Genomic DNA, 63,271 nt, shown 5'->3' with positions numbered 1-63,271 from the left:
CTGGGCCTAGGGAAAGCCAAAACAGGAGCCTAGGCGGGTGTAAGTAAATTTATTTATCTTTAATACTTAGGTGAATTTGATAAAATGAGATGAAATTTTAAATAATTACAACTCCGTAGTACTTTACAAAATAATTTTCAATAATCATATGAATTTGTCGTTAATTTAAAAAAATAATAAAAGTGACTGTTTTGATTAAAAACGTAAATTGAATAACAAGGTGACTTGTATAAAGAATTGATTTGCTACGACAGAGCGACAAATGAATCGTGATTATGCTATAACTCATACGCCATTGGATGATTGGAGCTTTTTATTTCCTTTTTCCTCGTCGTGAGTCGTGATTATGCTTCCATGAAAATGTAATGTACCACTTGCTAACAATGCCCGAACCTAACCTAGCTTAATAATTGACCGGATAAGGAAAAATGGAAGGCCAAGACCCCACATGTATGGAACATATACATTGTGATTGGTGAGTGATGTCATGCCTGCTATTTTATTTTCTTTATTTCTTTTACCAAAAAACTTCACATTTTAGTACTACTGCTTTCACATGAGAAATTTTAGGTTCAATTCTCGTTAAAGACAAATTTGAATCCAATTATTTTGTTAGTCTATTGTGAAATTTTTTTTCTTTCTACTTGTGAACACGAAAGATTCCTTGAAACAAGAAACCAGTGAACATTTGTTTTACTGAAATTTCGATGTCTACACTACTTTCTCATTTCTTTTTTATGATCAAGCAATGTCACTCAATGATCAAAACCGTATGTTATCTAGGCCACTCTTTAAAGAGCAACTTTGCAACAAAAGAACCAAACAAGATATCCTCAAACCATTGTAGAATAATATTGTCATAATTTCAGTGTTCAAAAAATAATCTCGTTACATGAGCAAAAACTTTTGAATGCATTTAGCTTTTTGTAGAGATGGTTTTTAAATAACGACCTAAAAGATAAACAGTTCAAATCATCGTGCAACATTGCAGGATGAGAATGAAAATAATAAGATTTCCGAATTGATTTGTATAAAAAAATAACAAGACGACTTGTATGGGATATTGCTACTATGTAATTTTAATTTCATATGCTATTTTTGTTTTGTAGTCGAACTATAAGATTAATTTGATTTTATTCATGTTGCTTGATTATTAGATGCATTCCTATTTAAAACATGAATAATAAGTAACATTGATGATAATAGCTTATTTTTGTATTTATTTAAGAGTCAAATCATATAATGCTACAATCAGGGACGTCCTGATACGAGAATTCATGGAAACTTTTAAAATTTTCATTTTCATATGATATTTAGGCTTTAATGAGGTAGTGGCATACTTGTAAATAAAGAAAATTTTATTTCCAACGGAATTGGGCTGACAGAATGAAGTTTCTGTCAGGGGCATGGCTGAAAAAAAAAAATATTGCATTTTGGGCTTTTACTTCAGCCCATGTCTTGTACTGTTTGTAGAGTCTAATATAAGTTAGTGTCTTTATGATTAAATATGAAGTCTTTTTTGGTTAAATAATAGGTTAGTCCAAATTCTTTTCATTAAAGCTTTCTTAATTTTATTAGGAGGTTGCATGGATTTTGATATGATATGTTCGCTTCATGCGAGAGATATTTTTAAATCATAGGCGCTAAGCGTCCCTAAAATATGTTGCATTATTTGTTTATCATTGTTAACAATTGGTAGGATTAAGGCTTTTAATCAGACGTGCTACGCGTGACTTACAAATTTATAATGACATGCTTGGGCACTGTTTACAATTTTTATTTTATTTTTGATATTTTCATTTACTAAGATACTCTTGCTACTTACAAAATTGAAATATAAATCAAACAAAATGACTAATACCAAACAATTTAGTACAGATGTGCCAAGAGATCAACAAATATAAGTGAACATATGAAGTATGGATTCCAATGTGTGCATAAATTATCAAGATTGAAGACCATAAAGTTTTCCAACATTAGTGTCACATTTCCACCTATTGGTTCGCACTTCATATTTCAAATTTCCGTTGTTCGTAGATTTAATTGTGGTGTTTTTTTGTTTTTTCCTGGGCAACCAAACAGAGAATTGGAAGTTACAATTCAAGGAACGAACCCATTGATTGTTCTCGATGTTGAATTCGTAGAAGGTGACGTAGGTGGCGGTAATCAGAACATTTTTTATGAAGAGATCGTAACTCTGCAGCACCTTGAGATTGACCATTTTGGTGAAGGTAAAGATTCCGTTTTTGTATGGAAAGCAGGGAACGGGAGAAGTGATATTGGAATGAGATATTACTATGACAACTGTTTCAAATACACTTTTATTTCTTTAAGCACGTTCTAGTTTCTTTCCTCCACTTTCTCTCCTTGCCACGTTTTACCATCATGTCCTTACCTTTTTATTTTTTTATAACCTTATAAAAGGGGCAATTTTGAGATATTGAATGTTTCTTTGTGTTGTGGCAATTGATCCTTTTATATTTTTTTACACGTAGATGTTTTGGAATTAGAGTAGAATAATGATAAGAGGATGGTGGAGGATGGTGACAATTCGATGCCCAGAGGGTGGTGACAAGAGAATGGTGGGGCCCATGTGATAATATCATATGGAAAAATGGTGAAATCCAAATATATTGCATGATTTTTCTACCGTATTTTTCCAACCTCCACCAATTTCTACTTTATGTTTGCCGTGTGTGGTCCACTGCATTGTTGACCAAGAAAAATATCAAGTCGTCTCACCAGTCACCAGTCATGAAGTAATCTCACAAGACGATGCCATGTGACAAGAGGATGGTGGGGGCCTTGTGATCATATCATATGGAAAAATGTCGAGATCCAAATATATTACGTGATTCTTTTTAAGGAAAATTAATGAAAATTATTTAAAAATTTTAGGTTTTAACGATAAAGATAAAATAAAAGTTAAATTGAATATTATCAAGATTAATATTTTAATGTAAAAATATAATTCTTCATTAAAATAAACAGTATGAGAAACTTTTTGGTAAAATTCCTTTCTTTTTACTGTGTTTTTCCAAACTCTGCGAACTACTTTATTTTGCCGTGTGTGGTCCGCTGCATTATTGACCAAAAAATCATCAAGTCGTCTCCCCAGTCTTGAAGTAATCTCAACAGCCTTTGCCAAGAACAATTTTCAGTTTCCCAACTTCAAATACTTGATCAAAATTAGTCCTTTGGCCACGAAGAGAGAAAAATCAATGATAATTATATTTTGATTGTGAGTTCCAATAACAACACCCAATTATTATTGTAGGGAAAAGTAGATATCCAATTTTAATAGTTTACCATGTGACATGTCTTTGAAATTAATCCATATCTTGTTCTACATGAGTCTCTCATGCTCGTTTGAAAGTAGATGTCTCGTAAAACAAATGTCTATGAAAGAAAATCTCTCATGCTCGATTGATTTCGACTAATTGGGGCTACAGCCTACATGGGTAAATTTTTAAGAATTCAGATGTCTATGAAAGCAGAAGCTTTTAATTTGAGTTGTAATTATTGAATTCTCATTTGCATGTTTCATTTTATTGGGGGATCTAGGGATCTGCTCGATTTCTCTCTACAGTGGGATTGAAAATTGGGATTTTGATGCGGTTTTGTTATTTTTGTGGTTAATTTAAAGGTATTATCGTATTAGATTTTCGATGAAATTTATTAATCTCATGTTAATCAATTGCTATTAGGGTTTTGTGATTGATTTAATTTTATTAGGGAGGTTGCATGGAGTTAAGATTGAGTTCTAGATTTGAAGAATTCAAATCTGCAAGTTGGTTTGTGGCAAGTTCAGTCACCATGATTTGGTTTAAGGGATAATCATTTTGTAACTTGCTGTATAAGATCCCACATCGTCCAGGGGTGAGGATCCTGTAAGCCTTATATGTATATTCTCATCTCTACCTAGCACGAGGCATTTTGAGAACTTACTGGCTTCGGATTCCATCGGAACTCCGAAGTTAAGCGAGTTCAGGCGAGAGCATTCCCAGGAGTGGTGACCCACTGAGAAGTTCTTGCGTGAGTTCTCAAAAACAAAATCGTGAGGGCATGCCCGGGGCCCAAAGCGGACAATATTGTGCTACGGTGGAGTCGGGGCCGGGATGTGGTGGGGGACCAGGCCGGGATGTGACAATTTGGTATCAGAGCCAATCCTTGGGCGGATGTGTGCCGACGAGGACACTGGAACTCCGAAGTTAAGCGAGTTCAGGCGAGAGCATTCCTAGGATGGGTGACCCACTGGAAAGTTCTTGCGTGAGTTCCCAGAAACAAAACCAATAGGGTGTGGTCGGGGCCCAAAGCGGATAACATCATGCTACGGTGGAATCGGGCCCGGGATGTGGTGGGGGCCCAGGCTGGGATGTGACAATTTGGTATCAGAGCCAATCCCTAGGCGGATGTGTGCTGACGAGGACATCGGAACTCCGAAGTTAAGCGAGTTTGGGCGAGAGCATTCCCAGGATAGGTGACCCACTGGGAAGTTCTTATGTGAGTTCCCAGAAACAAAACCGTGAGGGTGTGACCGGGGCTCAAAGCGGATAACATCATGCTACGGTGAAATCGGACCCGGGATATGATGGGGGCCCGAACTGGGATGTGACATGCTGTTTGTGTACTTTCTTTTCTATATTTTCAGTTGGGCATTTTGGCTGACTGTTAGCCTTTGCCTTCGGCTCACTTGGAACTTACGAAAATTGAAAAGTGATGGTAGGCTACTCCGCTATAATTTATTGTGCTTTACTTGTAGCACAACAGCTATTTTGTTCAAGCACAACAGTCATAGTTTATTAACAAAAATTGTATATAAAAAAAATGACCCGTGGACTTGTAGGAATCGGTTCATTTCAAACGAGTTAGGTTAAGTTTGGTTCATTTCTCGCTAACAAGACCCACCCTGCCTTGCCACATTTCATTTACAAATGGGTCCGGTCCGTCTACTTCAATTTTGAGTCTAGCTTGGCCGGTATCCACCCCTAGTTTATCCCACATTTGCATATATACAGTCTTCTTTATTTACTCTAAACTAGCTTCTCTGCATGAGCGTTAGGCATTTTTTTTAATCACAGGCGTTACCCGCCCCTAAAATGTGTTGTGTTAGTTATTTATCATTGTTAACAATTGGTACATGGATTAGAGGCATTTAATCAAGCATGCTAACAATGGTACATGGATTAGAGGCCCTTAATCAGGCGTGCTACGCATGACTTACAAATTTATAATTACATGCACTTGGCACTATTTACAATTTTTATTTTATTCTTGATATTTTCATTTACTAAGATACTCTTGCTACTTACAAAATTGAAATATGAATCAAACAAAACGGCTAATACCAAACAATTCAGTATAGATGTGCCAAGAGATCAACTAATACAAGTGAAATATGAAGTATGGATTCCAATGTATGCATTATCAAGATTGAAGACCATAAAGTTTGCCAACATCAGTGTCACATTTCCACCTATTTGTTCGCATTTCATATTTCAAATTTCCCTTGTTCGTAGATTTAATTGTGGTTTTTTTTTTCTTTTTCTTTTACGGGCAACCAAACGGAGAACTGGAAGTTATAATTTGGAAAACGAACCCATTGATTGTTCTCAATGTTGAGTTCGTAGAAGGTGATGTAGGCAGCTGTAATCAGAACATTTTTGATGAAGGGATCGTTCTCTGCAGCACCTTGAGATTGACCATTTTGGTGAAGGTAAAGATTCCGTTTTTGCATGGAAAAGTAAGACCATATAGAGACTGGAGGAAAGCAGGGAACGGGAGAAGTTGGAGCGCGAGGGAGAAGTGATATTGGAATGAGATATTACAACGACAACTGCATCAAATATACTTTTATTTCTTTAAGCACGTTCTAGTTTCTTTCCTCCACTTTCTCTCCTTGCCACGTTTTACCATCATGTCCTTACTTTTTTTATTTTTTTTATAATCTGTAATAAAAAGGGCAATTTTGAGATATTGAATGTTTCATAGTGGTGTGGCAATTGATCTTTTTATATTTTTTTACCAGTAGATGTTTTGGAATTAGAGTAGAATAATGATAAGAGGATGGTGGAGGATGGTGACAATTCGAGCCAAGAGGGTGGTGACAAGAGAATGGTGGGGCCCATGGTGAAATCCAAATATATTGCATGATTTTTCTACTATTTTTCCAACCTCCACCAATTTCTACTTTATGTTTGCCGTGTGTGGTCCACTGCATTGTTGACCAAGAAAAATATCAAGTCGTCTCACCACTCACCAGTCACCAGTCATGAAGTAATCTCACAAGACGATGCCATGTGACAAGAGGATGGTGGGGGCCTTGTGATCATATCATAAGGAAAAATGAGATCTAAAAATATTGCGTGATTCTTTTTAAGAAATAAATAATAAAAATTTTGAGTTTTAATGATAAAAGATAAAATAAAAGGTAAAGTGAATAGCATCAAGATTAATATTTTAATGTAAAAATATGATTTTTCGTTAAAATAAACAGTATCGAAAATTTTTTGTTAAAATTTCTTTCTTTTTGCTGTGTTTTTCCAAACTCTGCGAACTACTTTATTTTGCCGTGTGTGGTCCGCTGCATTATTAACCAAAAAATTATCAAGTCGTCTCGCCAGTCATGAAGTAATCTTAACAGCCTTTGCCAAGAACAATTTTCAGTTTCCCAACTTCAAATACATGATCAAAATTAGTCCTTTGGCCACGAAGAGAGAAAAATGAATGATAATTATATTTTGATTGTGAGTTCCAATAACACCACCCAATTATTATTGTTTTGATTGTGAGTTCCAATAACACCACCCAATGATAATTATATTTTGAAAATTGAAAAGTCCACTTTAATTTATTGTGCTTTTACTTGTAGCACAACAGCTATTTTGTTCAAGCACACCAGCTTTTATTTCAAGCACAACAATCATAGTTTATTAACAAAAAATTTATATAAAAAAAATGACCCGCGAACTTGTAGAAATCGGTTCGTTTCAAATGAGCCAAGTTAAGTCCGATTTCATTTCTCAGCTAACAGGACCCGCCCTGCCCCACCACATTTCATTTACAAACGGGTTCGGTCTGTCTGCTTCAATTTTGAGTTTGGCTTGGCCCGGATCCACCCCTAGTTTATTCCACATTTGCGTATGTACAATCTTCTTTATTTACTCTAAACTAGCATCTCTGCATGTGCGTTAGGCATTTTTTTAATCACAGGCGTTACCCGCCCCTAAAATGTGTTGCGTTAGTTATTTATCATTGTTAACAATTGGTGCATGGATTAGAGGCATTTAATCAGGCGTGCTAACCATGGTACATGAATTAGAAGCCTTTAATCAGGTATGCTACGTGTGACCTACAAATTTATAATTACATGCGCTTGGCCCTGTTTACAAATGTTTATTTTATTTTTGATATTTTCATTTACTAAGATTGTCACATCCCGCCCCGGGACGGATCACTTCCCGGGCCCGCTCTACCACCGTAGCACGATATTGTCCGCTTTGGGCTTACCATTCCCTCACGGTTTTGTTTTTTGGGAACTCACGAGTAACTTCCCAGTGGATCACTCATCAAGGGATTGCTCTAGCCCCCTTCTCGCTTAACTTCGGAGTTCCTACGAAACCCGAAGCCAGTGAGCTCCCAAAAGACCTCGTGCTAGGTAGGGATGGGAATATACATTTAAGGATCACTCCCCTGGGCGATGTGGGATGTCACAATCCACCCCCTTAGGGGCCCGACGTCCTCGTCGGCACACACGCAACCAGGGTTAGGCTCTGATACCAATTTGTCACATCCCGGCCCGGGGCGGATCACTTCCCGGGCCCGCTCTACCACCGTAGCACGATATTGTCCGCTTTGGGCTTACCATTCCCTCACGGTTTTGTTTTTTGGGAACTCACGAGCAACTTCCCAGTGGGTCACCCATCATGGGATTGCTCTAGCCCCCTTCTCGCTTAACTTCGGAGTTCCTACGGAACCCGAAGCCAGTGAGCTCCCAAAAGGCCTCGTGTTAGGTAGGGATGAGAATATACATTTAAGGATCACTCCCCTGGACGATGTGAGATATCACAAAGATACTCTTGCTACTTACAAAATTGAAATATAAATCAAACAAAACGGCTAATACCAAACAATTTAGTATAGATGTGCCTAGAGATCAACAAATGCAAGTGAAATATGAAGTATGGATTCTAATGTGCGCATAAATTATCAAAGCGGCAATTTTGAAATATTAAATGTTTCACTTGTTTTTCCTTTTGACTTTATATATGTAGAAGATGCAGACAACAGAAATTCTTTCCAAAAGCAATATTAATAATGCGATCCACTTTACGAATTTGTTATTAGCGAAAGAAAGTCATCGTGCACTCAATTCATCCTTGATAACTTCATTACGCGAGTGTATAATGATTTTTTAGAGGGTTAATAACAATTCTTCTGCAATATTTTAAATCTTTTCTTGTCTTTGTTTTATTTATGAGTAAATTGTAGCAACGATCTTTTAACTTTAACTTAATTAGAGCGAAGGTCCATCAACTACAAATTCATTACCATTGGTCCCTTAACCCATCAAAACGTGCAGCTATGATTCCTCAACTAAAAATTCATTACCATTGGTCCCTTAACCTTAATCCAATTGAAGAAATGGTCCCTCAATTTTAACCCAATTGGAGCAATGATCCTTCAACTTTAACCAATTTGATTAAAGTTAAGGAATTATTGTTGCAATTTACTCTTTATTTATTTATTTGTACAATGATAATGAGAATTGGCGATTTTAGCTAAACCACAAAATAAATCAGCTATAAATTAGTATTTGGGAGGAGGTTATATTATATAGGCTCAATAATCTCGTGCTAGATTTTGTGGAGTATATATGTTTTCGAGACCTTTGCTTCCATAAACATTTGTACTTATTATTTTCTATTGTTTTTGCTACAGATTTGCGTGTAAACATATCGCATCTACTTATTTATGAAGTGGGGTTTTTAATAAACGATAAGATAATTTATATCAAACTCATCTAAATTACATAGATAAGAATGGAGGTTCAAATTTAGATGTAAAAGAGAAAGCGCACTGTTAATCTAAATTAAGGAGCGATAAACGTATACTTTTGTATAATTATGCGGCATCAAATTCGATAATTTGACAATATAAGTATGCAGCTCGAGTGTGTTCTTAATTAGTTTTGTGCAAAAACATGTTAACCTTGACTCAAAATTGATTAACGCAAGAAAATATAGGCAAAAGCAGAATGGTCCCATGAATGTTGAATATATAGGCAAACCAAATCCTAAACACGAATGGTCCCATAAAAGTTGAAAATATAGGCAAAGTAAGAAAAAGTAAGAAACTTTTCAGTTTTTTTTTTTTTTTTTCCATAGCACGGTAACGAGTGTTGTAGAAAATAAGTGATTGAGATTAAAAGTACAAAATGTAAATAATAATCGTAGAAATTGAATCCAACATTGAGGTCCTGCCCGAAACTTATACTTTATTTTCACATTCAACATGATCCTCTTTGGATTCTTTTGATGATAATTCTAAATATTTGTAAATTGTGTTTGTTTATTATGTATTGTGCGAATAATTTTTATCAAGTACTATTTGTATTTAATTTTAAATAAAAATATTAAAATAATTTTTAATTACACAATATATAATTCACTGATTTTTAAAATTCTTACAAAAGAAATTCGGCAAGAATTCAAATTCCGCTCACACGAAACTGTTTTGGAATTACACTAAAAATAATGACACGAGGATGGTGGAGAATAGTGACAAGACGATGCCATGTGACAAGAGGATGGTGGGGGCCATGTGATCATATCATATGGAAAAATGTTGAGGTCCAAATATATTGCGTGACTCTTTTTACTGTGTTTTTCCAAACTCCACCAATTACTACTTTATGTTTGCCGTGTGTGGTCCGCTGCATTATTGATCAAAAAATTATCAAGTCGTCTCACCGGTCATGAACATGAAGTAATCTTAACGGCCTTTCCCAAGAACAATTTTCAGCTTCCCAACTTCAAATACTTGATCAGAATTAGCCCTTTGGCCACGAAGAGAGAAAATGGCTTTGGTTGGAGAGGCTTTGCTCTCCGGTTCGATCCAGGTGCTGTGCGACAAGATTGCCTCCGGACACTTCATCGACTTCTTCCGGGCAAGAAGACTCGACCATTCACTCATGGGCAAACTGAAGGCCACGTTGATGACCCTTCGTGCAGTGCTCAACGATGCAGAGGAGAAGCAGATCGTCAACCCTGACGTCGGGATGTGGCTGGACGAGCTCAAACATGCTGTGTTCGATGCCGAGGACTTGGTGGATGAGATCGATGCTGAAGCTTTGCGTTGCAAGGCGGAAGATCAGACTAAGAAAACCCAGGTGTGGGACATCCTTTCTACCTCTCTTAATCCTTTTCATTATAAAGGCTTGAATGGTAGAATAAAAGATTTATTCAACGAGTTGGAACACCTTGCAAAACAAAAAGACACCCTCGGTCTTAGGGGAGGTGTTGTGGGCAAGGTTTCACAAAGAACTCCCACAACTTCTGTTGTTGAGGACGGATTTTGTACCTACGGAAGGGAAGGAGATAAGGAAAAGTTAAAAGCTCTGCTGCTGCTATCTGACAATGAAAGTAGCAGTAATTTTTCTGTAGTCCCTGTCGTCGGAATGGGTGGGGTTGGTAAGACGACTCTTGCTCAACTGCTTTACAACGATGAACAAGTTAAGGAGCTCTTTGATACTAATGCCTGGGTTTGTGTTTCCGAACAGTATGAGGCTTTGAGGGTTATTAAGACCCTTATTGAGGAAATCACTAAAAAGCCTTGTGACAATTTGGAGATGAATTTACTTGAAGTTCAACTAAGGCAGCAATTGATGGGAAAGAGATTCTTACTTGTCCTGGATGACCTTTGGAATGAAAACTACGGTGACTGGGATCGGCTACGAACTCTTTTCACGTATGGGGCAAAGGGAAGCAAGGTCATTGTAACAACAAGGAGTAGACGTGTTGCATCCATCGTGCACAATACTATTCCTGTTCACGACTTAGAAGAATTGTCGGATGGAGATTGTTGGTTGTTGCTAGCAAAACATGCGTTCAGAAATGAAAACCCCGGTGCACATCCAGACTTGGTTGAAATTGGTAAGCAAATTGCACGTAAGTGCAAGGGTTTGCCTCTAGCTGCAAAAACGCTAGGGGGTCTCTTAAGTTGCAACCTAGACTACAAGGAATGGAATCACATATTGAATAGCAATCTTTGGGATCTACAACATGCTGATAGTGTTCTTCCTTCTCTAAGATTGAGCTACCACTATCTTCCAACTTACTTGAAACGATGTTTTGCTTATTGCTCAATTTTTCCGAAGGACTATGAATTTGAAAAGGAAAATGTTATTCTACTATGGATGGCAGAAGGTTTAATTCCACATGCAGAGAATGAGAAGGCAATGGAGGAGGTTGGTGAAAGATACTTTGATGAACTGTTATTGCGGTCACTATTTCAAAGGCCAAGATTGGATCGACCAAGTTTCACAATGCATGATCTTACCAATGACTTGGCTATGTTCGTTTCTGGAAAGTTTTGTTTTAGGTTGGAGCAGAAAAATTCACATGAAGTTCCTGACAGAGTTCGCCACTTGTCGTATATGCAAGGAAAATTTGATACATCTTCAAAATTTGAGCCCCTAGAAGGAGTCAAGTGTTTGCGTACCTTCTTTCCAGCTTCTTTAGCACCATATTATCGTTGGGGTCCTGGATATGTAAGCAATAAGGTTCTAGATGATTTACTACCAGCACAAAAATATTTACGGGCATTTTCATTGTCAATATACAGAAACATCACTCACTTACCAGATTCCATCGGTAACTACATACACTTGCGCTACATTGATCTCTCTTATACGAGAATTAAAAGGTTACCAGATACAGTGTGTTCCCTCTACAATTTACAAACTCTGTTGTTGAAAGGTTGTTATTGTCTTGTTGAATTGCCTGCAGACATGAGGAAATTGATTCATTTACGTCATCTTGATATTGGTGAAACTAAAATAAAAGAGATGCCGGTGCATATGGGTAGACTAAAAAGTTTGAGAACACTGACAGCTTTTGTGTTGGGGAAATCTACTGGGTCAAGCATTGCAGAACTGAGGGAGTTGTCGCACCTTGGAGGAAAAATTTCTATCTTGAATCTGCAAAATGCAGTCGGTGCAATTGATGCCTTGCTGAAGGATAAGAAAGATCTCAAAGAGGTAGAGTTGGCATGGGGTCGTGGAGTTTCCGATGATTCCGTAAAAGAGAGACATGTACTCGAAAGACTACAACCTTGGGTAAATTTGGTGAAACTAACCATCGAGCGTTATGGCGGAACCAGTTTCCCGAATTGGGTGGGAGACTCTTCCTTCTCCAACTTACAAGTGATGCGTCTCATTGATTGTGGTAATTGCATTTTATTGCCACCAGTTGGTCAGCTACCTGCTCTGAAAGAGCTCTACGTCCGGGGGATGAAATCAGTTGTGAGTGTTGGTGTTGAGTTGTACGGGGGAAATCAACAATTTCAATGTTTAGAGAAGCTAGAGTTTTGGGATATGCCAGAGTGGGAGGAATGGCAGCCAAGTCCAAGTGGAGGTGAAAGTCCAAACTTTCCTTGTCTTAAGGAGTTGACTGTAGCTAGATGTCCGAAGCTGAGAGGAAACTTGCCCACTCATCTTCCTTCCTTGAAAAGACTTACTGTGTACAATTGTGAGGTTCTACATGAAAACAGGGCCAGTAATACCCTGAACACGGAGTCCTTTCGAGGATCTCTTGAAAAACTGACAATATGGGCATGCCCGGGTCTCTTATTGTTACTAGAGTCGACGGAGACGCTGCCGTCGCTTCAGATGCTTGATATTTATTCTGGTGGGAGAGAATGGTTGCCGCAAATGGTGCACAACAGCAATCGTCTTCAAAGTTTGATTTTATTTGGATGTTCCTCACTCGTGTCGTTCCCTACAAATGGTCTGCCCACCACGCTGACGTCACTCCTAATTTTTGACTGCAAGAAATTAGAATTCCTATCACGTGAGATGATGGCCAAATTGACTTCCCTTCAGTCTTTGGATCTTGAATGGAGCTGTGATTCTCTGAGGTCGTTCCCTTTGGGCATTTTCCCCAACCTTTCATCTCTTTCTATCCAAAGTTGTCCGAATCTGGAATCTCTTTCCGTTGAAGGAGGAGCAGATGAAAATCTCAGCCATCTCAACTCCCTGTTTATTTTGGACTGTCCAAATCTTGTCTCTTTTGCCGACGGGGGATTGCCCACTCCCAACCTCACCTCCTTGAAAGTCATACACTGCAAGAATTTGAAGTTGTTGCCGGACCGAATGCACACCCTCACCGCCCTTCAAGATTTGGAGATACATGATCTTCCAAATGTGGTGTCATTTGCACAAGGGGGTTTGCCTCCCAACCTACAATCATTTCGGATCAGCTGGTGTGACAGACTGAGGCCTTCAGTGGAGTGGAGATTGCGAGGACTTGCCTCTCTTCAACAATTTCGGATCTCAGGATACAAGGATCTGGTGGAGACGTTGCTCAATGAACAGCTGCTCCCTGCCACTCTTCACACTCTCGAAATCTCTTCTGTATGGAATCTGAAATCTTTGGACGGAAAGGGACTTGAGCACCTCACTTCTCTTCAACACCTAGACATTGAATGTTGCAGGAGTCTCAAATTCCTGCCAAAAGAGGGTTTGCCGGCATCTCTTTCTTATCTGAGGATCTGTGATTGTCCTTCTCTGAAGAAGAGGTATCGGAACAAGAAGGGAAAAGATTGGAGAAACATAGCTCGCATTCCTTGCATAGAGATAGATGATGAAATCACCATATGAGCTTTTCTAATATGATTCTACTGCATGACAAGAGGTAAAACCCTGGATGATACTTTTGTCATACTTGTCTCGTTTGCGACATAACTGTAATCTTCTGGTAGGTGTGATGGTACTAACAGATATATCGGTTTAATTGATGCAGCGAGCGAGCAAGCAAACCTGTAAAGATAGGATTACCAAAATTGTCATCTTGTGGTAGGTGCATATATACATATGTTTGTCTACAAACACCATGGTTGAAGAGAGCATGGCTTATTGGCACCGCTTGCTAGAATGCCAGTGTAAATAGACTTGGTGGCTAGCTGCTGCGCCTACGGATTTCAGTGTAAGTAGTTGAACACTTGACTGTAATTTATTCTTCCTTTATGGATCAATGTAATTCAACTGTGCAATCAGTCAGGACAACACGATGGGACTAACGTATTTGTCGGCTTGTTTTCTATATATTAGCATTCTTCTCACCATTTTCGATTTCATGAGCAATCAAGAGAATATTCAAAGTTGCATCTGGACTTGGAGGTTTGTTTTCTATATATTAGCGTGTGTGATGTCGTGTGACTCACATAGCAAGTTAACAAACGAAGAAAAAAATTATTTAAACATTGAAGATTTGCTCACTATATATGCAGGTAATCATTTGATTCGTTAACTGCTCTAGAGGAAGATGCCGTGGAGAAATAGATGATGACAAGCCTTAACCCAAGTTTGATGGTGAAAGTTTTAGCAGCAGGCTCTCAAATTTAGAAACCTTCTTGGTAAGTAGCAACTCAACCGTGGTAGTGCTTCATGTACATGATAGCACATAGCAGGATTTCCCAGTTGCTAAGGGGTCCATTCATTGTTTTTCTGATTCATATGCAGCCACACACTTTGTTGCTGCTTGTGCAGCCAAGTGTGCGCACGGGGGTTCATTTTTCTCTACCATGTACATTTTAGGCCATAACACTACATCGTTGGCTCCCGATGGCAGATGATTTGGAGGCTGCTGCTGTGGAAGTGGATATAATTCCACTCTATCTTTGGCAGGACTGTAGAAGAGGTATCGGAACAAGAAGGGAAAAGATTGGAGAAACATATCTTGCATTCCTTGCATAAAGATAGATAATGAAATCATCATATGAGCCTTCATTTCACTCTCTCCAACTCTCAACTCTCAAGACAAAGCCAGGTACGTATTGAGTACCACTTATCTGTATCTATGTTAAATTGATTGTCGTCAAATTTTCCAACAAAATTGATTGTCTTCAAATTTAATTTGACACTTATCTGTATTTAGCACCACTTAACTGTGTTTGGATGAATGCCAGTACATTGCGTTACTATACAAGGAGGCTGGTTGTTCCGCTACAGATTTCACCACAAGGATATATCCATCTTCGGTTGAACACTGATGATTTGTAAATTGTAATTTACCTTCCTTTTCTTTTGCTTTCTTCATTTTACCTTGTCTATATTTGCATTTATAATATCGGGTATTTTTTAATAGTGGAATCGAAGTATGCTATGCCCCCCTTGGAGAATTTCAGATCAGGGCAAGTGAGGATCTGTTGGGGACATTGCTCAAATGACAGCGGCTCTCTTCCACCCACACCATCTGGACGATCAAGTTTGAAATCTGTGGATCAAAACACCACACACTCTCGGAATTCCTGCCCGGAGAAGGACCTCAGCAGCTATGCATCATCGATTGTCTTGGGGTCGATATATATGATTCTCCTGCAGGTACTTGTGTATATATATACTGCTGCAGTTTCCATATGGCGGAATGCTTACTCATCTTTCAATGCCTCTGTCATCTTGTGGTAGGTGCATATACATATGTTTCTCTACAAACACCATGGTTGAAGAGAGCATGGCTTATTAGCACCGCTTGCTAGAATGCCAGTGTAAGTAGACTTGGTGGCCAGCTGCTGCACCTACAGATTTCAGTGTAAGTAGTTGAACACTTGAGTGTAATTTGTTCTTCCTTTATGGATCAATATAATTCAACTATGCAATCAGTCAGGACAACACGATGGGACTAACATATTTGTCGGCTTGTTTTCTATATATTAGCATTCTTCTCACCATTGTGGATTTCATGAGCTATCAAGAGAATATTCAAAGTTGCATCCGGACTTGGGAGGTTTGTTTTCTATATATTAGCGTGTGTGATGTAGCAAGTTAACAAACGAAGAAAAAAATTATTTAAACATTGCAGATTTCCTCACTATATATGCAGGTAATCATTTGATTCGTTAACTGCTCTAGAGGAAGATGCCATGGAGAAATAGATGATGATAAGCCTTAACACAAGTTTGATGGTGAAAGTTGGAGCAGCGGGCTCTCAAATTTAGAAACCTTCTTGGTAAGTACCAACTCAACCATGGTAGTGCTTCCTGTACATGATAGCACATAGCAGGATTTCCCAGTCGCTAAGGGGTCCATTCATTGTTTTTTTTATTCATATGCAGCCACACACTTTGTTGCTGCCTGTGCAGCCAAGTACGCGCACAGGGGTTCATTTTTCTCTACCATGTACATTTTAGGCCATGACACTATGTCGTTGGCTGCCAATGGCGGTTGATTTGGAGGCTGCTGCTATGGAAGTGGATATAATTCCACTCTATCTTTGGCAGGACTGTAGCAAAAGGAGAAGCATTATTCTGCGTAGAAGTTGTTGTTGGCTGGACTGTGCTGCCAAATGCGAGAATTTGAAGTTGCTGCTGGCCCAAATGCACACCCTCACCGCCCTTCAACATTTGTGGATACAAAATCTTCCAAATCTGGGGTCACCTGCACAAGGGGTTTTGCCTCCCAACCTACGAACATTTTGGATCGAAAATTGTGAGAGACTGAGGCCTTCAGTGGAGTGGGGATTGCAAGGACTTGCCTCTCTCCGAGAATTTCGGGTCCAAGGAAACAAGGATCCGTTGGAGATGTTGCTCCGGGAACAGCTGCTCCTTGCCGCTCTTCACAATCTCTGGATCTCTATACTTTCAATCTGAAATCTTTAGACGAAAGGGACTTGAGCATCTCACTTCTCTTCAACAGCTACAAATTTCAAGCTGCGAGAGTCTCGAATTCCTGCCGGAAGAGGGTTTGCCGGCATTTCTTTCTTATCTGAGCATCTGGGGTTGTCCTTCTCTGAAGAAGAGGTATCGGAACAAGAAGGGAAAAGATTGGAGAAACATATCTCGCATTCCTTGCATAAAGATAGATGATGAAATCACCATATGAGCCTTCGTTTCACTCTCTCCAACTCTCAAGACAAAGCCAGGTACGTATTTAGTACAAATTATCTGTTGCTATGTTAAATTGATTGTCCTCAAATTTTCCAACAAAATTCAAAGTTAATTTGACACTTATCTGTATTTAGCACCACTTAACTGTGTTTGGACGAATGCCAGTACATTGCGTTACTATACAAGGAGGCTGACAAGGATGCTGGTTGTTCCTATACAAATTTCACCACAAGGATATATCGATCTTCAGTTGAACACTGATGATTTGTAAATTGTAATTTACCTTCCTTTTCTTTTGCTTTCTTCATTTTGCCTTGTCTATATTTGCATTTATAATATCGGGTATTTTTTTAACAGTGGAATCGAACTATGCTATGTCCCCCTTGGAGAATTTCAGATCAGGGGAAGTGAGGATCTGTTGGAGACATTGCTCAAACAACAGCGGCTCTCTTCCACTCACACCATCTGGACGATCAAGTTTGAAATCTGTGGATCAAAACACCACGCACTCTCGGAATTCCTGCCTGGAGAAGGACCACAGCAGCAATGCATCATCGATTGTCTTGCATTCCTGCCAGAAGAGGATTTGCCGCCATCTCTTTCTTTTTCGAGGACCACAAAAATGTTTGTTCTTCTCTGAACAAGAGGTGTGCAAAGAATATGAATGGAAAAGATTGAGGCAATATGGTTCACATTCCTTGCAAATTTCATTCCAACTTTGAACCGCTTTTTTTTTGCTTTTTTCTTTTTTCTTTATAATTTTGTACTTAAAACTTTCAGCAGGGCTGGTTTCCCTGTTCATCAATGGCGAATGGTTCTTACAACTTCTTTCGTGTAAACGTTTGTACCTTTTCTTTTCCATCGTTTTTGTTAAAGATTTGTGGTGGAGGTAGTTCCGAATCGTTTCACTTTGTTTCGCTCAAGTTTTGAGTTTAAACGTTGCAGATCAAATTATTTATGAAGCGGGATTTAAAAAAAACAAATAAGATAATCTACACTAAATTCATCTAAATTATGGATATAAAAACGGAAATTCGAACTTGGGTGTAAAAGAGAAAGAACGCTGCTCTATGCTAGTTGGTGTAGCAAATTTGTATATACATTTTTTATCTTATTAAAAAAGGGACTAGCTAGTGGCTTTGCCATGTCCACTCTTTCGGGGGCTAGGACTCACAGAGGCGTTTCGACCTCCCGACCATCATCGTGTGATTCACCAGCACCAAAAATTGAACTTAGAACATGTCTTGTGAAATATGGATCTAAAATTCGTTCCTAATCACTGAGCCATCTTGTAATGGTTAAATTTGTATATGCTATACATAATCTTACACACGCCCATACGAAAATATATACATTTCATCCATAAGGAAGATGATTGGGAGGTTAAAAGTAAAACCAGGTATGGTGCCAAAAAAATGCAGCAGCAGCAGGAGATGCTGACCAAATTACTCGGTAGCTCAGGCGATTGCCCTTCTGCCAATGGAACTTGTTACTCTTCTTAACTACAATCAATCTGCAAATTATCTGGCATAACAATTACGACAGAATCCCATACATAAGAAAAAAGCTCTGCGCATTTCAGCTACATTTCGGCCTGAAAGGGTGTCGCCTGCTCAAGAAACTGTTCACAAATAGACTTTGAAAATCTGCAAGGAGAAACGAAAACCAATTATTACAAGTATTTTGGTTTTGATAGGCGGTAACTGAAGGCATTTTACATTTTGCAGAAGGAAAATTGCTCTTTTAACAACGAAACTGCCAGCATAAACTTAGTTTAGGAGACCGAAAGGGAAAAGGAGAAGGTAACATTACCTCTTCTTGACCGAAGGCTCATATTCTAGGTGACTGAAGAATATAACTGAACATAGATTAACACATTCTGCTGTTGTTCAATTGATGCCTTCGGGGCAAGAGGACTGCAAATGAGCATTTTCGAACTTAGTCCAGCAGTACCTAAACATTGACTAGCCAAAAGGACAAAGCAGTAGCTACTAAGACCATGGCTTTAAACCATAAAAGTACCTTCAGATATGCAGCAAAAGCTTTCCGGGGGGAAGATCGTCTCTGGGTCTGCTCTATTCTGGGAAGAAGCAGCGAAAGCCAGGCAGTTTTTACTGTACAAAACAGAACCAATTTAGAGAAGTGCATCTGAGTTGACAGTTCCAAAGGGTACGCAATATATGCCATTCCTTAAGATACACATCGCTAGGATTATTGCGATGCTCTATAATTTGAAGATCATATTCCATCTATAACAACAATTTACAAAAAAAATACCTTGACCACGAAGGAATAAATTTATTATTTGGTATGATACTGTCGTCATCGTCATTCTCATCATCTGATTCTTTGTATGGAGAGATGTCATAAGACTGTTCTTGACTTGTAATGGCAACTGAATTCTTCATTGCTCTGTCTGAATTGCTTAGTACCTTAAATATCACAGGAAATGTCAGCACGAGGCTTTACAAAGTAAAAGTGCACAAAACGAAAGTATGCAGCTAATCATGCATAAGAAGACATTCTAACGGTGGTTCATATTTGAGTTTACAATAAGCTACTAGTAGTTTTAACAGAAGATAAGTCTTGCAATTAGACTGGTGTAGCCTTCTTTCCTATATTGCGGTATAAAGACTGCAAAGGGGAAGGCCTCATAATAGTTAAAACCCAACAAGTTTAAAGGTCCTATGCAAACTACAATAACAGAGGATTATCACCATGCAAGTAGATCCTAAGATATGGTGGGTATTGGTTGTTAAAAAATCATTTGCATTTACCTCTGCTTTATATCCATAATTACTCGAGGCCTCGTGGAACTCTTCATGGACAATACTTTCTTTTCCAGCATTGCTTATTGAAATCCTGGAAGTACTAGGCTTAGTCTCCGAAATATTTCTTTTATTGTCATAACCCTTTTCTTCCTCCATTTTTTCCTCCATTTTCTTACTTGCCATTTCATCCTTATATTCCTCACCCCCAGGGCCTCTTCCATCCTACACAAGACAGCCCAATATACAACGTGATATCTAACATTGCAAAAAGATAGATATAATGAAATGAGGCAGACCATAAAGAATCATACAATGGCCTGGGTTTTCATTTCTTTCTCTACCTTTTCTGCAGGTACCTTGTCTTCATGTTCTCTCTTGTTTCTACGTGCTTCAATACGCATTCTTTTTCTTTCCTTCTCCTTCCTTTCTTCCTCTTCCCTTTGTCTCTTCTTTGATGCCATATCTGCCTCTTTTTTCTTCCTCTCTTCTTCCTTCTTTTTCTTCTGCAACTCCAACTGCTTGATATTCTCCTGCTCCATTCTTGACCGCTCAAGTTTCAAGGCTTCCTTCTTCATCTTGCGTTCATTCTCTTTCTTTTCTGCCTGACACTTTGCAGCTTCAGCTGCCTCCAGGGCCTTCACTTTGATGTCCCTCTTCCCTGCAAGAAAGCACAAATAGGTCAAAATACTGGATCAAGTCATTGGAGAAAAAGAAGAAATAAAGAGAAGAAATATATCCCAGAATGCTCACAATCACAATGATAGAATAAAAAAAAACAAATGAATCACTATCAAGCTCCTTATGACAAGATGAAGTCACCTATAAAATACTTCTGGATGATAATGGGGCAACTCATTTTTCATGGGACTTTCAAATATGCACTTTAATTTTTACTTGATGATCCCATCATCCATACTGTAACCCAGTTTAGACATACAATTATGCTCCACACTCAGAAAAACAATCATATGGAATATGTACATGTAATGCAACATCCAAAGTTCAAAGATTAAGATTACTAGTAAGAAATTACCTGTTACAACTGCAGCTGCTTGTTTCTGTTGAACAAGTGGAATGAAAGAAGTCATGCTGGACACAATATTGTTACACTTCGGCTCCTGCTCTGACAAACTTGGACCACCTTTTCTCAGACTGGTTTTTCCAGATAATTTTGGTTTATTGAACCTGTTATGAAGTGATCCAGTGGTCCTCTTAATATCGTTTGTTCCTCGTGACATACTCAGGTTCTCCTTATTGTTATGTTTTCTCTTGCTGCTGTTTTGGATTCCAAGCCTCTGTTTGAAGCTCTTATGAGTGCCCGTTAAGCTGGATTGAGTGTTCATGGAATCTAGACTAAGTCTATCTGCATATGGTTCAGCTTTAGAAACTGATGCAGGAGGGTTTGGAATCTCAGTAATGTCAGCAAGTGGTACTCTCTGTATTGACCTATTTAATGCATCTGTAACACTTTCATCTTGGAAAGTATCAGCTGCCTCATCTGCATTCTCATTTTCTTCACTAATGCAGGGAAGCTCCAGATTTAAGCTTCCTCGCTTCCTTGAACTACTAGTCCCTGAACCAGTTGTATCCCAGAGTTTGCCAGCTGGAGACAGATACAGTTTCTTAGTATCCCAACCAGATTGACCACTATGATTTAATAGGCAATCAGAATAGGACCTTCCATAAAACGCCTGGCCAACTTCCTCATTCAAGTAACTATAACCATCCTTTAATTGTTTGACAGCATCATTCATGGTCCTCATATCCACACCCTCTAGAAGCCCAGTTGGAACAGATTGGTAGAGATTTGGAATTTTGTGCAACTTATTTGAAGCTGAAGAGCACACTACTGGAGTTTGCATGCAAGTAGATTGGCACAAATGCTCCATAATGCTGGCATGTTCAATTGTAGTGCTTGGAAGGTTCCATTCGTCAAAGCTAATTCCCTTTCCGGCAATGCTTGTTGGTTCATCATCTGTTTGCATAACGAACCCCTCAAGCTCAGGCTTTCTATCATCCGAACCAATCAAATCCAAGGATTGGCCATGTGGAGATCCAACTCCAAGATCAAATCTCATTTCCTGCATTGCTCGTCCAGCGCACGTCAAATGTTCAGCATTTCCTGTTGTAAGATTATCCTTACGAGTTAGTGAAACAGTAGTCTCTACCATGCATTGACTTCCTGAATCAATGATAATGCTTGGTGGATGTGCTAATCCTGTTTCCTCCATCATACCAGTCTGCTTCATCAAACTTAAGATTGAAGCTTCAAATTCTTTATCCATGAAAATGAAAGGTGCGCTACCACTTGTATCCCTGCATCCCAAGCTGATTCTACCCTGTCAGCCACAATATTATGCATTAGAAAAGATCAAATAAAGTAGACAAGCAACCTGTCTGATATAAGAGAAACAAGTATGCAAAAAATCTCAAATAAAACAAGTGTACTAAATAGAATAACATAGATGTAAGGGCCATAGCTTAGCCGAGAGAGAGAGAGAGAGAGAAAGAGATCATTGCACAACAAAAAAGTAATTACCTCTGTCATCTGTGCCTTAGGTGAAGATTCAGACCACTCTATCATATGGTGATCCTCATTTTGATGTGTTTCTTCAACTGAGCTTCTGCTGACGATTGATTTCACAACATCCTCCCGAGAAATTGAAAGCCCTTGAGATTCTAGTACAGCCTTTGGACTATCTTCTACACTTCCCAATTTCCCACACATAGAATCTCTATTGACATTGTAAAAACCCTGTTCTCTCAAGCCCAAAGAAGCAGACTGGTCATCAGTTGTTTTACACTCAATCTTTCTTCGTTTATGCTGAGGGCATGAACCCTCCGTAATGAAGTGATCTCTTGCCTTTGCTTCCTTCTTTTGAAAACAGTCATTAGTGATATGAGAGTAGTTAACCAATTCCGAGGGTTGATTTGCAGGGTTAGACAGCCGAGGTGATACGCCAACAGAACCAGTTCTTCTGGCATTACTGGCTGAGCCACTGACTTTCAAAGAGCTCTCCTGTTGGCCTGATCTAGATTTTGTAATTCTACCAGAGGAGAGAACAAGGCCTCTTTCCTTGCTTTGAAATTCGCCTATTTTTCCCTCTTCCACTTCACAAGGACTTGCATCAGGAGGTTTGACTACGTTCAATTCATCACTATATTCACCCTATCAAACACAATCTTGTACATTATAAAAGACCAAATAAAAGTAGACAAGCAATTTGTCGAGAACAATTAAACAGAAAATCTCAAATAAAACAAGACTACCATAAAGAATAACATAGGTGTAAAAACATAGGTGTAAGGGCCACCACTTAGCCAAGAGAGAGCGAGAGAGATCACTGCAACAGAAAATTAAGTACCTCTTTAATCTGTGCCTTAGGTGAAGATTCAGAGCTCTCAATCATGTCGCGGTCCTCGTTTTGAGGCGTTTCTTCAACAGGACTTCTACTGACAATTGATGTTGCAACATCCACCCGAGAAAGTGAAAGGCCTTGAGATTCTAGTATGGCCTTTGGACTATGTTCTACACTTCCCATGGTTCCACACCGAGACTCTCTATTGCCACTTTCTAGCAACATATTAGCAACTGCATCATTATGAACATCAGATGTCTCCTTTACCGATGAGACGGCGTTTCCATTCGAGACACTTCTATCCTCTTCTGCAGGAGATCCAGATAAACCACTCAGGAGGTCCTTCCCTTTGACTGAAACTTCCGGATCCCCAAGAAATTTCATTGGCAGGGACGAGTTATGATTTTCTTGGTAATCGACAGTCATTCCTTCTTCCAGGATATCATCAGCATCCATCAAGGAAATAGACCTTTTTTCTGATGATCTTCCCTGCATTCCCTCTTTAAAAGCAGGAGTATAACTTCCATTCCTACAGGATTCTTCCACGTCATCAAAATTAAGTTGCTTGGGATTCACAAACACATTACAATCAGCAGGCTCCCTTGAGGCTAAAACCTCCACTTCAGCTCTAAGCCCAGTACCATCCAATTTTGAACCAGAACCTTCAACGGATACTTCAGGATCAATTTCAGTTTCTCCACCAGCTGCAGCTTTAACAAATTCACTGTTTTGAGTACAGGGTACCTCTTTTACCATAGTAATTGACACATCCTGGTGCCTTATTCCTGCAGACCCACGAGTCATTTTTTCTGACAAATGCTTCTTTGAAGCAGCAAATCTGGACTGTGTAACCCTGTGAACCAAAGTCTGTGAATTGACCGGTTTTGACATTCCTTCAGTAGTACAATTAGTTTCTGCACTCGTCTTTCTGCCAGCATAGTAATCTGCATCATTTTCCTTGTCTGAAGAATCTGTGGAATTCTCTGCACACAGGTCTATATCACATTGAATTGGAAGAGACCTTGCAGCAGATATTTGAGTTCTCTGTGAATCGTGAGACTTGTTAGATGAAGAAAATGTTGACTGATTAATTCTTTGACCAGATATATTGGTGATGGCGTCTTTTGCTATTTTTTCAGTACTATGCACAGCTTGTGACCCAGTACTTAAAGGCTGAGGTGGTTGTGTTGACTTACCAGTGGAATGATGGACTGTACCGCCATCACCCTTCACAGAAATACAGGAAGTATCTACCTTCGGATAATTGTTAACGTCATTTGGTTTCTGGGATGAACTTCTGGATCTTGTTATTCTGCCACTGTAATCACTGGTTACCTTGCTCCAGCACTCCCCCACTTTTGTTTTCGCTTCACAACTTCCATAAACAATATCACAAGATTTTACCACTTCCACCATTTCATCAACATGTTTCGGTTGTTGTAGTGAATTTCTGACACCAACTTCACTTATGCTGTTAGATGTTTGCTCCAACTTGGACAATTCATCAAGACAATTAGGTTCTTCACTAGCACTTCTAGATCTTGTTGTTCTCCCAGAGTATATGCTGCTTCCCTTTTCCTTGATAAAATGTTCACCTACTTTTGCTTCATTCTCTTGGCAACTTTCATTAGTGATATGAGAGTAATTAACCAATTCCAATGATTTATTTACATGTTTGGACTGCTGAGGTGATATGCCAATAGAATCTGAAAGTGCTCCGCCAAATTTCCTGTCAATACAAACCGAGCCACTGACATTCAAAGGGCTCTCCTGATGACCAGAGCTTCTAGATCTTGTAATTCTACCAGAGTAGATGGTAGCACCTCTTTCCTTGCTTTGAAACTCCCCTATGTTTGCTTCTTCCACTTCACAAGCATAATCACTTGTATCAGGAGGTTTGACTAAGTTCAGTTCATCAACATGGTCAGACTGTAGGTAAGATATTGCACACCCAATTGTTCCATTAGCATGTCCAATACCATTGTTCTTTTCTTGTGAAAAGGTTTTTTTGGCACTGTTGCGAATTTCCAGAGCTTTTTGTCTGGGTTTGGATCTCTGAACTCTAGCCAGTGATAGAGCTGGGTCATGGTAAATGTCAGAGGTTCTTGTATCCCTTTGATCTTCAGGAGATGTATTACCCAGATCCTCTTTTCTCTGATCTTGAGGAACACCGTTGGAAGAACATCCAGCACTACTAACAGGGCACTGTGGCAAAATTAATACCCCATCTCCTGCACCTCTAGTCGGTGATAGAGCTAGATCATGGTAAATGTCTGTGATTCTTGCCTCCCTCACATCTCCTGGAGATGTAACACTAGGATCCTCTTCTCTCTTCCCATGAGGAACATCATTGGATACACACCCAGCATTACTTACAGAACACTGCGGCAAAACCAACGCCTTATCTCCAGCACCAAAACCTTTGTCCAAAACATGAAGTTCAGTGCACAAACCATTTGGTAGCTCCCCAGTGAGAGTCGTGGGAGCTGGCTTGTCAAATACAGAACAATGGCTACTAAAAGGAATCACAGGCAGCGCTCGAGGGAGTGGAACTCCAGAATTCAACTGTTGTTTGTTCAACACTGTAATGAACAAATCAAAAGATAATTAATTCATGCACATAAGCACAAGAACACTGTACATGCATAGCTACAACACATACAGCATACAGATGTGTGTTTGTTATATTACTCGTATAATAGTCAGTTGATGCATCGTTTGAATGGCAAATGTATCCCAAATAAAAAACTTTATAAGCAGCCAATCAGAGTATCTAACGCTCCAAATTACACGAATACATACAGACCACCAAAGTTCCATTTCTTCATCATCTAAGAGCGTAATACCCACTAAAACTGAAACAAAATAGCAAAATTTTCAGTCGAAAGCAACAAAGTTAACAACGCTATTCAAACGATGCCCTCAACAAGTTCACAAATACATGCAATGTGCAAAACCTAGGTTTCACTTATTCCTCATCTAAAAACGCAATTCCCCACAAAACCTAAACAAAACAGCAAATTTGAAATCGAGCAACAAAATTCAACATTTTTTACCAAAACAAAGTGGAAAACCTAGGGTTTTAGAGAAATGATGAGAACGAAAAATCACTCTCAGGGACAGTTCGGTTGAAACTAATACAGAAAAACGCACGACAGAGTTGAACTGACCGAGATTGAAGTCGGAAAGTAGTACCATTGTTGGGGTCGGTGGAGGAGCAAAGCCAGGGAGGTGGGACAATTCCGTCAATTAAGCATTTGGAGGCGAGGTGTTGCTCGAAGAGGAAGGTCTGCTGCTTTGCTTGGTTGACGATCCATTTCTTCCTGTCGAAGATCTTTACCAACAGCTTCTCCATCGTCGACGATGTCACACTTCGACCATGGATTCAGATTCACCGAGTTGCAGAGAGAGCTAGAGAGAGAGAGATGGGTGTCTGGGAGATAGTTGGCGTATTAGCGCGGCTTGGTTTTTTCAAATTTTCGGGGAAAGTGAGGAGTTATGAATTGGACGGGTTGGGGTTGAACTTACATTTTCAATGGCCCGGCCCAATAAGTACCCAGAACCCAAGCCCACGACCCGCCTCCGAAACCGCTCCCGGATTCTCCTTCTTGTTTGACTCATCGTCCCCATCTTCTTCCCCAAACCCTCACTCTCTGTTCGACTGTCAACCAAAACCCTAAAGCCCTCCTACTCCTTATTCCCGGACAAGGCTTCTCTATCTCTGCAACCAAACACCACTCTCCGGTATCATTTCTCAGTCCTTCTCCAATGCCGCCGAACGACGACGTTCGGTTCACTTCATCTCCTTCAGCCAAAGTCCCTCGCTCTCCCGAAAATCGACACGTGGACCTTACAGTTCTGTTCGCCAGGACCAGAAACTCGTTCGCCCAACTCATCGACTCGCTTAGGACTCGTTCTTCTTTCCCAAAGTTCCCTCCTTTGCCCATCCTCTGCTCCGCGTCGCTGTCGCTGACTCGGTTCGCCGACTCATCAGAGTCCGAGTCGCGAAATCGGAATGCGGACCGGGGCCGGTTCGTAGGGAAGTCGCCGCTTTTATGCTCGGCGTCGCTGGCTCTGACTCGGCCGGACGAGTCGACTCAGTCGCTGCAGAAGGGACACTCGTCCAGCCGGCACGATGAGGAGAGGGTTTTGATAAGCGAGGTGCTGGTGAGGAACAAGGACGGGGAGGAGCTGGAAAGGAAGGACCTTGAAATGGAGGCGTTGGCGGCTCTCAAGGCGTGCCGAGCGAACTCGGCGCTCACTGTGCGGGAGGTCCAGGAGGACGTGCATAGGATCATCGATAGTGGCTATTTCTGCTCCTGCATGCCGGTCGCCGTCGATACAAGGGACGGCATCAGATTGATCTTTCAGGTGTCAACATTATATCTGCATTGTTGTGGCACTGAAGTTTCTGTTTTTTTATTCGAATGAAGAACTTCGACCCTTGTTAGTATTTATAAATTAGAATTCGTTTTGCATTCACTTTTCGTTGTCAAATTTATGTTTTATTTGCTCTGTTATGAACCTATGGTAATTATAAAGCTGCTTGTGCATTGTTGCATTAGGATTTAGGGTTGAATCTGTGTGTCTCGTGATCATTTCAGACGTTTCATTCCGCGTCTTTAAACTAAATGAGGAGATTTGGCTCCAAGAGAGAAAATTGAAAATGGAGAGTGAGTATTGATGGAATTTTTGTAATTGTTTCGTAGGTGATAAAAACTCATGTCATGATCGTTTATCGAAACATGTATCCCCTTTGGCATAACTATGACTGATAGTTTATATTATTTGGCTGGAGCTAGGTAAAACCAAACCAGGAATTCCAAGGGCTAGTATGTGAAGGGGCAAATGTTCTTCCAGCAAAGTTTCTGAAGGATGCATTCTGTGATGGATATGGTAGGTTTTTCTTCAATGCTCTACATGGTTACGGGTGTGGGCATGCATACATTATTGAAAGATCATTTGTATCTCTCTGGTGGTGCCACTTTCATGACATGGGGGGCCTATATTGATTTTCGGTTTTGGTGTCAAGTTGTGCAGGAAAAGTTATTAATCTTAAGCGTTTGAATGAAGTAATATCTTCCATCAATGATTGGTACATGGATCGGGGACTTTTTGCCATGGTTGGTTACTCTATATCAACTTTCCCACTGATTTGTTATAATTTATTTTTATAGAAAAGGAAGATAAAGGATTAGGCTGTTAATTTTTTTTGTTTATAATTTCAAAATGTATAAAGTTGGAGTTAATTTTGCTAGTGCTGTAGAGCGTAGAATTGGTTCAGTGTAGGATTCTAATTTCCCTTGTATGTTTGTGATCAAGATTTTTTTTAGTAGTTGACATGTGTTTTCTCCATTATATTGTAGGTTTCAGCTGTTGAGATTCTCTCAGGTGGTATTCTTAAGTTACAAGTATCAGAAACTGAGGTGAATAATATCTCCATGCGATTCCTTGACAGGAAGACGTAAGCTCCTGCCTTAATTGAGTTTTCATTTACAGATAACCTTGAAATTTGAAGTTTCATGGAAAGGTGGCAACTACAGCATTTCTTCACTAATTCTTCTCTGCTCTTCTTAGGGGTGAACCAACCATAGGGAAGACAAAGCCCGAAACGATACTTCGCCAACTTACTACTAAGAAGGGCCAGGTTTTTTTTTACATACACAAAGCAATCATTTTTAATTTGATATTCGGGAACACTGTGTTTTACTTGTCAGGATTTCCTATGTAGGTCTACAGTATGTTACAGGGAAAAAGAGATGTAGAGACTGTATTGACTATGGGACTTATGGAAGATGTTAGCATCATACCCCAACCAGCAGGTGGAAAAGAAAATTTTAGTTTTATTATTTTTTCGGCAAGTAATTTTGTTTGAAATTATATATTTCAGAATGTTAGGTGATTTTCAGTTTTCATAATAATCAGCGCCTAAAATAAATTTGAAGTAGCAATGTGTGGAAACTACTGTTCTCTTGCTTGGATGGGAAGAGTAAATGGAGGGAAGAAAGGTGGAAACATCTAGTTCATTTAGCCTTACTTGAAGGATGGAGTACTTTGTAGTTTTAAATAGGGGTTAATGTGCAACAAGCCCTTTAGTTTTTCTATCAACAAGTGTAAACTTTTCTGTTAGCGAGGGATAACAGTCTACTGTGATTGTCCTCATGTCGGTAGGATTTTGTTAGTCTTGAATCCTAATAGTCCTATCAATGTGGTCATCCGTGGTAGACTGTTATCTCTCAACTTTCAACCCTTTGTAGGACTATTGATGTCCGACATTGGCATTTATGCTTATGGCCCCATCTATATCTGTGGAAATGATGCTAATTATTTATACATGTTTTTGTGATGATATTGACTGATTGAATGCGTTTACCAAAACTATTGAATACTTGTAGATGCTGGTAAGGTTGATATCACAATGAATGTTGTTGAGCGGCCAAGTGGAGGGTTTTCTGCTGGTGGTGGTATATCAAGTGGGTAAGTCAAAGTAGTGTAGAATACAAATTGAAATCTTTGAGTTTGTGTTTCAGATCTTATGGTACAAAATATTTAACTTCTATTTATTATTTTCAGAATTACAAGCGGCCCTCTGTCAGGACTCATTGGAAGGTAATCTTACTGCACATGTAGTTTTCCAGTGTTGAATGCTTCGCTCTATGTCCTTTCTCCCACATGCTCCATTCTTTTTTTCTGTCCCCAGTTTACATGCTTAATCTTGACGACATAGTTGGATGAGTTATTCATGATGTGTATGCATTAAATATATTTATCTAATGGAACTTGTCTACAATCTACATCTATGGAACAAACTATGTGTTTGGCAAATTAAGTTTGGGTTGATTAGATTCTAATTTGACTTTAAACAGAAATTGATAATGATCTAGTTTTGAACCTTTATGGATTGGAAGGAAGTGTGTTAAGCTTTTAGACTATTTGCATCAGTCTGAAATCCTTTTGTTGACAGACTTTGACATAGGGAAGAACCTGGGTATTTGAAACTTAAAATGGTAAAGATTTAGGTTAACAAAACTTTTGGACTGATACTTGGAGGGGTATCTATACAAGATTATGTAGCATCAAAGCTTACTAAAACTGGTTATGATAATTAAGCCTTGTGAGTTGATAGAAATGCATCTGTGTGAGTATTTAACAATTTTCATTTTAACATTTAAATACTTAGATTGTCAGGGTGCTTAGCAGCCCTAACTGCTTAAAATGCTGGTGGTACCTTTTTAACGTTTAAATCCCCTCGTATTATTTATATTCTTTGCTTTTGCAAAAATATTTATTCAAATATCTGATATCTAAGTATTTCTTTTTTTTTTTTTTTTTTTTGTGAAAAAAGAAAAGATCTATTACTATCAATGTTATATAAGTGTCATGTATTTCTACATAAAGATGCATGTGTCATCGTTCAAGTAGTGCTCACTGGGCCCATGTCATCTAGTGTTTCATTGGATTCTTAAGACTTAAGTTTTCCATAAGTTTTTTGTTTGTCTTGCAGCTTTGCATATTCTCATAGGAATCTCTTCGGAAGAAACCAAAAGCTACACGTTTCCTTAGAGAGGGGCCAGATAGACTCAATTTTTCGTATAAATTACTCAGATCCATGGATTGCAGGAGATGATAAGCGGACATCCAGGACCATAATGGTTCAGGTGATTTAATGTTAGTTTGTATCAAGTATGATCATCTTATCCTTCTAACTACTTCAAAATTCTCGATGCTTAGACCCTTGTCTGATTCTTCTTATGCTAGAATTCAACAACCCCCGGAACACTTATCCATGGTAACCAACTAAATAGTAGCAACTTGACCATTGGTCGCGTCACAGCGGGTATTGAATTTAGCCGACCAATAAGACCAAAGTTTAGTGGAACAGCTGGGCTTATCTTTCAGGTACTTGTGGTTTTAGCATCTCCCCTGTGGTTAGTTTTTCTGGTTTTCTTGGATGCCTTTAAATACTGGGTAGTAGTTGTAACTTGTGGGGTTCATTATAAGATTATGTTGACTTGATTGTATTTTATTTATACTTACAATCCCCCTATTCTGGACTATTGTTCCAGCATGCTGGTGCTCGTGATGAGAAAGGAGATCCTATTATCAAGGATGTCTACAGCAGCCCTCTAACTGCAAGGTACGTGAGTCTAAATTCTAAAATCAGATAATTCGAAACTAATCCAGTTTGGTTTCTTTGTTTATATTTCTCTGCAATCCATGTTTCTCATCTGCTGCTCTTTGTTTATCATTTTTGTGTTTTAGTGGCAATACTCATGATGATATGCTACTTGCTAAACTTGAGAGTGTCTACACAGGTTCTGGTGACCGTGGGTCATCAATGGTTAGTCATCCTCAGTGTTCACAATTGTAACCCCCACTGTTTCTCTCTCTGATCTTCCACTGTATTTTGATACCCATTTTGGGTCCTTTGCAGTGTGTATTCAACGTGGAACAAGGACTTCCTGTTTTGCCTGAATGGTTGTATTTCAACAGAATAAATGCTCGTGCCAGGAAAGACATAGAACTTGGTCCTACTCGTGTTCTTGTAAGGTACGACCATTCTGTATTTGTCACAGTAGGAGCAATCTATCAGAAAATATATCCTTCCCCCAATACTCCCCCACCTCGCTATTGTAATTGTAGCTTTGAAGTGAAGCTAGTTATACTCTCATTTGGTTTTGACTTTGTTATGCTTTGCCCCGCAAGTTTGTCTGGTGGCCATGTGGTTGGTAACTTCCCACCACATGAAGCATTTGGCATCGGTGGAACAAATAGTGTAAGAGGTTACGAAGAAGGTGCTGTGGGCTCTGGTAGATCTTATGCAGTTGGCTCTGGAGAAATTTCTTTTCCAATGGTATGTGGTATAAACGGCCTTACAAAATTTGATACTGTATGCAACTGCCTTCCCCCCAATTATTCATGTAAATTTATACACTTGAAGAGAATTGATTCCTTGATCTGTCATGATGTCCCGGCCTGTCTTCGCAGATAGGGCCAGTTGGAGGAGTTATTTTTGCTGACTATGGTACTGATCTTGGATCAGGCCCCACCGTGCCTGGTACGTCTCTCTTTAGTTTAATTTACTGTTCGCAATTGGATCCTTGGAACCATTAAAGAACAATCTTATTTCAAGACCGTTGATGCATAAATGTTCAGACTGTTCGCTGGAAATGTTCTTAGAGGTTGTTATATTCTGTTTTGGTCAGGTGATCCTGCCGGGGCTCGGCATAAGCCTGGAAGCGGGTACGGATATGGATTTGGCATCAGACTGGACTCACCGTTGGGGCCTCTTCGCCTTGAATACGCATTTAACGACCAGCATGCAAAGAGGTTTCACTTTGGGGTCGGACATCGGAACTAGGGCTTTACGTTCCATGTCTTCTAATTCTTTTGTTATTTATTTTTGTTCATGTTGCACATGCTGCTTTTCTTCACACGGTGTTTCAATATTCACTATTATTTTCGAGTTTTGCGTCACTCTTTACCTCACCAAACAACTCGGAATTAACTCGTCGGAAAATACGATAGTGGCAGGAAAACTATTAGTATTGCTGCGCACTTCGTAGCTTCCATTGCTTGAAGAATACCAATCATCCATATTGTCCCCTAGGTTAGGTCCGCTTGCAGTTGCTAGCAGGTGGCAGATATTAATCAATTTACTCAATCGACGTTGCAAATACCGATGCTAATGATAGCAGCTTTAGCGGCTGTCAGTCGTGATACATGTGAATCTCGCAATGCATTAGTTACACGCAAGGATGATTGTAGGTTCTTAATATGCATAAACGGTTGGCAGTTACGTATTATTGGTAGCATAGCTTGTACGATTCTGTCTCCTTATGCATGGCCTTCCTTCAATATTATTGAAGGTCCCACCATTGAATTTCGACTTTGAATGGCATTCATTCATCCACCCTCTCTACTCGTACCTATGGGAACTAGAAAGTAGGATCTAGGTGCCAAATTGGAGTGTGAAGTGGGCAGCCATACGGCTCTGAAATTGCAGCAAATTTGTTTCCCTCCATTTATGTTCCTTTGTACTTGGGACATAAAGTTCACCAAAGTTTCTGTTTTATCTGAGAAAAACATTGAACACCTTAATGAACGCATGCACACGTAACTGATGAAATGTGCGTCGAGTGAATCACCTCAACCAATGGGTTCGATCAAAGAGAATCTTACAATCATGTCATGTGATAAGTGGTATAGATACAAGAGGATATATTTTTGGTGGCACAACAGTTCTTTCTCGTGGAATTGGAGCTAATCTTTATATCATTCCATTTCATGTTTTCTACATCAACAAAACGTAAAGAGGTGCAACACATTGCATAATCTATTATATATCCATGATGACATTCAAATTTCTGCAAACTAACAGGTTGGCTTCAATCTAATATCTACCATAAGCCATCTCCATGTTTAATTTGATGGCCACAAGTCTCGCTCTTCTGTTTTTGCCATCGATTAGCTAAATTCTTCACCAGTACTTTATATAATATTTGTTTAGGGAGAAAAAAGACTAGCTATTCTTCTTGCTGGTGGGGTTTTCTACTATATGCTTGGGTTTTGTAGCCCTTAAATCTTTGGTTAAGAATCCAATCACCAAATATAATTAGTAAAACTTCTAAGTGTATAAAATGGAGTAGAATTCTCTCATTTCCAAATCCCCCTCTCTGTCTTTCTTATTTTATTTGGATGGTTAGGATTAACGGTTACAATTAAGCTACGTCAACATCTTGTTTTAACTTCTTTATAAAGAGAATGACAAAGGAAAGTGTAAGAGAAAGAGAGGAAAAAAAGAGAATTTAGAAGGAAAAAAATCATATTCCGTGTAAAATACACTGTAGCATAGTAAAATTTATGCTTTCTTGTTATACTCATTAATCAATTAATTCACGACAAGAAATTTTGACAAATGCCAATACCGTTGTCGGCTCAATACGTAGACAATGTTTAATTGGCCCATACTATGTATTAATAAGAGGGAGGGAGGGAGGGAACAGTAACGTTGTTGTGCATGCAAAAGCATGAAACAAAGATAAGATGAGGACAATCTCTCTCTCTCTCTCTCTCCGCGGTCGTTGGGAGCCAAGTTAGCCGACCATGGCCCGCCCACCAAAGCAAATGCTGGGTTTGGATCCAAACCATTTGTTCCCGGAGCCACAGAAAATTATAATTCAAATAATACCATCGTATGATTCGTATCTATCTTCTTTTAAATTAATTAAAAATTATAGGTAAAAAACATTGCCTAGCTAGCTTCTGTATGCATGCAAATTGCAACGGATGGTTTGTTGTACAATGTACTATCTCTATCTTTCCCTCTCTCTCTCTCTCTCTGCCCTCTTTCTCCCTCATCAATGGGAGCAGGAGGAATAGGATTATGGGGGACGGATGGTTTGTTGTACAATGTACTATCTCTATCTTTCCCTCTCTCTCTCTCTCTCTCTCTCTGCCCTCTTTCTCTCTCATCAATGGGAGCAGGAGGAATGGGATTATGGGGGACGGATTTGGATCCTCGCCCGATCCCTTCTCTGGGAATCCTAGGAATCAACGCACATAGACCGTTGATCAAAAATCGTGCGGTCACAATTTTTTCTTTTTTATACTTTTCACAATAATGTTATTCTTACCACAATTTTATATTATATTTCTGTATCATCTTAGATGACAGATGAGTTGGACAGTCACATCATCTAAATTAATTAGCATTTAATCAAAATGTTAATCAATAATTAATAAAATGATTGCTAATTAAATGATGATTGTAGTATACGAGGAGTTTTATTCTTCCACCTAAGATTATTTAAGTGTTTTAATTAATAAAAAGATTGAAATTAAATGATGTAGCTTGTCCAACTCATCTGCCACCTAAGATGGTAAAGAAATGTAGTATAAAATTGTGGTAAGAATAACATTACTCTACTTTTCATATAAAACGAAATTGTCTTACTTTTAAAAATATAAAAAGTATTTAATTATGACCGCACAATTTTTTATCAACAATCCACGTGCATTGATCTCTATGATCCCTTAGGAGGGAATCCGGCGAGGATCCAAATCCATGGGGGGACAACCTCCACAACCCTAATTACCAACTTTGTCTTTTGCCTTCTTTTCTTTTCTATCCTTCATCAAAGTTGAGCCTATTGGGTTGGTGAGGAGTAATTTTCTTCCTTTTTTCGTATCAGTATGTACACAAATTGTATACCGTTTGTCCAATAAGTGACTTGTCCTTTCAAGTCCCAAGATTATCTCTCTCATTCTCCTCTCTCTCTCTCTCTCTCATCTTAGCATATTTTGTCACTGTTTAGTCACACTTAATAAGTGATTTCTTGTCTCTCCTTTTCACCGAGTTGGGCTTGCTTTATCAACCTTGATTTTGTATGCCTACACACTCGAGAGCAACTTACCACTCAAAATTCCAGATTTATTGTAATAGTTTGATTCACATACTAGATAAATATTAAGGAGATTCTCTTAAAAGTGAGATTTTTTACCATTTTATGTTTTTGGCATAATTTTTGTGCTAATATTATAAAAATTGTGTTAAAAATATGAAGCGGTGAAAAGTCAATGGAGAGTTCGACTTTGAGAAAGACTCCTTAATATTTCTCTCACACACTATTAATAGCACACTTAATTTTCTAAAGGATAATACTAAGCAGACTAAATTTGTTAACAAAATTTTAGAAAAAAAATGACGTGGAAGTTGATGATTGTTTATTACTTAAGCTTTGATAAATGTGTTCATTTCTATTGGTGACACATTATTTTGTTTGTAAATTTTTTTTTACAAATTTAGTCTCCCTACCATTACTTTTTTTCTAAATCATTTTGAAAGGTCTAACATCACAGTGTTATGTGTCAATAGTACAACACTGTATAGATAAAAATTTAAAAATTTTTATATTAGAAAGACAAAATTTTAAAAAAATAAAATGTGACATACAAGTTTTTCTCTTTTTCCCTTGACATATTAGTTTTTCTCTTTTACCCTCACACCATGCTTCTCCTTTTTGAGTTGGTGATTTTGTTCAATAGGTCTCCACTCTCCACCTTATCATTACCTTTTGGTTCTTTCTCTCTCTTTCTTCTGTGCGTACACTGTATAGTGTATACTATATTAACCCAATCCCAGCAAAACCAATCCATTCTCTCTCACCATATCATGACAGATCCCTACCCTAATTACTTCAATAATGGTTGGTTTAATATCAACCCTCTCCACCACTTCTCTTCCACCTCCACACCTTCCTCTGTTAATCCATATAATTATCGCCCTCCTAATTATGGAGATTACCACAATTTCTGCTCATCAAACAACTTGATCAACAATATTAACAATACCCTTTTCACTAATCACCACCACCAATCTTCATCACCTCCCTCTCCTCCTCTAAGAGAAGCCCTTCCACTCCTCAGCCAAAGCCCTTCAAGAAGTCACCACCACGAAGACATGCAAGAATCAGCTGCTGCTGATGACCATCAAAGCTTCTTGAGCTCTTCTAGGTCTGATGATATTGTTGATCATCAAGAAGAAGATGATGAAACTGTTACTGTGGCTTTACATTTAGGGCTTCCAAGCAGAACTCTATCTTCAGCTGATTTAATCTCCAGGCTCTCTTCCCCAGAAATCTCATCAGATAAAGAAGCAGATGTGACTGTTGCTTCAGCTGGTTTTGCATCAAACAGGCTCAACAAAGGACAGTACTGGATCCCTACTCCTGCTCAAATTTTAATTGGTCCAACCCAGTTCTCATGCCCTCTTTGCTTCAAGACCTTCAATAGATACAATAACATGCAGGTACAACAGTCTATATATATAATTAGCCTTCATATATATCTGAATTGTATGTAGTCTCTTCCATGATTTCTTAAGCTAGAGCGAAAGAAAAAGTAGTTTGAAATATTAAATAATAAGAAAGTGTTTACTTTTTGTTTTCCTTCCTCCTCTAGCTAGCTCTGCCATCACTTTCTGCATCTGGTCATTTTCTTTTGATTTTTCAGAGGAAGAGAAAATCCATTCCTATCTATCTTTTTTTTTTGTACACTTTTTTCTAGCTTGATTTAATCTTTAACTTTTATTATATGGGTCCTTAGGGTTTCCCTTTTCTTCTCTTCTTGCAACTTTAAATCATTTTACTTTGTTTTGTTTTGTATGTCCAGTTTTGCACTTTATATAATCAGCAATCTTGTTCTATCTTTTTGCATGATTTGTTGTTTTTGGGATTTAAAAGAAATAAGAATAAATTAATCTATACCTGGTCCAAAACTGAGTCTGGGGATATAACTATGATCAGCTAGCAGTACCCCTCTTTATGTGATTGAACTACACAGCTGGAATTGTGCGTTTTGCACCTTGAAATTTGTGTTTCACACACCGGCAGGTGTGTCAAACCGAAGATATTCCTAGTTCTTCCTGCTTTCAGATGATCCTCCTCATTGCCGAGGAACAAAAAGGGTGGTGTTATTAACAAATCCATTTTTACTTCTCATATATTCCATTGTTATTTCTTTTTTATATTCATTCGAATCTGACGGTCGAAATTGAAAAGAAAGTAAAAGGGGTGCGTACATAACACCATCCTATTAAAAAACAAAATCACCAAATATATCGATGAAAAATTAGTTCTTATATACTACTATTATTTCATTGTTTTGCTGGTCAATTACTATTAATTCTTTGTTTATGAATACACAAAGATTGGGTATTTTTTAGGCTTTTACCTACCTATTTGAATCTCCATCTGGTCTATTTTTTTACCTTCTGTTTTGGATCATATTTATGCAAGCAAGTACATACCATGAACTAGAATGCTAATTTGGAAAGATTAAACCCAAAAAATGATAAATAAATTCAAACTCCAACTTCTATGACATTACATTTACTTTATCTTTTCATTTCCAAACACCTTGACCCATGTATGATGTATGTTTGTCTTATAAAAGCATAAATTACAAGTGATATTCAAAGAAGTCTTAAAAGAATCAACATTTTAAAGACACCCGAATCTTATGCGCAACAAGTCCAACTTTTATGCAAGCAATGCTAATTACTTCAAATTTTCTTCTTAGTGCCTTTTTTAGTTTTCCTTAAGGCAAAAGCTGTACGATATAAATTAACTTTATATATATAGTAGATGAAGTTGTCTTCTAAATGTGCGACATAAAATAATAACGGGAAGTAATTGTCTAATCTACCGTTATTATAGCGGTAAGTGAATGAAACACCACTATCGCATTGAACATAATCGGATGAGTTGGCTGCTTAAGTGATATTTCAATCACTTTGAACAATAATAGTGGTAGATTAGAGCATTTTCCAACAACAGTATTGTTTTTTACCTAATTAAATTGTTTATGTATGCAGATGCATATGTGGGGGCATGGATCTCAATACAGGAAAGGGCCAGAATCTCTAAGGGGAACACAACCAACAGCCATGCTTAGACTGCCTTGCTATTGCTGTGCACCAGGTTGCAGAAACAACATTGACCATCCAAGGGCAAAGCCTCTCAAAGACTTCAGAACCCTACAAACCCATTACAAGAGAAAACATGGGATCAAACCCTTCATGTGTAGAAAATGTGGCAAGGCTTTTGCAGTGAGAGGTGATTGGCGAACCCATGAAAAAAATTGTGGCAAGCTTTGGTATTGCACTTGTGGCTCTGATTTCAAGCACAAGAGGTCTCTCAAAGATCATATCAAGGCATTTGGTCAAGGCCATGCAGCTTATGGAATTGACTGTTTTGAAGAGGAAGATGATGTAGCTTCTGAAATTGAGGAAAATGACTCCTCCTCCCATTAGTGTGCTTGTTTTTGGTTTTGAAAAACCTTGACGTACGGTACGAGGGGGAGTTTGTGAGCTTGGTTTAAACGTGCGTGTGGTGAATTACAAGTCATAAAACCCTAAAATTTGCTTTTGGAAGCTAAGCTATGTTTATTTTTATTTTTTCCTTCTCTTAGTAGTATTATTGCTTTTTGCTTTCTGTTTCGTTTACATTTTTAAGACTTCCTTAATTAGCAATGGTTCCTGATAGATGAATGATAAACCAAGTTCCTGTAATTTACTCTCCCTTCTCTTCATGCACACTTTCTTTCTCTGTCTGTATAATGCACAATTATGCATATACATATGAAAATCTCACCTTTATTTTATAATCTGAAAACTGCAAATGTAGTTAAAACTCTTTGGTTGATATAAAGTTAGGACTGGCGAGGAGTTGGTAAAACCATTTGACAAAAAAGTGCATAAAAGGCTCAGCAGGCTGAAGTCATAGCTATATATATATATATATATATATGCAACTCAGATCCCAACAAGGGTATTCCTCAGAGTTTCTCGTGGATGTACATTAGTCAATACACTGCATTGGTAGACAGTGAAACAGCTATATGCTCTATGTATTGATTACCCAAAAAAAAGAACTATGCATTTTATTATTAGCTGGAAAAAGTAATAAAAATAAGCTAATAGGATTTGAAGTAATTAAAAGTTAATTATACATTATTCCTTTGGTCTCCTTATAGAAATTTTATGCGGTGTAATAAAAAATAGAGCTAAACACTCTTTAGCTCACTATACCATTAATACATGATGTAATCCTAAAAATTTGAGAAATTCAAGCACCCGCCGAATTGGTAAGGCAGACGTATCAATCCAACCCATATGATTCATTCATTAAAAAATTTACTAGTGTGAAGACCAGGTAATATGTAGATACCTTAATATATACTAACCCTAAAACATGATGAGTTCCCAAAGTTCCAACAATTGAAAGGAGGAGGGATTTCTTTTATTTTTCCTTATCTTACAATCAGATTATTGTTATTACTATATATATATATATATATATATATATATATGTGGACAAAGTTGCAGAGTTGCAAACATCAGTAATATTCAGAAGATCAACAAGTAATTTTCTATATATTCATAGGAAGATAGATTAATCATGCATTGCGATCATATGTTTGCTAAACTTTATGTCCTCTCACTCCTCAATTGCTCCTCCTGTCAAAGTCTAATTTTTCTTGTGAAGGACAATAGAAACTATTAGCTAGGTTTTATATCCAGTTATTTCTTCTAAAATTAATAATTTAAACAGATATTTCTAACATAAAATGCAACTGGGAGAGGAGGTGTATTAACTATTGACCTGCAAAGACATCACAGTGTAGACTTTACTAGGACTAAATTCAGATCAAATTATTAGGTTCATGGGTGGAGGGAAAGGCTGGAACAAGAGACAGAGAGAAAGGTGGATGTGCTGTTAATTATAAACAGTAGCTTCTCCATATATCTGTAGCAATATTTTTCATAATTATATAGACTACAGAGGTTGGAAGGGATATAATGGATCTTGTTGGCAGCTTTATGAGTTGTGAGAGAGAGAGAGAGAGAGAGAGAGAGAGAGAGAGAGAGAGAAATATGTGTCTGCAGTCAAAGAGCTTGTAGAAAGAGGCTCCTGAAATGTCATTTCAAGCTGCAAATATAATCAGAGCATGTACTGTTTGGTGGGTTGCCACAATTTGGTGAGAAATATTTTGTCGACACGAATACATCGTTAGTGTAGTAATATGATACAAATGAAATTTTTACTTCGCAATATTTAATATTACACGTGATATTACAGTAACAGGACCATAAAAATTGCTCTCTCAACTCAGCTTCACAATTTTATGTCTTCCGTCCTCTCCCTCTTCGAACTGACCTATCTAACTCTTTTTCTAGCTACCTCTCCATCTGTCTTTCACTTTATGATGATGAGGTAAGTTTGCCAGTCTTCTGACAGTTTTTTTTCATTTTATCAACTTTTGACAGTTACTATGGTTTCATTGTACCTCTGCGGTGATATAACAGAACGTAAATACGTACATTAATTAATATTAATTAGTTATTTAATTATCGATCCGTCGGTGTGATTCTTTTCTTGTTCTTTTTGTTATAAACCCAGTGTTCCGTCAACCCACTGACTCACAGCGCTAATCACCATTTGCATGCATCAGTATAACACTCAGACACCATGTTCTTTATTCCATATTCCTATGTCTTGTTTTATATTTGATTGTTTCATATTTGATCAAAAAAATATGTCTTGTTTTATACAACGATTTCTTTTCATATTTACTATTGTTCTCGTTTTTCTTCAAAAAATAAAAAGTTCAGCTCCTCAAAAGGAATAGAAACTTACATGCACCTTGGTAATGTATGTTTTATCTATTTCTCATATCACGCTAATTAGAGAGTTTAATGAGTATGATTTTGATTATTATATATATTATATCAAATTGTAATTTATATAAAGTTATTGTAAAACACCAAATTATTCTTATTTGTTTTTTCAATATTTGTGTATACATGCACTGGCGGAAAATCTAATGTAACACCAGTTCACTATCCCTGTAAGGTCAACAACCAATGTGGTTTTAGAATAATTTGCATTGAAGCTATAAACCCTAGTCCCCACCATAGGTACAGAAAACTAATAATTGCATATAAGGTTGATGCTAGTCCCATCTAATGTATGATTATGTTACTTCCCTCTATATAAAATTTTTACTAGATTTTATTTTTACTAAGGATAGATGAAGGGTTTGAAACTATTGCAACAATTTAAGAGAATGGAAGTTTCGAACCTAGGGTACATGGATAGAAGCTCAATAATCTATTCATTAAGATATTGAACCAAATGTGCTTCTCTCGATATACATATATATGCATAAACTTGTTTTCCTTTATGCTTTTATCCCTTCTCATTTTTGGCTTTATTTGGACTCAACTGCGGTTTATCAAATTGTCAAATCCCCAAAAGGCTCCACTATGGTTTTTGGTCTCAAAATACAAGCTGCCAAATTTTTTTTTCAGGGAGAGAGATTGATTGGCTAGGATTCTACCTAATTGAATAAATAGTGATTCATTTTACAAGATGTGAGAGTTCTTTTGGGGATGGATAAACTACTATATATATAGTACTTTGTCTTGGACTCTCGGAGGTATATATAATGTGTGTATACATATGTATTTGGTTGTAATTAGTGAATCGTAGGTCTAAGTACTGTTGAACTCACTTTAGGTGGTAAGGGATCCCCATGCATACGCAAAATAGAGATGGGGGCCAAAACTAATCGTCTTTTTACATGTTTATCAGCCAGGGCCGGTCCTGAGGGTAGCCTAAGTAGGCGCCCGCCTAAGGCCCCTACTTTGAAGGGGCCTCTAAAAAAATTTTATATCCTATAAATAACATATAAATACAAAAAAAGTAAGATATCATAATTCATTTGTTGGTACAGTGGAAAGTTCGGCTTTCTTTTTCTTTGGAGTGTTGAGTTCAAAACAATGCATATAAAGTTATAAAATTCAAGTCCCTTTGCAATCTTTTTTTCTTTCAACTTCCCAATCTCCCCATTTCTATTGAATTTTTAAACTAACTATCACATGGTCTTGAAGATTATACTTGAAGGTAATCAAAACTTTGAATTTATATTTTTCTTTTCAATAATTTTTATTCAATGGATTGTTTTAGTATTTGATTCGTTAGTGTGATGTTGATTTTACGAAAAAAACACAAGAGAAACAATTGACGTTGTTGAATTTATTATATTCATCAATCAAGTTTTATTGTTCTTTACCCCCTTGATCATCAAGTTTTATTGTTCTTCACTCTCAATCTTAGACTCTTGACTACAAACATTTAGTACATTTGAGTCTAAAAACATGAGCCATTTAATGTTTAAATAATGCTTGTATATTTATCTTCTTTTTATATTAATTTTTAATGATATTGGATGTGGAAATAGAATATTTATGTATTTAGCGAATTTTTTTTTATACATATCAATCTACAAAGAACCGGAAATTAGAGAATATTAGGGCCCCATTTTGAAAACTCGCCTAGGGCCCCCAAATTCCCAGGACCGGCCCTGTTATCAGCCAAGTCTTTGAGAAAGAAAAATTGAAAAAATCAACCTAGTTAAAGTTTAGAGAAATAGTACTTTCACATACAACGATTCTTCATAGACATTGCAAACTTTTTTATTTGTTGCCAATATTATATATAGCGCTTAGGGGCTAACTATTTAATAGCTAAATACGACATTAATTACTTAATTAAGTCTCTTTAACAAAGTAATTATTTGATTTAAGCTGTTGTTTTGATCATTCTGACAAAAAATCACTCAAATTAACTAAATAAATTCATGTGCATTATATTAATTTAGCCTACATAGAAGCCAAAATTAGAAGAAAATATGATAAACTGCTATTAAATTAAAAGAAACTTTGTAGACACAGACAGGACGTAGAAAGCATAAAAGCATAGTCGAAGTGATTAAAAAGAGCAGTGACAGCAACAGCAGAGTTGTTGCACTTGCACACAAAATGTTTTTAACTTTTAATGCTTTTTTCTTGCTACACACACAACAGATGCATTGTGTAGGATTTGGATTTAGCTTAAGCATACGTGACTATTGGCTATAATTATATTGGGTAATGCTATAGGGAGACTTTAGACCAAATCTTGTAAATCATATGACCTGATGTTGGTGATTGGATTATTACTTAAGCGTTGATTAACGTGCTTATTTATTGGTGACACATCACATAGTTTATAAATTTAAATTTGGTCTACCGAGCATTACTCTAGCTATGGTAGAACTATTTTTAGGGTAATTTAACAGAAACCTTACCATTCATGATTCATTAGGAACATCTGAAGGATCCTCCTCTAACTCAGAAGCATAACTATTGCTTACTTGTCATGACCATAAACATTAAATTCCCACATGTTTTAGCAACATAAGTTTCTCTATATGGTATAGTCCATGTATCAACACATATGTTAAAAATGTACCACTTTAAATATAATGTTTAAATGTTGCCATATGTCATTCACGTGCACTTAAGTGACGAAACTATTGATGTTTAAAACAAGATCTAGTAACCACATCAAGTAAGTTATGCAATCTGAAAACTTTTGACAAAAAACTTGATTTAGTTAAATTTACCCTCCTCCTCTGGGTGAACGATTCAAACGGCTTCTGGTATTTTCTTGTCTTTTACTTTTGAGTACCATTGTTTTCTTCAATTTTGCAAATCAATTAAAAGCCAACCTTTTGATTTCGAAGGCAAAGACAATACTAAGTGCTTATAAAAAGGGTTTCTCATAACAAAGGACACCATTTTTTATGCTAAAGGGCACCTAACACCTTAGACTCAATTAAAAACAATAGAACTTCTAATAAGAGGCACTAAATAACTATAAACTTCTAACAAAGGAGAGAGTTTATTTTCTCATGTTTCCAAAAAACTACGTGGTCATCATCCTTACCAATCACAATAAGGTGTTATGAATTTTTATTTTTTGTCACTTTTCAGTTTACAGTAACAAATGAAAAAGACGTTACGAAAGTTATGCGCGTAAGAGATTCTCTATTCTAACAAACGACACACATATTCATTTGTCTTTAAGACATTTTTTATGAGTGAGCTTTGGTTATTTCTATGATGTTCCATTACCAATAAAGCTTTTGTCAAAAACTTGATTTTGGTTCCTTCCCCACACTCTCCTTTACCTTAATAAAACACCTTTAGTCTTTTCTTCTCTTTTGCTTTGAGTGGAGTTTCTCACTAATTCCCCCAATTTTCTCTTCAATTTCACACATTAATATTCACACTTCTTTTTATTTTTAACACAGGCCTCTTAATTTCGGTTGTTCGGATTGAACAAATTAAATATAATCAAACGATAAAAATTAATAAAAAAATATATGATAAGTGAAAAGTAATATGTGAATAACACTATCTTTTCATAAATCCAATCAAAATATTACTTTTTGCACAAGATCAATCACAGATAGGACTAGACAGCCTTTAATCCCATGTTGTGCAGACCAATTGTATAATACATATAATATGTTTTTGTTCAAGAAATTGCATTTCCAAGAAATTACAATGATTTCCTTGATGGGAAGTCATGATGAGATTGAAGTCTCTTCATTTCAATTGACTGCTCAACAAATTCAAAACTATAGTAGGTCTATGATGGTTTTATAAGAAAAGGGGGATTGCGAGACTTCCTTCAAATTAAAAACTGGAGGTATTGGATTCGAAACTTGCTTCTGGTGTAAAAGTCAGACTTATGGTCAGGGGAAGGCTGAAATGCCTCTGTGAGTTTTCCCGACCTCCGAAATAGGTGGATAATCATGACTTGCCATCAGTTGTAACATAATATTTTATAATATTAGTATATAAATTGATGTTAAATTGTAGCAGAAAATTTATAGAGATTTCATTTTAAAAAAAAATCATCGTAACATTCCTCTTTCAAAGTTTTCTAGTATGAATGGAAATATAATGAACATTAAAATTCTTAACTTTTAAATTTTTAATTATTAAATAATAACCGCACAGTCGTTCATTCACTTAATCTATACTACTGGCCAGTCTATTATTTTAGTAAAACTCGAAGTGTTGTGCTTTGCATGCCACACACCATGTTGCATGCAAAAGGAGTAGGATTATCTTCCTTCTTTTTTTTTCTCTCTTTTTTTCTTCTCTTTCCTTTGAACAATCACAGTTAAATTACGTCAACATCTTATATTAATTTTTTATAACAAGAGAAAAAGAAAATAAGAGAATGTAAAAAGAAGTGATGGAAAAAGGATGGGAGAGACTGCATACAAAAGCTATCAATTATGCTAACTTTGATTTGTTGTCTTTTCTCTCTCTTCTCCTTTTTTCATGCCTTTTTTTTATTTACATGTCTTTTCCTTCTGTTTGCATAGAAAATTAGAAATCATTGTCAAACGATCAAATGCATTGCACAAGTCTTGCACTATGAAAGAACAAACATTTCACCTACTCGTCATGGAATCTGCTGTTGGATGAGTATATACACACACCAGGCATGGTTGGACGGGAATTTGGTTCATACGGTGTTCTTTAGCATTTCAGGAGAACAATTTGTGTATAACTGCCATATGCGGCATCCATCTAATAGAGTGCGTTTACGAGGTAGGGCCTCACAGACACGTGATTCAATCATTGAATACAGAACTTTCTCGCAGTTCAAAGAATAAATTTGTCTAACTATAGGATTTCAATTCAGGCTTCATATCCGATAGAGGCAATTGGCCTATTTAAGTCATGCCTAATCCCAATAAAAATCACGTGATATATGCTATAGGCACTATGTTGTATATAACCGGTGCAACGACAATCTCTCCTATATTATCTTTCAAATCATAACCAACCAATGTAATCCTATTTGACACTTAGAAATTTTCATGTAAACGGAGTAGAGTTTATTTATGAAATCAAGTTCCATACACTATTTTACAACTTTCTTTTAAGGATAAGTACATTTCTCTTACATTGAGTATGAACTCCTATCTTCGAGGACAGTCACAGTCAAGCCTTCTTCTTTGTGCCGAAACTGTAGAAATTGTTAAAAAGGGATATTTTCATTGATAAGCTTAATTGACAGTACACATGAATATAAATAGCCACAGAGGCTCATTACATCAGTACCCTTATCTTCTACAACTAATTACACAAATACCACAATTAACTATTTACTATTGTAACTAACTTGTGACTGGTTTAGATCTTTCAATACACCCCCTCAAGCTGAGCTTGGGATCAACTGAGGAACCAAAAGGAAGCTTGGATTTAAGATAGTTGAATCTACTTTTGGAAAGAGATTTGGTGTGAATATCGGCTAACTAATCCTAACTGCAAACAAAGTTAACCTTGATGAGATTAGCCAAGACCAACTCTCGAATATAATGATAGTCGATTTCCATTCTGGCATGGAATACTGGATTAGAAGCAAGGGAGATTGCTGAAATGTTATCACACCAGAGGGTAAGAACCTGAGAGAGAGGGAAACCAATGTCACGGAAGATTTTGCATATCTAAGTCAGTTCAGCTACAGTATGTGCGAGAGAACGGTATTCTGCTTCTATTGATGATCGTGCCACAGTAGCTTGTTTCTTGGCACTCCAACTGATAAGGTTGGATCTCAGAAATACATTGTAACCACTAGTGGAACGTCTATCAAAGGGACAGTCAGCCCAGTCTGCACCTGAGAAGGCTTTGAGATTAGTTGCACCTTTTTTGAACCATAGTCATTCAGACACAGTACCCTTGAGGACACGAAGAACTCATTTTGCAGCTTGCATGTGTTGGTCTCAAGAAGCATGCATGAACTGACAGATTTGATTCACAGCAAAAGAAATATCTGGACGCGTCTATGTCAAATATTGTAAACCACCTACAATGGATCGGTACTCAGTTGGATTGGACAAAAGAGGACCAATGTGATCCAATTTATTAGAGCCAAAGGGAGTGCAGCAAGGCTTTGCACCATCCATATTAGTTTTCCTGAGAAGATCCAGTAAATACTTGGTTTGATGAAGAAAGAGACTTATGGAGGATCGTTGAACCTCTAATCCCAAAAAGTAGTATAATGGATCCAAATCCTTGACTGGAAAAATAGCACTGAGTTTTTGAATGAATAGATTGCATGGGGAAGAGTCAGGTCCAGTGACTAATATGTCACCTACATACACAAGCACCATGACAGGAGTAGTACTGTTGAGAACAAATAAGGAAGCATCTGAGGAAGATTGCTTAAAACCAAGTTGAAGAAGAGCTTGAAAAAGTTTGTCAAACCAAGCTTGAGGTGCTTGTTTGAGACCATAAAGGGATTTCCTTAATTTGCAGACATGATGTGGCATACTGAGATCAGTGAAACCTGGAGGCTGCTACATGTACACATCTTCCTTTAAATCACCATGAAGAAATGCATTACTTATGCCTAATTGATTTAAAAACCAATTGAACTGCACATCAAGTGACAAAATGACTCTAATCGTGACTGATTTAGCCACAGGACTGAAGGTATCTTGAAAATCAATGCCTTCCTGCTGATGATACCCTTTTGCAACCAAAAGAGCTTTAAATCTCTCGACGGTACCATCAGGTTTCTTCTTTATTCTGAAAACCCACTTGTAGCCAACAACATTGTGGGAGGAAGATGGATGAACAAGGGTCCAAGTTCCTGTTGATTATAATGCTTTGAACTCATCTTGCATGGCAGATTTCCAATGAGCATGTTTAGATGCTTGCAAATATGTATTTGGAATAAAGTCAATATCAGATGGAAGAGGATGTTGGGTAGCTGCATATACTTTGGGCTTGAAGATACCAGTTTTGGAGCGAGTGATCATATGATGAGTATTGGTAGGGGCAATGAGATAATTGGTGTATTGGAAGAGAGTGATGCATCATGTGGAGATTCTGTATGGGATGCATCATTTGTTGGAATGGGACCTTGAGAATTGCCAATGTGTGAACTTGAAAGAGAACAATCAGAGTTGGATCTCAAATCTAGAACTGAAGAGCCAGAAGGAACACTAGTGCTATTAGAAACGGAGAATTGCATATCCATGAGAGCTGAAACAGATTTTGAAAAAATAACATGACTGGTGGGAGGAGACTGAAAGTGATATGTTGCTTCATCAAACTGCACATGTCTGGAAATATAGATACGACTTGTGATTGGGTCAAGGCATCGATAATCCTTGTGTTGTAAACTATACCCCAGAAAAACACAGCTTTTACTTTTAGCATCCAACTTGGAATGAGTATAAGGTTTGAGCCAGCAGCATTGAGAGAATCTGAAATTTCCTTGATTTGTTGTAGATATTCCAAGATCGATTGAGAGCCTTTTTGAATTGATTGAAGATGAGAACGAAGTCGATGGATATGAGCATCAGAAACGCCACCAAAATGTTGTTCAAGCTTCTGCCAAAGCTCTTGAGATGTGGAAACACCTACTGTGAAAAGAATGAGATCTTCAGATAGGGTCTAGTTGAGCCAGATCAAGAGGTTTTGATCTTTTTCAAACCGCTGTTCAAATGCTGGATTCAGGGATCGATCAAGGAGAAGTAGAGCCGGACGTGGCTCAGTACCATCGATGAGGCCAAGAACTTTGTACCGATGCAAAATTGGAGCAAATAACGTACGCCATGTGAGATAATTGGTGCGTTTGAATTTGATTGGCACATTACTACAAATATTTTGGATCGTAAGAAACATATACGAGTTCTGAGGTTGAGAATTTGCAGAAGAATTAGGGTTTGGTAATGGCGGTGAGTTAATCGGAAACGAAGAGGCAGAGGGGGAGGCCATGATATTTAGAACTTTATCAAGGAATCGATCAAAGACAGAGAGCAAAAAATCGATTGCGAAATCAATCAAGGAATCGCGAAATCAATCAAGGAATCGATCGAGAAAGAAATAAATCGATCAAGAAATGAAGGTGGTGAGAAGAAGAGAATCAAGATATTACCGACTAAAAAATGCCATTACAGATCAAGAACAGTGATCAGAATACCAAATCAATGAAGAACTTCGATCAATTTGAACAAAAATCAGAGAAACTGAGCAGAAGAAATGGAGGATCGAGGAATGCCGGGAGGCGGTTGGCAATGAAACCATGTAGAAATTGTTAAAAAGGGATATTTTCATTGATAAGCTTAATTGACAGTACACATGAATATATATAGCCACAGAGGCTCATTACATCAGTACCCTTATCTTCTTCAACTACTTACACAAATACCACAATTAACTATTAACTGTTGTAACTAACTTGTGACTGGTTTAGATCTCTCGATAGAAACCGTATGATCTATTAACGGCGATCTGAACTCAGTACGGGTATCCAGCACCAGTTACTTATCGTGGCAGTACCGAGTTGTACAAGACGAGAATAACATTGGACAAGACCCGTAGATTACAGCTAAAAGCTCATCTCCTGTGGTAGGCTGATTTCAAGAAAGTAAAGGCTGCAAAACAGGCAAAAGGAAAGTATTATGTAAGGAGATATTAGACTTGTAATGTCACACCCTCAGAGGCTCTAAACCTTATAGTTCTAGATATTGATATAAATTAAACATGAAATACTTTGAAAAACTCCTCCTTAAAGATCTCCTCTTTCGACGAGGCCCCGACACTATAACATCAGTATTACCTTGCAGACATGAAGGCCATTCCCAAAAACACGGCCTTGACGGCTAGCTTCTGCCCCGCATAATCAAAAGCCAAGGGCAGCATCTCATGGAGAGTTAGAAAAGCCATCACTCCACCAACTGCGCCACAACAAAAATACGTGGTAACTACAATTTTCATAAAAACTATTTCTTTGCTTTTTGGTTGAGACATTTTAAATCATCATTAATTTACAAACCTGATCCGAGCAGGCCTTCAAGAATTTCATGACTCAAGCTGTTTGGGAATAGATAGGCTGCAACAGAAGTGAAAACCATTAACAAGTTTCCTTCAAGAATTTTGAGGACTCAAGGGCTTAATCCAAATCCACCGTTCTGATTACGACTTGTAAAAGAAGGATATCTAAAGCTTTATTTGACAGTTCACATACCTACAATTACGACACCCAAAGGCTCAGCTAAACCGGAAAGCGTTGCCAACTTGAATGCCTGCCATTTGCTGGAACATGCAGAAAACCCACCATTTAATAACTTACCATAAGATTCATAAAGTTTTCAAGCTATACAGGCTTAACAAAAACTTATGAAGTAATAATTGCTCTAGAAAGTGAACAAGGCTTAAAGGTCCTGTCCTGAAATGGACACCAACATTGTTGACACTACTCCTGAACAACAATGGCGGAACTATCATTCCATCGCTCCCTCACCCATCAGCACTGCCTTCTCTGTCACCACCTTAAATAATGAAATCCTACAGCACGGCCAACACCATAACTACCTTCACTATGTTCAATGAATTCACCATAACCATACCCTTGACATCAGTACTCCTCCACTATTACCTTTTCTAAAGTATTATTGTCAGCTTTCGGGCTTCTCAAAGATAGTTAATGGTCATTTTAAAATAACAGTGAAAAAAAATCAAATCCACTGTTTCCCCACAATTCATAAGTACTTCAAATGCTGAACTAACGATGCCTCATATATTCTCACCTCTGTGTTGCAAAATAAACAGGAAGCGCAACAGCAACACCCTAGAAAAGCGAAAGTTATCAGATGTAGTGACATTATAACAATAATAGTTCTACAACAATAGATGTCCAAACTCAAACTTTAGAGCAATCCCTTGTTTTCCAAATAGTCTACAATTTTGATCACACACTCTATAGACCTAAAGTTTAACAACAATTAGAGCTTGATACTATTCATCACCAACATATATAGGCAGACAATTTTTAAAGGGAAGTGTTATTGGCACTCCAAAAATCTCATTCTACACTCCTCACAAGTGTATTTTTCTTTTCAAATATAGAAAGTTTGGAGTGTAAAATGAGATTTTTGGAGTGCCAATAACAATTCCCTTTTTAAAGAATATTGAGTCTTTCATTTTGAAACTCAGAAAGCAGTTGATAGGTTTTTGAAATGTTAAATGCAATCTGCCATCCTTTTATATTTCAATTTCTTTCTGTAGATGTGTGCACTATTCTTGCAGTCGACGTTAGTTCCATAGGTTCCAAAGATCGTCTCCTTATCAGCAAAGGAATAAGTTCTTATATTACCAAAATCACCAGTTCAGCCATTGTTGATATGGAAAGTGGGAGACCTTGGAAGGTACAAACAATTATGTGCTGCTTTAATCCAGGGCAGAATGCGAGCAATTAGAGTAATACGCACGATACAAGATATAGGGAATATACCTCTGGGATGTTGTGTAAGGCAATGGCCAAGGCCAAGTTCACACCAACACGAAGGCCCTACAATGAATTATGAAACAAGCAAGAATTGCATACGACAATTAGCATCAGCAGATATTATAGTCCTCAAACAGATAGTAAACTATTCTTGCTCCATTTATAACCACCAATCCCATAGATGAAAAGGCTATGCAAATTGTAAGTAATATGCACTAGAAAACATGCAAGTATAATAAGTGCAAGGAACACACATAATTAGCAATGTCAACTAACATATAAATCCATGAAAAAAGATACGTATAAATCAGGATCAATCAAGCATCTAATCAATTTGGACTTGTTTTAGATCACAAAAAAGACTAGCTCTAAAAATTCCAAACTAGACGCCGCAACTTCAGAAATTGTGCTTCAAGAAGAAAGCATCATATTTCCAGGAAACATTAAAAATTTTAGCAGCTGCAGAGTGTCCAGGAGCATATTAATTTGTTGACAATAAAGCTAAAAATGCATTGTAAAGAAGAAAAGAAGAATGTTTCACCAACTAGTTGGTATCTTACATAATGATAGATCTGACTTAGGTCATGAAGAATACCAAATAGTTAGTATAGATGTTGACAACAAATGATTTAGTGGTCATAGAAACCTCACTCTATTTTCAACATCTTTTAAAATAAAAAGAAAATTGCATTAATATTTCAAATCATGAATTAAAGAAACTCTGATCATTGATGAAGACACTTTTTCAGACATAATTTATAAGTTTATATTAAATCAAATACAGAACATATAACTCGAAATAAAATGAGCATGACTCCATATATATAATTCAAACTAGAGTTAACTCAATACTCCAAATCCAAGTCATGAAAAGCTTAAGCTTGAGTTACCTTCATTGATCCAAGAAACACGGCCATTCCTTCTGGAAGGTTGTGTAAACTTATGCCTGCAAGTGAATTGACCGGATATTCCACTTCAGAAGGAATATAGTATACAAATCAAGTATAATTCTCAAAAACATTTGCTCAGACTTTATTACTTGGGAAGGAAAAAAAAAGAAGCTCCAGAAATTAAGACTTTCAAAATTTTCAAATGATTTAAAACACCCTTAGGCCTTGGGTAGGTTGGGATGTGGGTGGAATGGCAGAGGGGTGGGTTTTATTCTTCTTGTATGCACGCAAAGACATAAATAGGCTTTGCTAATTACAGAACTGAGTACCACAAATTTAATTTATCATGCACACTTTTAGACTACAAACATGCAAAAACTAACTAATATTTCCAATTCTACAGATAAATGAAGATTTAATTTCATTTTCTAATTCGAAGAACTGTATGGAAGGTGATTTAAGCATTGTAATACCTATTGCTGTTACTATCCCACTGAATAAAACTTGTCGGCGATGCTTTTTCAAAGTGTCCTTGCCCCCTTCATCTTTCTGTTGTTAAGTATATTGTCACATGGTCAGACATGCCTTCAATATTCTGGGTGAAGTGTGATCCCCAGTCATATGTTAAGGTATCCACAACATGCTAAAGTAGGAGGAGAAGAGATAATCACTACCTTCGAAACAGGAGCAAGAGTTGGTTCTGGAATAAAATTGGCAATGATAGCAAAGAATATGACACCTCCAAAAAACTGCACCACCAAGAAATTCTTACTTATTCTTAGAGAAATGGGGGACAATGGATGTCATAAAAGTGATACATTCGAATCAGAGTGAATCAGCATTCAACGGCGAAGCCAGGGGTGGCTACCATGAGGAATAGCCCAAGTAGCTGTTGCAGAAAATATACCTATATCTACTGGCTCCAACCAAATAAATAAACAGTAGCCTATCCATTAAGAACTTCCTGGCTCCGCTATAAATTCAGATGAAGATTGAAGTACATGGCTTACCCATAGATTGCCTTTTAAAAAACCAATTGAGTTGATAGCATTGTGAGCCAAATCTAGGAGTGATATGCTTAGCATCAGACCTGCAGCAAAACCCTGCATAGAGAACATTCAGAGGTTTAGATGGATCATACTGCCTCTAAGCATATCCTGACTATAACACCAAGTTAAAAGGATCATGAAAATGGCATCAATGTCAAGATGGATTTTGTTATTTTAAATTTCTGGTTGAGTAAAATACGGTGACACGTAAATATCGGCTGGGAGAGAGAAGGACATGTAAGCAATGAAGTCAATAGGCTGATTGATTCTTTAAAAGAAAGAAAACAATGACATTAGTAGACAGAAAGAAAGAAAGAAAATTCAAAATTTGAGATGAAATCAGAGTACCTGTAAAAGCCCGAGCATCTTCAAATTCGGAGTCTCATTGACAATTACTAAAAGTGCACCTGTTCCACATTCCAAGACTTATAATTAGGCTCCATAACATAAGCTGATCAACTAAGCATCGAGGTGAACATGATAAATTAAGAAATTCCACAAAAACCATAAATCAAAATCCTTATTCGAACCATGAACAATACCAAAAACTTGCCTAAAAACCATGGGAACAAATCCTAGCAATTTCATTATAACCAATTACAACATTAAAATTCATTTTGTTCAATTTCACAACAACTTGATGGAGTCAAATTTCTCTAAAAAATCAAACCTTTATAGAAAAATATAGTAAATTGAGCTGCATTTCGATAGTTGTCTATCCTATCAATTCCAGCATCATATATTATACCATTAAACCTCAATTCCACAACAACTCGATGGAGTCAATTCGCCCGGTAATCGAAATTATAATAAGCTGATTTAGCAACCTCAACAATGCATTCATTATCACACTTACATCAAAAGATTTCAAGGGGGTGTAGTCAAATTAGGAACTTAAAATCCTAGGGTAGTCAATCAGAATTTTAAAAGACATTCTCAACGTCCATGTTATCCGTATACAGTCAATTAGCATTTTAATGGATTTTAAGCAAGTGTACACAAATCTAGGTGTAGTAAAAAAAGTTATAGAGCTCATGGGATTTCATTAAATTGTGGATTTTAGTGGATTCTAGGATAGAAATATATACGTTGAAGCCTATAAACAATCCCACCCTTCCCCTAAAGATTTCATTAGATTTTCCTCCCACAAAGCTTGCTGCTTTCAACCTCAAAACTTGAGAGTAAGATAAACCCAGAAGCCAATGTGGAAAACCATTCTACACGAACGAAACAAGAAAAACAAAATTCAAACAAATGGGGTAATTCAAATTTGAAATTGCTGAAATGGGCAGTTGAAATTGTAGCAGAGCATGAACAAGCACGAGTTTTTATGTACTCACCGAATGAAGTACTGAGTCCACCCACGAGTGACAGCGCGAGAGCCACCAAAACCTGATATCCCATGGAGGAGCTTTGACCAAAAAAGCTCCAAGAATTTTGGGTTGAAAAGAGTTTGACGGAATTATGACTGAATTGAGCGTAAAATGAAAAACAGTGGAGCTGAAATGGTTTATATAGAGAGAGGAGAGAGAGAGAGAGAGGAGAGGAGAGAGGGAATTTTCAATTTTGTATAGTGGAGGAAAGGGACGTTTCGTAGAGACGAGAGAATAGAACAGAACAATTGAGTTTCTTTCTCTACTTTGGTAGTCTATACCTAACCTTGGCTTGTATTATATGATCATCCAATCCGTACTTCAATGGAAAAGCTAATTCCTATATTTTAAGGGCTAGTGCCCTTGGCTAGTATTGTAAAGTGCTTCACGCCAGAATCAATACCTAGATTACCTATCACTAAAGAAGAAATCTGTGTTTCGTATCCACCGAGTTTGGATTCTTTTCACTTATGCAGATGTGAGCAAGCCTCTAAAAAACGTTAGGCGCTAGTCGGGCGGTAGGCAGGCGCCTAGGTGGATTTGAATAAAATAATTATATATATCATATAAATTATAAATAAACATTAAGTAATACTTTATCTTTTGAAAAAGTATAATATAGTCTGGTCTTAAAAAGAAAAAAATAATAAAATATTATATTATAAGAATATAATATAATGTTGTTTTCAAAACAGAACAAATAATAAAGTATTATCTAAATAATTTATCTAATATATTTATTAGTTGATATCGGGTAATTATTGTTTATGTTTTTTTTTTATTACGAGGCTAGTGGACTTTCACACAAAAATAGGCACTTTTTCCCCTTTCCTGATTTTCCCTGCTGCCTAATCTCTATCTTCTTCTCTTCTTGAAAACAAGGCTGGTGGACTTTCACACAAAACTATGCATTTTTTTTTCCCTTTCCTGATTTTTCCCGCTGCCTAATCTCTATCTGTTACCAAGACAACCTTCTATCTTCTTCTCTTCAACCCTCTATCTTCTTCTCTTCTTGAAAACAACAAATCAAAACGACTCCCTCTAACCCTCTATCTCTCCTCCGCACATCTCCCTCTATCACTCCCTCTAAGCCACCACGGTAATTCTCCGTTTTCATGCAAAGAAGTTCTGGAAAAGAGGCAGAGCCGCGCCGACTTTTGTGCAATGCGGTTGTACTCTTCCATCATGTTGTCGACGTCCTTCTTGTTGGTGACAGAGATCAACGAGTCAGTTAGCACAGACGCAGAGCAAAGAGACAAGGAACAACTAACATCGCCTAGCTCCGCCTAGGGCCACCTAGATTTATGGAACGCTTTTCCTAAAATCGCCACGGAAGCCTACCACCCAGCACCTAGGCGCCGCCTAGGCGGATTTTTAGAACATTGGATGTGAGTATAATCACATTGATTAGAGTCGATATGCTATTCTATATGAGTATTCATAATTTAGTGTAGAATAGTACTTGTAGCTTTTGTTTTGAATTGACGTGATATTCTATATTAAGCTACACTGAGACAAATGAGAAGGATTTGAACCTGCGTGTTCTTTTTTGTCAGAATGTTACTATTTGCATTCATTTGTCTTATTTCTTCACTCATCTTCTATTCATTTGTCATGAACATTTTTAAGTAATAGTTTTTTAGCAAAAGATATTATCTATACTAGAAGGGTGGGGGAGTGGGTTAAGCCTCACAATTGAATAACAATGCCAATAATATGGTTCAAATTCGCCTTTGATGAAAATCGAACCTAATACCTCTCATTTACAAACAATGTTCTAAAACGCGGTCTGGGCGGCCGCCTAGGCATTAGGCGTCGGGGCGCACCGTGATTATTTCAAAAACTTTTAGTAAATCAGCAAGGTATTTGGCAGTGCCTAGGCGGGCTAGGCATCGGGCTAAGCGGCCTCTACAATGGTTCTATTAAAATATTATACGTTTTGCCGTTTCACTACACCGCGAAGGTGACGACATAAAATTTGAAAAGAGAAACCGAGAGAGCGTGAGGGAAGAGTGAGCGTAAGAAAGATCTGTAGAAGGAATCAGAATAACAATGCAATTGCGGGAAAAAAAAACTGAGAACTTTGACCTGGAAGCCTCAGATTTCTTCGCCGAAAAGGATTTCTTCGCTGTGCTTGAGGAATTTGACCAAACTCATGATTAGGTTTGGGAAAATTATACAGGGCAAGAAGATGGAAATTAGGTGGAGAAGATGGGGAATCAAGCAGAGCAATCGAAGAAGAATGGAAAGGAGAGGAAACGAAAAACCCCAAAATAAGGGCCTTGCCGATTTCCAAGGCGTCAAAAGGCACTCCCTTCCGTCAGATGGATTTCCACCATTAGCACTAGGTTTATTAATTATATTAAAAAAAAGTTACCCACTTCACTATTAAACAAATATATTATATATTATTATCTTCTTTTTTTTTCAAATTATGTACTTAAAATTATTACATTACCGATATATATATATATATTAAAGTATTTTAACTAATTGGATTTCCACCATTTTGTAGTTTATAATGAAATCATATATATTTTAAGTAATATATTTAATTAAATCCGCCTAGTCCACCTAGGCGTCCGCCTAGGTGCTAGGCCCCAACCCGCCGCCTAATTAGCGCCTAGCGTATTTTAGAATCTTGCTTACAAATGAAAAGGAATACCACTTAACTATAGTACTAAGTGACATTTTCAATTAATAGTTGAGTGAGAATAACCACTTTTTTGTGATCATTTTATGTTTGTAAATCTAAATAATCTAGTTTTAGTATACAACATTTACATTAATTAGAGTCATGTTAACCACACTCTTTTTAGGATCGTTTTGTATGCACCGAGTTCGATTTGTTTCTCTTATGCAGATGTGAGTGTGGTCATATTAATCAGAGTCAATGTGCTCCTCTACGCGAGTATACACAAATAAGACTACAATATTGCTTATATGTTTTGTTTCGGATTAACGTGATATTCTGTATTTAAGCTACACTAGGACAAGTGAGAAGGAGTTGAACCAGAGTAGTTATTTTTGTGAGACTGTTACTATTCGCAATCATTTGTCTTATTTCTTAACTCATCTTAGGTCTTGCATAGTAGTTTAAGTAAGTATGATATATATATATATATATGAATCGGGCTACCTGAGTTTGATACTTATAACACTAATGAGACACTAGTGTGAGTTAAAGAGTTGATATCACACTCATGAGTGCACTAGTGTGAGTTAAAGAGTTGATATCACACTCATGAGTGTAATATATCACACACATGAGTTCAATGTATTGGTATCTCACTTAAATTTTTTGGTCCACTAAAAATTTATGATTCTTATGAGTTCAATAAATTAGTATCACACCATTGTAAATGGCCATGCGATGTTCAAGATATAGGCATTTAGTGCAAAATAATTGTAATTCAAGAGTAGTTCCCAATTTGACTTCATCCTTCCTAAAGATTAAAAGATATACCTTAAGTTCAAAATATCTTTTTAGGAATACCGTAAACAATATATGTTAAGGGAAATGATTTTTAGACTTCCATTTTGACCTCACGTATTTCTCCAAGGGCGTCCTTAAGGGTAGCCGAAATAGGCCCGCAGAGCTCTCCCCCACCAAAGACCCCCTCATTTTTTTAAATAAATAATAATAAATAAAAAAAAAAATATATATATATATATATAATTGTAGCAATAATATAATTCTCTAGAAAATAATTTACATTTTTTTTAATTTTCTCTCTCCTGTATGTATCCCTACTTTAATATTTTCCCCAGTCGTCAGATCAGATGTAGTTCCTGTAATCCAACCATTCATTCATTTAGTGAACGTAATAAGTAACTTTGTAACTAAACAATAAAATATGATTGAAATTTGGTGTACTAGGTAGTGGGTCTAGCAACTCCTCTTTTGGTTTAATCGGTCTAACTTGGTGGTGACTAGTAGGTGAGCCTGGCGAGGTGATATTCTTCTCCACTTATAGGTCAAGTGACTCCTCTTCTCTAGCTTCTCTGTCCTCTTCTTTTTTTCTGTAATTTAATTTGTAAGCTTGCTTGTGAATGGAGTTGGGATTTTCGAATCCATGCTCCCTCTAAGGATTTAGGATTTGAAAGATTTTAGGGGTTTACAAATTCAATCTTAAGGTTTTATGGATTACTCTAGGGATTTAGGATTTGAAAGATTTTAGGGATTTAAAGATTCAATCTTTTAGGGGTTTATGGATTCGATTTTAGGGTTTTTCTGTTTTGCACATCAAATTCTTTAATAAACACGACCATGTGCAAGTTCTCTTGGCTTGGGTTTCTCCTCCGTTTGGGACCTTTAAGTTAAATGTGGATGGTGCTAGGCTTGATTCTAACGGGGTAATTGGAAGTGGAGGATCACTAGTTTTATTGCTAAAAAAGGAGTTGGTGAAGTTCTCCATGGTGAGCTTTAATTGGGCTTTGTTTTATGGGTTGAAGAAAACTAAAACTAGAAATTTCTCTCATTTTATTGTGGAGGCCGATTATACTTTGGTGGTCTCTCTCATTCATGGTTCTCCTAACCTGAATAATCATCCTCTCTATGGTCATGTCTCGAAGTGCAGAAGATTGATCATAGAGAATTGGAGTTGTAATATGTAGCATGTTCATAAAGAGCGTAATTTTACAGTTGACGGGCTAGCCTAATTGGGTTTATATAACGAGATGGAGTTTCAAGAGCTTGCGGAGCTTCCTCTTTATTTAGTTCAAACTTCTTCCAATGACTGCTTTGAAGTCACTGCCGCTAGATTAGTTGTTCCTTAATGTTTCTCTTTCTTCTTCCATGTTACCAGAAAAAAAAAAATTTGAATTTGAACTATAAAAACACCCCAAGATTATCAATGTCATCATCTATTTGCTGATTGAATGGGTCATCCATTTTGTTAATTGAAAAAAAAAATTGGTTGAAAATTTTGATTATGTAAACTTATTTAGTATATTTGCATTTAAAAATGCGATACATGGAATATTTAAGTAATGTTGGGACTTGGGATATCTTTCTTCTGTTGATATTAATCTTTTAGAACTGTTATTAGCACTCTAAAAATCTCATTTTACTCTCCTTACAAGTGAAATTTTCTTTCTAATTATAAAAATGTTGGAGTGATAAATTAGATTTTTGAAATGCTAATAACAATTTTCTAATGTTTAATGATATTTAATATAGAAGTAGACTTTTTCTTTCCGTGTAACTTTTTTTTTTTATAAATATCGGAGATCGGAGAATTCTAGGTCTCATTTCGAAGACTCGTCTAGGACCCACAAAGTCTCAAGGCCGGCCTTGTATATCTCCATTTTTTTGGTCTCTTAATCCATTGTTTAATTTAACCTTAGGTATTTAGAATTTTTGGAGAGTGAAAGTTTTCAATATTGGTAATATTTTTCTGGTGTGTATGGAATCATGGATGACGCAAGATTGAACAAAGATAAAGTTTTTAATATTGCGAAGCATTTCATGCCTTCATGGTGCTATTTTTTTTCCTTTTCATGATCATGAGATAATGTATACTAGCAGATCCAGGATTCGCACGGTGGGGGTCTCAGTATCAAAAGGTCTTCAATTTTTAAAAGAAACAAATTGAGAAGTGCGCTAAAAAATTTTAATTTATTTGCTGAGTCATTTGTTGAATATTTGGTGAGCTTGTTATCGTGATCTAAAACATGTTGCACACATGTCAATAAGTATTGACATATGCTGTTATCAAGAGAATTTATCAAGTACTCTTGACGCAACATGCGGAATGTGGCTAAGATATGTCTAGCAAACATTACATTAAACATTTGGTGAGCATAAAAGAAACCCTACCAATCAATTAAAGGATTCTCAAAAGACCTTAACATGTATATTTCTTGAATTTCATGAGACTATCTTGATCCCAATATGTGTACGCCCACTTAATGTAAGAGATAAATGTATGTTAATTACTTTGTGGTTTAATTATGTCTAGGGAGGCCGCCCGCGATGATACGATCGTGCGTGAGATTTACGTATTTAAGTCGAGTTAATTGCCGCTTCATCCCACTTTCCAAATAAAGTAACCTTTTAGAGTGGAAAATAATATAAGATAATATATGCTCATGTACTGTAGCCTTTAATGGAGATGGCTTCTATATTACCTACCCTAGGGTTTAGACTTCACATACAGAACCGGATCTTAGTCAAGTTGGCTAGAAAGAATTGTGTTCCGTTCTATGTCCTCAAATTCGGATCCCCCCATGTCGTAGCTGGCCTCCCTCTTCGAAGAAGGTCTTCTGTACGGGTGCCGGATAAGTGGGACTGTGTGAGATGGAGGTGAAACCAAACAATGGATCAAAGCTAGCATGGCAAACCAAGGGATGGAATTAGAGACGTTTTTTGTGTCTGCGCATGCACAAACACATGACGCGGTTACTGGTTTCGAAAATTTCTCATCATTAATGAAGTTATCTTGACGATAAAATAATAAATAAAATTACTCAATGGTTCGTGGTTAGAGCCTAGAAAGACACTTTACCAGATCATGAGAGTTTTTTTAGTATGGAAATCTATTGGAAAGGGAAAATTAAACATATTCTTCAACAGCAAGGTATGCACATTAGATTGGTTACAGATTGAATTACAAGTGACCACATAAAATGAGTGAACTTATTTATCATTCTTCTATCATGAGTATGGTAATTGGCATGAAATGTTACTTCCTATGAGTGAAAAGCTAGTTAGATTTTTACAATTGGTGAAAACCAAGGTGGGAATTTATTTTTTCTGCGAGAAAATGTAAGAGTTTGATAAGATTAAGGCAGAAAATTCTTCTTTTTATTGAATCGTTTGAAAATTTTGGGATATTGGAGGAAACTAAGGTAGTGTATTCAATTTAGATTGTAAAGAAGTTTAAGATCTAATTAGACTCAATAGATATGTTAAATGAGTTTCTGAAAGTAGTAGGGTATATATTTAGAATTTTAAAGGAGTTTATAAAAATTCATAGAAATTCTAGTGTATTCAATAAGGATTTCAAATGAATTCGTAAAAGTCCATATGTATTAAAGAAAATCATTGATTTTAAAGGATTTTGGATTTTCTGAGGAGTACATAGAATTTCATAGTGTAAATTAAGCCACAACAAATTTTAACACACGCACTAAGGTTTTGATGGATTTGTATTTCTTTCTTTTTCTCTCCTTCTCCATACCATATCAACCACGTCCACCACCATTTTCATCGTCGCGGTTCTATGGTCGACCACCACATGACAATGATTAGCTCCACCAACTCAAAATTTATCTCTTCAGTCTCCCTATTTCTTCATCTTTATGTTCAGCTAAGGGATTCCTCGCCCGGTGTGCTGGGTTGGCTCTAGCTTTGGCTTCTTGATTGGCTATTATTAGAAGACATATATGTTATACCAACAGACGGATCAAACATGATAAGATACAACATATTAAAAAATGAGCCAAAACCGAACCAGCAAACTTCGACTCTTATTTCTTTCTTTCTTCATATGGTAAAGGAAAGCAAAATTTGTTTTTTGCTCCCCCTATTGACAGATCAAAGGCCCTCATGCTGTTGTATCAATGACTCATAGAGCTTTCCTCAGCTCAGTTTTTTCATTCAGCCAAAACTGAATACAAGTCTTCCAACCTAATTGAGCAATCAAGTAGTTTGCTTATCCCTCCAATCATTAAACGACTAAACACAAAACCATGTTTTTTCACCTCTGAGTTTGAAAATGGTTGTGCATCTCATTTTGGATATTGGTTTGTACCTTTGATTTTGGATGATAAACTGGAGAGAGAGGGTGGTGGACGAGATATGGAAACTCATGACAAGTATACGAAGAGCAGTGGAAGAAAATCAAAGGATAAAAAAAACAGGGTTATTGACCAAACAATAGCAAAAAATGTGTATTGACTATTAATAATGTAGCAAAAATTTACCATTAGATGCCTTTTGAGGTAGAATGAGAATCCTCGCCAGATTCTCTTTTGAAAGAATTCCGGAAATCCTCCAATCACGTCC

The 63,271-nt window shown here is 37.2% G+C and overlaps 5 protein-coding genes and 1 long non-coding RNA gene across 8 annotated transcripts; 4 read left to right on the top strand and 2 right to left on the bottom strand.

Annotated features, from left to right (window-relative positions):
- Window positions 1-9,921: 9,921 nt before the first annotated feature.
- Window positions 9,922-14,073, top strand: LOC137715175 (putative disease resistance RPP13-like protein 1). Its single transcript, XM_068454414.1, has 2 exons — window positions 9,922-13,913; window positions 14,022-14,073. The coding sequence occupies exon 1, from the start codon at window positions 10,079-10,081 to the stop codon at window positions 13,877-13,879; it is 3,801 nt and encodes a 1,266-aa protein (XP_068310515.1). The 5' UTR covers window positions 9,922-10,078; the 3' UTR covers window positions 13,880-13,913; window positions 14,022-14,073.
- Window positions 14,069-16,859, top strand: LOC137715177 (uncharacterized). Of its 3 annotated transcripts, XR_011065542.1 has the most exons (9): window positions 14,069-14,204; window positions 14,330-14,398; window positions 14,509-14,634; window positions 14,741-15,047; window positions 15,187-15,283; window positions 15,366-15,601; window positions 15,686-15,809; window positions 15,935-16,226; window positions 16,333-16,859. It is a non-coding gene; the product is annotated as an uncharacterized lncRNA (long non-coding RNA). The 3 variants fall into 3 exon arrangements; XR_011065541.1 differs by having other exon boundaries at window positions 14,069-14,398; window positions 14,850-15,047; XR_011065540.1 differs by having other exon boundaries at window positions 14,069-14,398.
- Window positions 16,860-19,020: 2,161 nt separating this feature from the next.
- LOC137715594 (uncharacterized) lies at window positions 19,021-26,665 on the bottom strand. Its single transcript, XM_068454935.1, has 9 exons — window positions 26,318-26,665; window positions 26,032-26,088; window positions 23,240-25,815; window positions 22,414-23,043; window positions 20,908-22,213; window positions 20,216-20,532; window positions 19,881-20,096; window positions 19,381-19,535; window positions 19,021-19,217 (listed from the first exon to the last, which is right to left on the bottom strand). The coding sequence occupies exons 1-9, from the start codon at window positions 26,586-26,588 to the stop codon at window positions 19,109-19,111; spliced, it is 5,637 nt and encodes a 1,878-aa protein (XP_068311036.1). The 5' UTR covers window positions 26,589-26,665; the 3' UTR covers window positions 19,021-19,108.
- A 194-nt stretch (window positions 26,666-26,859) lies between these two features.
- LOC137715166 (outer envelope protein 80, chloroplastic-like) lies at window positions 26,860-32,708 on the top strand. Its single transcript, XM_068454400.1, has 16 exons — window positions 26,860-27,604; window positions 28,036-28,129; window positions 28,274-28,356; window positions 28,600-28,697; window positions 28,811-28,880; window positions 28,965-29,055; window positions 29,629-29,710; window positions 29,807-29,842; window positions 30,738-30,891; window positions 30,992-31,132; window positions 31,300-31,370; window positions 31,496-31,574; window positions 31,668-31,783; window positions 31,940-32,087; window positions 32,222-32,291; window positions 32,440-32,708. The coding sequence occupies exons 1-16, from the start codon at window positions 27,002-27,004 to the stop codon at window positions 32,592-32,594; spliced, it is 2,091 nt and encodes a 696-aa protein (XP_068310501.1). The 5' UTR covers window positions 26,860-27,001; the 3' UTR covers window positions 32,595-32,708.
- Window positions 32,709-36,335: 3,627 nt separating this feature from the next.
- On the top strand, window positions 36,336-39,369 carry LOC137716272 (zinc finger protein WIP2-like). Its single transcript, XM_068455698.1, has 2 exons — window positions 36,336-37,043; window positions 38,610-39,369. Exons 1-2 carry the CDS (start codon window positions 36,408-36,410, stop codon window positions 39,045-39,047), a joined length of 1,074 nt encoding a protein of 357 aa, XP_068311799.1. The 5' UTR covers window positions 36,336-36,407; the 3' UTR covers window positions 39,048-39,369.
- A 10,399-nt stretch (window positions 39,370-49,768) lies between these two features.
- LOC137716471 (zinc transporter ZTP29-like) lies at window positions 49,769-55,416 on the bottom strand. The gene is made up of 12 exons (XM_068455931.1): window positions 55,228-55,416; window positions 54,236-54,294; window positions 53,849-53,941; window positions 53,513-53,587; window positions 53,312-53,387; window positions 52,839-52,894; window positions 51,955-52,011; window positions 51,251-51,291; window positions 50,689-50,756; window positions 50,497-50,553; window positions 50,281-50,398; window positions 49,769-50,095 (listed from the first exon to the last, which is right to left on the bottom strand). Exons 1-12 carry the CDS (start codon window positions 55,289-55,291, stop codon window positions 50,050-50,052), a joined length of 810 nt encoding a protein of 269 aa, XP_068312032.1. The 5' UTR covers window positions 55,292-55,416; the 3' UTR covers window positions 49,769-50,049.
- Between the last annotated feature and the right edge of the window lie 7,855 nt (window positions 55,417-63,271).

Source organism: Pyrus communis, chromosome 14 (genome assembly GCF_963583255.1).
Source record: "Pyrus communis chromosome 14, drPyrComm1.1, whole genome shotgun sequence".
In the NCBI taxonomy this organism is placed as follows: Eukaryota; Viridiplantae; Streptophyta; class Magnoliopsida; order Rosales; family Rosaceae; genus Pyrus; species Pyrus communis.
The sequence above is the reverse complement of the archived record's forward strand: the minus strand, read 5'-3'. Positions and strand labels throughout refer to the sequence as shown.

What these genes read in the sequence shown, in the direction of transcription:
- LOC137715175 (XM_068454414.1), top strand. Translation starts at nt 10,079, where the DNA reads ATGGCTTTGGTTGGAGAGGCTTTGCTCTCCGGTTCGATCCAGGTGCTG.
- LOC137715594 (XM_068454935.1), bottom strand. Translation starts at nt 26,588, where the DNA reads ATGGAGAAGCTGTTGGTAAAGATCTTCGACAGGAAGAAATGGATCGTC. An exon ending in CTAAGGCACAGATGACAGAG is followed by an intron (nt 22,214 to 22,413) that starts GTAATTACTTTT and finishes TGTGGCTGACAG; the next exon opens with GGTAGAATCAGCTTGGGATG. An exon ending in ATTATGGATATAAAGCAGAG is followed by an intron (nt 19,536 to 19,880) that starts GTAAATGCAAAT and finishes GTGATATTTAAG; the next exon opens with GTACTAAGCAATTCAGACAG.
- LOC137715166 (XM_068454400.1), top strand. Translation starts at nt 27,002, where the DNA reads ATGCCGCCGAACGACGACGTTCGGTTCACTTCATCTCCTTCAGCCAAA. An exon ending in TTACTACTAAGAAGGGCCAG is followed by an intron (nt 28,881 to 28,964) that starts GTTTTTTTTTAC and finishes TTTCCTATGTAG; the next exon opens with GTCTACAGTATGTTACAGGG. An exon ending in AGCAGCCCTCTAACTGCAAG is followed by an intron (nt 31,371 to 31,495) that starts GTACGTGAGTCT and finishes TTTGTGTTTTAG; the next exon opens with TGGCAATACTCATGATGATA.
- LOC137716272 (XM_068455698.1), top strand. Translation starts at nt 36,408, where the DNA reads ATGACAGATCCCTACCCTAATTACTTCAATAATGGTTGGTTTAATATC. An exon ending in ATAGATACAATAACATGCAG is followed by an intron (nt 37,044 to 38,609) that starts GTACAACAGTCT and finishes TTATGTATGCAG; the next exon opens with ATGCATATGTGGGGGCATGG.
- LOC137716471 (XM_068455931.1), bottom strand. Translation starts at nt 55,291, where the DNA reads ATGGGATATCAGGTTTTGGTGGCTCTCGCGCTGTCACTCGTGGGTGGA. An exon ending in TTTTAAAAGGCAATCTATGG is followed by an intron (nt 53,588 to 53,848) that starts GTAAGCCATGTA and finishes TTGGTGGTGCAG; the next exon opens with TTTTTTGGAGGTGTCATATT. An exon ending in ATGGCCTTCATGTCTGCAAG is followed by an intron (nt 50,096 to 50,280) that starts GTAATACTGATG and finishes CCTGTTTTGCAG; the next exon opens with CCTTTACTTTCTTGAAATCA.